At 43.1% G+C, this 72,089-nt stretch overlaps 2 protein-coding genes across 2 annotated transcripts in view; both read left to right on the top strand.

The window, feature by feature from the left end:
* Positions 1-12,936: 12,936 nt before the first annotated feature.
* chm (CHM Rab escort protein) lies at positions 12,937-62,506 on the top strand. The gene is made up of 16 exons (XM_034178227.1): positions 12,937-13,041; positions 13,229-13,295; positions 23,778-23,850; positions 23,923-24,047; positions 28,431-28,572; positions 29,811-29,924; positions 30,010-30,126; positions 30,286-30,397; positions 30,474-30,696; positions 31,080-31,157; positions 33,542-33,649; positions 33,750-33,813; positions 48,134-48,230; positions 61,600-61,698; positions 61,850-61,995; positions 62,063-62,506. Exons 1-16 carry the CDS (start codon positions 12,990-12,992, stop codon positions 62,504-62,506), a joined length of 2,061 nt encoding a protein of 686 aa, XP_034034118.1. The 5' UTR covers positions 12,937-12,989.
* A 7,713-nt stretch (positions 62,507-70,219) lies between these two features.
* Positions 70,220-72,089, top strand: part of LOC117516727 — a 71,584-nt gene continuing 69,714 nt past the window's right edge. The window contains exon 1 of the mRNA XM_034177557.1: positions 70,220-70,371. The gene's annotated coding sequence lies outside the window, so the exon portion shown is untranslated. The remainder of the gene's footprint in view (positions 70,372-72,089) is intronic.

Here is a 72,089-nt window from a genome sequence, read left to right as displayed (position 1 = left end):
TAAGATTAGGCTTAAAACTTTCCTTTTTGCTAAAGCTTATAGTTAGGGCTGGATCAGGTGACCCTGAACCATCCCTTAGTTATGCTGCTATAGACGTAGACTACTGGGGGGTTCCCATGATGCACTGTTTCTTTCTCTTTTTGCTCTGTATGCACCACTCTGCATTTAATCATTAGTGATCGATCTCTGCTCCCCTCCACAGCATGTCTTTTTCCTGGTTCTCTCCCTCAGCCCCAACCAGTCCCAGCAGAAGACTGCCCCTCCCTGAGCCTGGTTCTGCTGGAGGTTTCTTCCTGTTAAAAGGGAGTTTTTCCTTCCCACTGTAGCCAAGTGCTTGCTCACAGGGGGTCGTTTTGACCGTTGGGGTTTTACATAATTATTGTATGGCCTTGCCTTACAATATAAAGCGCCTTGGGGCAACTGTTTGTTGTGATTTGGCGCTATATAAAAAAAATTGATTGATTATGATGCTTTAAATCCTCGAGATAAAGTTGTTTGTCGTGATAGATGTGTAGCAGTTGGTTCAGTGGATCCGTATCTTATACCAGATAGTGAATTTAGTGTTGATGTAACGAACTGGCCAACAGTGTCACACTGCGATATTGTGAACTAGGAAGCTGCTGACCAAGTCAGCCTCGCCGGCCTCCTGCAGAGCATCACAGCGGAGCTCTGAAAGCGGAGGTCGGTCGGTCTTGAAGTCCTGAGCGATTTCTCTCAGCAGGCGCTGGAAGGGCAGCTTGTGGATCAGCAGCTCGGTGCTTGAGGACCACAATGCAAATAAGCATCCATATTGGAAGCGTTCTTGTGTTATCCTCGGCAGTATTTTTATGTATCTTATATAATTTTATTGCCAAATAAAATAAAATTCTGGGAGCAGTGGATTTCTGGTAGCGGCGGATCTCTCTCAGCGCCACGGTGCCATGAGGCTTCTTCACACCGACGTTGAAGCTTCTGCAAGTGTTCGCCAAATGCACATAGCGTATCACAGCGGCCACCGCAACGTAATCCAGAATGGCAGCGGGACACAAAATGACGTGACCGATACGTCACACGAAAACCTTCTATACTTCAGTGATAAAAACCACCGAAGAAGACGCAACACGACTTGGAAACCGGACTTCAACTTTCATTAACCAAGGGTTAGCTAAACTTTTCAGAAATAACAATGAGCAGAGCTAAAAAAGAAGACATAAAGCGTATCAGAGTTCCAAATTCGCCAAAACCTATGATTAATGAACACGACTACGCTGATGTGAACAACTTTGAGGAGCTGGACATCGACCCGGAATTCACTCCTCTCCCAGAGACACCGATTAACAGCCCAGCTCCCAAGAAGCCCTGCAGCGGTGAGCCAGAGCCGTCTCTGCGGTCCATCCTGAAAGCAGTAAATGACAGGGCAGAGGAAATGAAAATACTCATCCACCAAAACTCAGAGGACATTAAAGAGTTGAAGAAATCTATTGAGCATTTGCACACAGAGGTTGAGGATATAAAAGAAGAAAATAAAATGCTGAAAACAAAGTGTGAAAAGTTTGAAACTGAGATTGAAAATCTACAAGAGCATGTGGCAGATGCAGAGCGCTACAAGCGCAGGTGGTGTCTGCGTCTTTATGGATTACCTGAACATGACCAGGAAAATGTCAAAGAAAAGGTGACGAGCATCTGCCAGAAAGTGGCTCCTGCACTGGAATCGAAAGTCGCTGATGGTACTGACGTGGTCCATCGGCTGGGGAGACGTGATGGCAACAAGGCCAGGGGAATCATCATTCTTTTCACTTATCGCACGCTGAGAGATGAGATATGGAGAAGTGTGAGAAGAAGAAGATCTCACAAAGGATGACAAGGATGCCAGAGCTGCATTGTGGCCCATCATTGAAAAGGCTTGAAAAGATGGAAAAAAGGCATACTTCGTGGGACGCAATGGCTATGTAGATGGAAAAGAAGTTCGATGCACAGAAAAATCCACTAGCAATTTGAAGGTGTTTTATTTTCACTATATAATTTTTGTTCTCACTATGTGAAGTTGAATACATCCAGTTCATGAGGATGATAAGTGCTTTTTTTTTTATTACCAAGCTACTATATAATACTAGTAATATTAAAAAAAAAAAGACTACAGTTTTGGTTTTGACAGGACCAGTGTTAGGAGTCATACCATACCTAAGCTAAAGTTTACATTCAGGGATTTGCCACTTCTAATCTCCATTGAACTTCAGAACTTATTAATTTTTGTTTGTTCATTGTTTTATGTTTAAACTGAAAAGTTCAATTTCACTTTATCAGTCAATGCAAGGGGTCTACGTGATCTGACCAAACGAAAGTCTATTTTTTGTTTTGCAAAGGGAAAAAAAAAGCACAATTATTTTTCTTACAGGAAACACACTCGAAAGACGATGACGTTTCTTTTTGGACTCAACAAAATGACAAAAATTCAGTCATGGTTCATCTAGTTCAGCAGGCACAGCAATCCTTCTTAAAAACTTCTCAGGTCAAATTGTATTTAATAAGGCAGATGATCACGGTCATTGGTTAATTTTATTAGCAAATATTGACAACTTGAATTGATTCTTGTAAATGTGTACGGTTATAATAACACTAAGGACAATAAACGTTTATTAGTAGAACTAACTACACCTAGACGATCTCAAACTAGCATACTCTGTTGAGAATATAATAATAGGCGGTGACCTCAATTTGGTTAATGATGATTTCCTGGATAAATATCCCTCTAAATTCCTTTCAGATCATCCTAATGTGATATTTATTAACTTTTGTAATGATTTATATCACCGTTGTCTCGGCCTACGGGCCGAGCAGCAGTGCAGAGTACCCGACCTTCCTGGAGTCCCCGGGAGGGGTACTAGATTCTTGTAAATGTATAAATAAATAAATAGCACTCCGACTGGGGACTCCATTGTTCTCCTGGGGGATTTCAATGCCCACGTGGGCGGCGACAGTGAGACCTGGAGGGGGGTGATCGGGAAGCACAGCCTCCCCGATCTGAACCCGAGTGGTGTTCAGTTGTTGGACTTCTGTGCTAGTCACAGTTTGTCCATCACAAACACCATGTTCGAGCACAAGGGTGTCCATAAGTGCACGTGGCACCAGGACACCCTGAGCCGGAGGTCGATGATTGACTTTGTAGTCGTATCATCTGACCTTCGGCCACGTGTCTCGGACACTCGAGTGAAGAGAGGGGCAGAGCTGTCGACCGATCACCACCTGGTGGTGAGTTGGATCCGCTGGGAGGGGAGGAAGCCAGTCAGACCTGGCAGGCCCAAACGTATCGTGAGGGTCTGCTGGGAATGACTGGCGGAACCCTCTGTCAGCGAGGTCTTCAACTCCCACCTCCAGGAGAGCTTCTCCCAGGTCCGGGGGGAGGTTGGAGACATGGAGTCCGAGTGGACCATGTTCTCCACCTCCCTTGTCGATGCGGCCGCTCGTAGCTGTGGTCACAAGGTCTCTGGTGCCTGTCGCGGCGGCAATCCCCGAACCCAGTGGTGGACACCGGAAGTAAGGGATGCCATCAAGCTGAAGAAGGAGTCCTACTTTGTTGGTAGGTGGGACCCCAGAGGCAGCTGACAGGTACCGGCAGGCCAAGCGTGCCGCAGCCTGTGCGGTCGCAGAGGCAAAAACTCGGGTCTGGGAGGAGTTCAGGGAGGCCATGGAGGAGGACTATCGGTCGGCCTCGAAGAGATTCTGGCAAACTGTCCAACGCCTCAGGAGGCGGAAGCAGCTCTCCACCAGCACTGTTTACGGTGCAGGTGGGGAGCTGTTGACCCTGACTGGGGATGTTGTCGGGTGGTGGAAGGAATACTTCGAGGATCTCCTCAATCCCATCGTCACGTCTTCCAAAGAGGAAGCAGAGACTGGGGACTCAGAGGCGGACTCATCCATTACCCGGGCCAAAGCCGAGGTGGTTAGAAAGCTCCTCGGTGGCAAGGCTCCTGGGGTGGATGAAATCCGTCCTGAGTACCTTAAGTCTCTGGATGTTGTGGGACTGTCTTGGCTGACACGCCTCTGCAACATCGCATGGCGATTGGGGACAGTGCCTCTGGATTGGCAGACCGGGGTGGTGGTCCCTCTGTTTAAGAAGGGGGACCGGAGGGTGTGTTCCAACTATAGGGCGATCACACTCCTCAGCCTCCCCGGTAAGGGCTATTCGCCCAACCAGTCCACATGTGTTTTGTGGATCTGGAGAGGGCGTTCGACTGTGTCCCTCGGGGCACCCTGTGGGGAGTGCTCTGGGAGTATGGGGTCCGGGGTCCTTTGCTAAGGGCTATCCGGTCCCTGTACAACCGCAGCAGGAGCTTGGTTCGCATTGCCGGTAGTAAGTCAAACCTGTTTCCAGTGCACGTTAGCCTCTGCCAGGGCTGCCCTTTGTCACCGGTTCTGTTCATTATTTTTATGGACAGAATTTCTAGGCGCAGCCAGGGTGGAGAAGGGGTCTGGTTTGGGAACCACAGAATCTCGTCTCTGCTGTTTGCGGACAATGTGGTTCTGTTGGCTTCGTCAAATCAGGACCTTCAGTGTGCACTGGGGCAGTTTGCAGCCGAGTGTGAAGCGTCCGGGATGAAAATCAGCACCTCCAAATCCGAGGCCATGGTTCTCGACCGGAAAAAGGTGCTTTGCCCTCTTCAGGTCGGTGGAGTGTCCTTGCCTCAAGTGGAGGAGTTTAAGTATCTCGGAGTCTTGTTCATGAGTGAGGGATGGATGGAGCGTGAGATCGATAGACGGATCGGTGCAGCATCTGCAGTGATGCGGTCCCTGTATCGGTGAAGAGAGAGCTGAGTAGGGGGGCAAAGCTCTCGATTTACCGATCGATCTACGTTCCGATCCTCACCTATGGTCATGAGATTTGGCTCATGACCAAAAGAACGAGATCGCGAGTACAAGCAGCCGAGATGAGTTTCCTCTGCAGGGTGGCTGGGCGCTCCCTTAGAGATAGGGTGAGGAGCTCGGTCACTCGGGAGGAGCTCGAAGTCGAGCCACTGCTCCTCCATGTCGAAAGGAGTCACTTAAGGTGGCTCGGGCATCTTTTCCGGATGCCCCCTGGACGCCTCGCTGGAGAGGTGTTCCGGGCACATCCCATTGGGAGGAGGCCCCGGGGAAGACCCAGGACACGCTGGAGGGACTACATCTCTCGGCTGGTTTGGGAACACCTTGGGGTTCCCCTGGAGGAGCTGGGGGAGGTGTGTGTGGATCGGGAGGTCTGGGCGGCTTTGCTTGAGCTGCTGCCCCCGCGACCCGACTCCGGATAAAGCGGAAGAAAATGGATGAATGGATGGATGGATAATTTATATCTCACTGATGCCTGGACATACCTCAGTCCTGGAGTAACTCAATTTTCATGGTTTAGTTCTAGCTATAATTCAAAATCTAGAATCGACAATTGGTTAGTATCAAATAATTTAATATGCTATGATATAAGTTCAAGTATTTCTGCAGCTCCTTTAACTGATCATTGCACAATTTTCTTACAGATTGGCTCAAAAAACAGAAACCCTTCGAATAAATATTGGAAATTTAATTCAAGTCTGCTCAAAAATGAGGAATATTGTAAAATGATAATAGCACTTATAAATGACATTAAATGTAATGAAGAACTTGTAACGCCGATCTCGTGCAAAGTGGATACAAGGAGAGAAAAATTCATCTTATTTTTGTGGGTTGGAAAAAGTAGACAAGAGAAAAATAACCTGAAATCATTGTTAATTAGCAATAAAGAAATAACAGATGATATCTAATCGCCAATGAAATATGCAATTTTATAGTAGCCTTTATTGCTCAAAATTCTCAAAAACAGACTGTGAGCCTTTTCTAAAAGATATTGGTCAATATATTACAAAAATGTATGACATTTATAAAGTAACTTGTGATAACCCACTTTCAATAGATGAACTTGATGCCGTGATTGGCCGTTTGTCCCCAAACAAAGCTCCTGGATCAGACGGTCTTACAGGAAATTTCTATAAAGATTTTTGGATCAATATTAAGGAATTACTTTATAATGTATTTTTAGAAATATTTGATACCTGTTCACTCCCAATTACAATGAGACATGGTGTAATTATCTCTATTCCAAAACCAAACAAAGATCCTAGAATTATAGTCAGGGCTTTCAAATATAATTGCAGACACACAATCTGGTTTCTTGAAGGGTAGGTCTATATATAACAATATAAGACCGGTCATGGAATTAATTGAATACCGTGACTTACGTTGTGTGGGCCGCCCGAAGAGGAGGTACTGTTGGCTCACCACCAGAGGGCGCCCTGCCTGTCGTCGGGTTTCCTGCACCAGAGGGCGTAGTCGCCTCATAGGAGCCCCAGGAGCCTGGAGCTGACAGCTGTCAGAAATCAGCCATCATCATCATTCTCCATAAAAGCCTGGAAGAGACACCACTACTCTGCCGAGTTATCAGCTTACCACACAGGTAAACTTTCTCAGCCGTTTTGTGCCGTTCGCACAATTCTGATTTTTGCAGTCGTAACCTTTGTATATTGGCAGCTTGGAGCTGGGTTTGTGGAAGTTGGAGGGAGTTGGCGTTTCCACTCCTCACTTCACTTATCTTTAAGTATACTGTTGGTACTGCACGTTCTCAGTGTTCCTGTTTTCTGGGAGTGGTGGATTTTTTCCCTCAGGAAGGAACTGTGATTTTGCTGACTGTTGCTGGGTGTACACACACCCACCGTAACCTGTTTGTTTTTCCTGCCAGCAGTACCAGATCTGACAGCTGGGAGCAGTGGCCACCTGGGGACTCGGGATTTGGCGGCTCCGGTGTGTGCAGGTCTCCGTTGGCAGTGGCACCTTGTGGGTCCCGGCTCTTCTGTGGATAAGGCGTCTCCTATCCTTGGGCCTGCCCACACGTCACCTTCTTGTAGAACTTTTGATTGACAGACTAAAGCAGTATTTGACCTGTAGTGCACATTTTGCAATATTAAATTGTATTCATTGGCATCTCTATTGTCCGTTCATTTACGCCTCCTGTGTGGGTCCGTGTCTTACACTTTCCCAACAGGATAACTCGGCCACACGTCATGGATTCCGAGGGGCACATACCATCCGTTGAACAATCAATGGAGATCCAAGGTGACGTTTTCAGCAAAGATCTGGCACTCACGCTTCCCCCACACCGACCGTATGATTGTGCCATTTATTTGATTCCGTGCGCTGAGTATCCGTCCAGTAGACTGTACAACCTCTCATGCCCTGAGCGCGAATCAATGGAGACCTACATCCGGGACTCTTTAGCTGCCGGGTTAATCCGGAACTCTTCCTCCCCGTTAGGTGCGGGTTTCTTTTTTGTGGGCAAGAAGGACGGCGGACTCCGTCCATGCATTGATTACAGAGGGCTGAACGAGATTATGGTTCGCAATCGATACCCGTTGCCTCTGTTGGATTCAGTGTTCACGCCCCTGCATGGAGCCAAAATGTACACAAAACTGGATCTTAGAAATGCGTATCACCTGGTTTGGATCCGGAAGGGAGACGAATGGAAGACGGCATTTAACACCCCGTTAGGTCACTTTGAGTACCTGGTCTTGCCGTTCGGCCTCACTAAGACCTCCGCGACGTTCGAAGCTTTGGTAAACGACGTCTTGTGGGACTTCCTGTATCGGTTCGTCTTCGTATACCTGGACGATATCCTCATCTTCTCCCCGGATTCTGAGACCCATGTGAAGCATGTACGTCAGGTCCTGCAGCGGTTGTTGGAGAACCGGCTGTTTGTGAATGGCAAGAAGTGCGAGTTCCACCGTACTTCTTTGTCCTTCCTGGGGTTCATTATCTCCTCCAACTCCGTCGCACCCGATCCGGCCAAGGTTGCGGCGGTGAGAGATTGGCCCCAACCGGCAAGCCGTAGGAAGCTGCAACAGTTCCTCGGCTTCGCGAATTTCTATAGGAGGTTCATCAAGGGTTACAGTCAGGTGGTTGGTCCCCTGACCGCCCTGACCTCTCCAAAAGTCCCCTTCACCTGGTCGGATCGGTGCAAAGCCGCGTTTAGGGAGTTGAAACGCTGGTTCTCGACTGCGCCAGTTCTGGTGCAGCCCGATCCTAGCCGCCAGTTTGTTGTTGAAGTGGACGCCTCTGACTCAGGGATAGGAGCCGTGCTGTCCCAGAGCGGGGAGTCCGACAAGGTCCTCGACCCTTGTCTATTTTTCCCGCAGGTTAACCCCAGCAGAACGAAACTATGACGTCGGCAATCGGGAGCTCCTGCCGGTGAAAGAGGCCCTGGAGGAGTGGAGACACTTGTTGGAGGGAGCTGTGGTACCATTCACGGTTTTCACTGACCATCGGAACCTGGAATACATCCAGACCGCTAAGCGTCTGAACCCCAGGCAAGCCCGTTGGTCACTGTTCTTTGGTTGTTTTGACTTCCGGATTACATACCACCCCGGGACCAAAAACCAACGGTCTGACGCACTGTCCCAGGTGCACGAAGAGGAGGTCAAAACAGAGCTGTCGGATCCACCTGACACCATCATCCCGGAGTCCACTATCATCGCCACCTTCACGTGGGACGTGGAAGCCATCATCAGGGAGGCCCTGACGTGACACCCGGACCCCGGCGGAGGACCAAACAACAGACTGTACGTCCCACCAGAGGCAAGAGCTGCAGTCCTGGACTTCTGTCACGGTTCCAAGCTCTCCTGCCATCCAGGGGTGCGAAGGACCGTGGCAGTGGTCCGGCAGCATTTCTGGTGGGCGTCACTAGAAACCGATGTCCAGGAGTATGTCCGGGCCTGCACCATCTGCGCCAGGGGCAAGGCTGTTCACCAACAGGAAAAAGGACTCCTCCGGCCCTTGCCGGTGCCTCGACGCCCCTGGTCCCATATAGGCCTGGACGTCACGGGTCTCCCTGCGTCAGAGGTAAAGCGACCATCTTGACAACAGTGGACCGGTTCTCCAAGGCGGCCCACTTCGTGGCCCTCCCGAAGCTCCCAACGGCCCAGAAGACTGTAGACCTCCTGGTCCACCATGTCGTGCGTCTGCATGGTATCCCTACGAACGTCGCCTTAGACCGTGGTCCCCAGTTCTCCTCGCAAGTCTGGAGGAGTTTCTGTAGGGAACTGGGGGCCACCGTGAGCCTCTCGTCCGGGTACCACCCCCAGACTAATGGACAAGCAGAGCGGGCTAATCAAGATCTGGAGCAGGCCCGAAGATGTGTGACCTCCGCGCACACGACGGCCTGGAGTCAACATCTGGCCTGGATCGAGTACGCCCACAACAGCCAAATATCTTCGGCGACCGGCCTCTCCCCATTCGAGGTGTGTTTGGGGTACCAGCCCCCATTGTTTCCGGCTGTGGAGAGAGAGGTCGGGGTCCCCTCGGTCCAGGCCCACCTCAGAAGGTACGGTCGGGTGTGGCGCACAACCCGCTCTGCCCTTCTGAAAGCCCAGACGAGGGCGAAGAGCCATGTGGACCGCCGACGTACCCCGGCCCCCGCATACCAGCCTGGGCAGGAGGTTTGGCTTTCAACCAAGAACATTCCTCTGCATACGGACTCACAGAAACTAACGGGCAGGTACATCAGACCATACACCATCACCAAGGTCATCAGTCCAGCCGCAGTGAAGCTGAAACTCCCAGCTTCACTGTGGATACACCCTGTATTCCATGTGTCCAAGATTAAGCCATACCACACCTCAGACCTCTGCACCCCCGGACCAGCGCCGCCTCCTGCCCGCATCATCGACGGCGAGCCTGCGTGGACAATCCGCAGGCTCCTGGATGTTCGCCAGAGGGGTCGGGGTCTCAAATATCTGGTGGACTGGGAGGGTTACGGACCCGAAGAACGCTCCTGGGTGAAGAGGAGCTTCATCCTGGATCCGGCCCTCCTGGCAGAGTTCTACCAGGAGGCGCCCGTTGGGGGGGAGTCCTGTTGTGTGGGCCGCCCGAAGAGGAGGTACTGCTGGCTCACCACCAGAGGGCACCCTGCCTGTCATCGGGTTTCAGGCACCAGAGGGCGTAGTCGCCTCACAGGAGCCCCAGGAGCCCGGAGCTGACAGCTGTCAGAAATCAGCCATCATCATCATTCTCCATAAAAGCCTGGAAGAGACACCACTACTCTGCCGAGTTATCAGTTTACCACACAGGTAAACTTTCTCAGCCGTTTTGTGCCATTCTGATTTTTGCAGTCGTAACCTTTGTATACTGGCAGCTTGGAGCTGGGTTTGTGGAAGTTGGAGGGAGTTGGCGTTTCCACTCCTCACTCCACTTATCTTTAAGTATACTGTTGGTACTGCACGTTCTCAGTGTTCCTGTTTTCTGGGAGTGGTGGATTTTCCCTCAGGAAGGAACTGTGATTTTGCTGACTGTTGCTGGGTGTACACACACCCACCGTAACCTGTTTGTTTTTCCTGCCAGCAGTACCAGATCTGACAGCTGGGAGCAGTGGCCACCTGGGGACTCGGGATTTGGCGGCTCCGGTGTGTGCAGGTCTCCGTTGGCGGTGGAACCTTGTGGGTCCCGGCTCTTCTCTGGATAAGGCGTCTCCTATCCTCGGACCTGCCCACATGTCACCTTCTTGTAGAACTTTTGATTGTCAGACTAAACCAGTATTTGACCTGTAGTGCACATTTTGCACTATTAAATTGTATTCATTGGCATCTCTATTGTCCGTTCATTTACGCCCCCTGTGTGGGTCCGTGTCTTACACTTTCCCAACAACTTAATTCAGGATGGTTTTATTTTCTTTCTGGACTTTTTTAAAGCCTTTGATTCAGTAGAACACCCATTTATTCTTGCTGCACTTGAACTTTTGGTTTTGGTCCTAAATTTAAAAATCTAATTTGTGGTCTATATAAAAACATAAATAGCTGTGTTCTCCTCTCTAAGGGTTCCACTCCAAGTTTTAATGTAAATGTTGGTATTCCTCAGGGGTGCCCAATTTCGCCGTACTTATTCATCTTAGTCGCAGAATTGTTATCCATTCATATTAAAAATTGTAACAATATCCAAAGACTTAATATCCATGGAACAGAAATTGTAATAAGCCAACTAGCTGATGCTACAACCTTATTCTTAAAAGATGAAAAACAAATCCCAATTGCTATCCAGGAAATTGAAAAATTCTCCAAAGCTTCAGGTCTACATTTAAATCTTAAAAAATGTGAAATTTTGCCTCTTCACAATACTTCACTAAAAGAAATATGTAATATACCGATTAAGTCAGAGATCAAATACCTAGGTGTTCAACTTAGTAAAGACAAAAACATATGCCAAACAGTTAATATAGAACGCAAAATAAAAGAATGTAAAACACAACTGACCACATAGCTCCAAAGAGACTTATCGATTTTAGGTTGAATATATTTAACAGAAATGGAAAGCTTGTCTAGGTGCATTTATCCTCTTTATTCAAATTCCATTTCTTTTAATTTAACAAAATCAATAAATCAATTGAATTTCAATTTCATATGGCGAAACAAACCACACTATATGAAGAAAAATCATATGGTCAAAGATGCTGATGATTAAAAATTATAACTCCCTATGGTACTGTATCCCTAATTGAATTTTAAAAAAATTAGGGGGTCTAAACCTTCTGCTTGTTTGTAACTTTGACATTAATAAGCTTCCTATAACCTTGTCAGAGTTCCACAGACAAATTTTGCTCTACTGGAAAATGCTATATGTCCATAACTTTTCTTCACATCTGATAGTAATTTGGAATAACAGATACTGCATCGCAACAAATCCTTATTTTACAAAGACTGGTTTGAAAAAAAATATTTGGTCAATTTATCATCTCATGGATGATGAAGGAAACCTCTTAGATTATGAACAATTCTGCCTAAAATACAGCTTTAACCCATCTTTATTAGACTTCATGCGATTACGTAATGCCCTCACCAATGAATTCATTTTTATATGTAAAGGTTCTCTAGCCTCAAATCAAATCATACAAACACACCTGCCTTCTCCTATGATATGTGGTGTGTCAATTTTAGATGAAAAATGTAACAATCGTTTTATTTGAAAATATCTTAATAATGAATTATTCCATGGACTGCAATGTAGAAATGATATTCTATCAAAATTTGATAAAAAGACTATTTCCAAACTTAGAACGATGTATTTGTCCTTTCCTATAGCTCCAAAAATTAAAGAAACACACTTTGAAAAATATTTACCCATCTAAAGAATTACTAAGGTTACGTTTTAACATTCAAGAAAATAACTGTTAATTTTGCTTTACAAATGTTGAAACTACGGACCATTTGTTTTTCTACTGTGTTGTGGTGCAATCCTTTTGGACAGAATTACTTAATTGGGTCAAAACATTATTTCCATCAACAATTAATTTTATAAGAGATATTACTTTTGGTTTTCTGAGGAAGAATAAGAAAGAAGAACTCTGTATTAATGTCATTTTATGTCTTGCCAAATTTTGTATCCACAAAAGCAAATGTCAAAAATGTCCCACTACATTTTCCTACTTCAAGAATGACTTGGACCTCTACATGAAATCTTTGGAACATATGAAGCAACTGAAAGCCATGAAACTCTCTTACTTTTTTTTGCAGTTGTCGAGCAATGATCTTTGAACCAAAAACTTCATGACCTTATCTGTGAGCTATTTCTAAAATCTACAACTCTTGCCCGTGAACTTTGAACTTTCTCTAAAGACCATGAACTTTCAAAACTATGAACTTTTCCCTGTGTACTTGGAACTTTTTTCTAAAGACTATGAACTATCCCCCTTGCACTATTATTTGCTGAATTTACCGGAAAATTATTTGCACTTCTTGTTTCCTGTGATAATTACGTACCAAGTTGTGCCTTGTTTGTTTTATTGCATTTGGCACATTTTTCAATATATATATATATATATATATATATATATATATATATATATATATATATATATATATATATATATATATATATATATAAAATACCGTGATTCCGATGAGGATCCAGTTATATATACAGATCAGTGGGTGTGGCCATGTGTCATGTGACCTCCGTAATTCCGTGCTGTCATGGCCGCAGAAGAGCTGCCGTCTGATTTCGACGTCGTTGTTCTTGGCACAGGTGTGCGCGCGCGTGGACACAGACACACTCACACACATAGCCTGGTCGGTTCCGTGCTCTGTTGGGTCCGTTCCGGAGGTTTCCGGTCTGGTCCGCAGGTCCTCAGGTCCTCGCTGCTGTAGCCGCCTGCTAGCGGCCCGTTAGCCGGCAGCTGTTAGCAACCTTATTGATTATTGATTGTGTTCAGGCTTGGCTGAGTCGGTGGTGGCAGCAGCGTGCGCGCGCGTGGGACAGAGAGTTCTGCACGTGGACAGGTGAGTCCGGTTGAGTCACTGCAATCATTGTTATTATCGTCATCTCCTGAGTCACTGCAATTATTATCATAATATGCTGTTACTGGAATCATCATTATTATTGTAATCTACTGACTCACTACAGTCATTATTATCGTCATGTACTGAGTCACTATAATCATCGTTATTATCGTCATCTACTGAGTCACTACAATCATTATTATCGTCATCTACTGAGTCACTACAATCATTATTATCGTCATCTACTGAGTCACTACAGTCATAGTTATAGTAATCTGCTGAGTCACTGGAATCATTATTGTCATCTGCTGAGTCACTGGAATCATTATTGTCATCTGCTGAGTCACTGGAATCATTATTGTCATCTACTGAGTCACTGGAATCATTATCGTCATCTACTGACTTACTACAGTCGTCATCTACTGAGTCACTACAGTCATCGTTATAATCTGCTGAGTCACTGCAATCATCATTGTAATCTGAGTCACTACATACATCATTTTTTATCTACTGAGTCACTACAATCATTATCATAATAATCTGCTGAGTCACTGGAATCATCATTATCGTCATCTACTGAGTCACTATAATCATCGTTATTATTGTCGTCATCTCCTGAGTCACTGCAATCATTTTTATTATCGTCATCTGCTGAGTCACTGCAGTCATCTTTATCGTTATCTGCCGAGTCACTACAATCAATAATCTGCTAAGTCACTGTAGTCATCATCGTAATACCTGCTGAGTCACTGTTGTCGTCGTCATCATCATCATAACCTGCTGAGTCAGTTCAATCATCATTATTATTATTGTAAGCTACTGAGTCACTACAATCATAATAACCTGCTGAGTCACTGCAGTCGTCATCATCATCATAATAACCTACTGAGTCGCTATCATCATCATAATAACCTCCTGAGTTGCTGCAGTCGTCATCATCATAATAACCTGCTGAGTCGCTGCAGTCGTCGTCATCATAATAACCTGCTGAGTCGCTGTTGTCATCATTATTTTCGTCATCTGCTGAGTCACTACAATCTTAATAACCTGCTGAGTCACTGTAGTCATCATCATCATAATAATCTGTCACTGATCATAATAGTAATAATCTGCTGAGTCACTGTGCTCATCATCATAACACATGGGTTAATGTTCTCCATCACCACGACAGATTTCCGTCATTTGGAAAATTTATGATATTCTCACTGTCAAAGCAACATCCCATTCTGTGCTAATCAAAGCAGCAGCAATGTCAGCGTGGATGGCGCCGCACCGCGGAGGAAGGGACTGTGTGAATTTTCACTCCTCCCCACTCTGTTTCCTGCTTGCCATGAGCCACGGTCCTTCTCCTCCCTGTCTTCATGGGAACATTGGCAGACCTTCCCCAAGTAGAGCAGGGTGTGGCTTTACTTTGAACCTTGAATCAATGTAGCAATGCTTCGATCTGCTGCTTTGGTTCTTTGTTTTATTTTGCTTTATCGTTATCTAAAACCTTAAAGAGCATATGTCTGTGAGTAATACTTACCTTTTTTATGTTAAACAGACCTGTTATGGTTTTCTGAAACAGTTGATGTATTTTATAATTTAAAAACGGGACCGATGCTAACGCGTTAGCATGTCTATGGCGTTTTCAATGTTAAAGTTAGCATTAAGCTATTCACATCTCAGCACGTTTGTGTGTATTTGTTTTCTGTATAATGATTAAGCAGTGGTTATTTTGCTGGATATGGCAAACACGCATCCTAGTGCTATTTGACCAGATCTCCTCGCTGATTGGCTAGTTCATATGACATCATCGAAGAGTTTATTTCAAAGATAAAGATAAACTTTATATAAGCAATAATAATAATAATACTTGTAACAATACAAGACATAAGAAATGAGGTAGAAAAAGAATATGTGTGTGTGTGTATATATATATATATATATATATATATATATATATATATATATATATATATATATACACATGGCGGTGCAATTGGCAAAGTTGAACTGGGCGTACACAGCACCGGCAAAATGGCGGGTTGCGCTGTTTTGCCGGCCGTCTAAATTTATTCACGACGGACAGAATGGCCGCGGTCAGGTGGGAACTTAAAAACGATCAGAGTTTAAGATCTCCTTATTTCACATTCATGATAGTAGCTTGATATTGGTTATTTTCATTATTGAAAATTGGCATATTTTACCATTCACTATTTTCAGGGGTGGACTGATCGAAGGTTTTGCAGACATGTCACTGACAGAGAAAAAACAGGATAAACACACGTGCCGACGTGGACTTCTGTATTTCTGTTTACCATGACATTTTGAATGTTTTATCATGTTAGCTACACAAAATGAGGCCACTTAAGGCCAAATAAAAAACTAAGTTTATCATCCCCACCCGACACAGAAAATTACCAAGACTGCAAAAACTATTTCCACCATGCCCGAAATTATTTCCACCGTGTGGCGAAAGCGCCTGTGGAAATAATTTCGGGCACAGCTATGTCACGTTGTTGAGTTGCTTTTAGCGTCCGAGAATCCCTCCGCCAGCAAGTGATTTTCTGTTCTGATTGAAACTACTTTATGGCACCCAAAACGGCATTAAAAGATGAAAAATTAGCACCAACACTTAATGGCGAAGGCACCGCCATGTTGAAATAAACTCTGCGATGATGTCATTTTTACTAGCCAATTAGCGAGGAGATCCGGTCAAATAGTGCTAGGTGAGTGTTTGCTGTATCCTGCAAAATATCCACTTCGTAATAATTAATGGTTCAGCAATTGGTGTCATAAGAGTCAAATGAATTACAAATTGTAGTATTTTATTTATTTTTATTTATATATTATTAATAATAATAGCAACAACAGCAATAATAGTAATGATAACTAATAATGCTACAATACAGTTTTAGAGAAACAGACAAAAAGAACCTGATAAAACAAATCAGAAAAGATAAAACCAACTAACAATGAACATAAATATAGAAAGAAAGAAATGTTTCCTGTGAACACCGAGTGACTCTACTTCATCCCTGTTGTATTTAAGTTTAATGACAATTTGTTTCGGTCAAAACACATCTAAGTTGTGTTTTTACACAAGAAAAAATAAAATGCAGTAAACTGCACATTTGTGTCTTTTTTCATGAAAATAACATTAAAGATCACATATTACACTTTAGTCAGGCCTTTAAAATACTTTTGTGGACTCTTGCTGTAATATGTTGTCAGTGGTTGAGATAAAAATGCTCATAATTGGGTGAAACCTGATGGAAATCTCTTTGTGGTGTGTCCGTGATGTAGGTATGTGTAAAACAAAACACTACTCCAGGTATGTTTTTGACGAGATTATAACATCATAACTTTGTTACAAGCTCAAACGTTGATGTTACGTGACAAAGGCCTTTTAATAATAACTAGCTTCAAGAAATAATGGAAAAACTCACATGCAAGTAAAAAACAAACAACCAAAAAAATAATCGATTACTAAAATAATCGTTAGTTGCAGCCCCAGTTTGTTTTACGAGTGAGAGCATTTTACAGATTAAATGTGAATAAGCCAGTTTTGAGTTTCCCAGTACGCATGCATTTTCATAACTGGTGACAGTGTTACTTTGTGCACAGCAGAACAACGTTGTCAGTTGCTTTAGGCCCTGATTTTGTATTTTATTGACTGTACAGTCAGCGACACAGCACCCATTTGCTGCATTTACTGCATTAGAACCGATCAAAATACTACAGAAGACAAAGAATTTTTACTTGACAGTTTGAAGTGAGTTTTCTTTGTTTCAGAGGGCTTCATACCCATTAAAATACACTAGAATATACAAAATTTAACTTGCTCTTTTAAAAATGTTCTGGGGGGGGGGCACCCCAGATCCCCCAGAATCAAGGCTACACTCCACCCCCCACCACCCTTTTATGTACCTTTATGTTCAAGTTTTGCATTCTTTTTATGCTTTGTCTGTCTCTCTTTAGAAGCTATTTAGAATAGATTTGTATACTGTATAATGTGTTTATTGTATTTATTGAGGAAAAAAGAGTGTGTGCCCCCACTATGCCACATTTTAGGGAATTGCTGGCATTGATTTTTGCCAGGAAAAATTTCAGTCAGATGAAAATTTATTGCTTTAACCCATGTCATAATAATAATAATCTGCTGAGTCACTGCTCTCATCATCATCATCATCATAATAATAATCTGCTGAGTCACTGCTCTCATCATCATCATCATCATCATCATCATAATAATAATAATCTGCTGAGTCACTGCACTCATCTCATAATAATAGTAATCTGCTGAGTCACTGTTATCATCACATACTCCTGTTGCAGATGTCTAGATTTTATTAAGTTAACGCTTTGGCCTGTAGCCTTCGTCAGATCATTTTTCTTTTCTTTCAATAATGAAAAGAAAAGCCCAGGTGTTTTGAGGCCTATCCTTCATGAGTGGGTGAATCCCAGCCAATCACACCCAGTGTGATTAAAAACTACAAAAATATATTTACAATATAATACAATTTACATACACAATACAGTGTACAGAGTAATTTTACAGACATCTTAAATCAAAATAAATGTTTAGTCCGTGAGGGGAGACTCAAGTAAGACTTTTTCTGGTGTGCGTTTTTGCTTTTTCTTCGTTCACTGTTATCGTCATCATCATCATCATAATCTGCTGAGTCACTGCGCTCATAATAATAATAATCTGCTGAGTCACTGCGCTCATCATAATAATAATCTGCTGAGTCACTGCGCTCATCATAATAATAATCTGCTGAGTCACTGCGCTCATCATAATAATAATCTGCTGAGTCACTGCGATCATGATAATAATCTGATTCACTGCGATCATCATCATAATAATAATAATTGGAGTCACTGCGATCATCATAATAATGATAATCTGCTGAGACACTGCGATCATCATCTTCATAATAATCTGCTGAGACACTGCGCTCATCATCTACATAATAATAATCTGCTGAGTCACTGCGCTCATCATAATAATCTGCTGAATCACTGTGCTCATCAATTTAAATTTTTTTCAATTTATTTTCATTTATATAGATATATTAATCCCCAGAGCAAGAACACAGGCGACAGTGGTTAAAAAAAAAACTCCCTCTGATTATTTGAGGAAGAAACCTCAAGCAGGCCAGACTCAAAGAGGTGACCCTCTGCTTGGGCCATGCTACAGACACAATTGACAAAACAATTCCCAAAATTAATATACAGGAAATGTTGCCGGTGCACAGGACAGGAGGATCCCCATCACAAATACCACACCCATCTCTGGATGGAGCTGCACCTCAAACAGAGAGAAAAATTAGAGTTGGGCATCAGAAAGACAAGAAGTACAGTATAATTTGTCAGCATTAAACAACAAGAAAAACAGAAGAAATACTAAGGTGATCACTGGCCACTTGCCCTAAGCTTCACTAAAAGACCCAGAATTTAGATAAAGTTAAGGCTGCAGCATGCTCAGTGTACTAAAATGAATTTTAAAGGGTAAAAAGTATAGTAACATACTCACCATCAGTCTGAGAAAGACAGAAGTGCTATATCAACCGGTCCCCCATACAGCATATACCCCACCCCAAATCGACATCGAGGGTACCAGCCTGAATGCAGTAGAGCACTTCACGTATCTCGGTAGTGTTATCTCAAACAACGCATCTGTTGCCAAGGACCTAGACAGTCGCCTTGCCAAGGCCAGCAGTTCTTTTGGTCGACTCTCAAAGAGAGTCTGGCAGAATCATGCACTGCGCCTTTCCACAAAAGTGCAGGTCTACAGAGCCATTGTGGTCCCTACCCTCCTGTATGGAGCTGAAACCTGGGTTCTGTATCGCCAGCAGATCAGATTACTGGAACGCTTTCATCAGCGTTGTCTCCGAAACATCTTCGGGATCAAGTGGCAGGACTACGTCTCAAATGAGGACATCCTTACCAGAGCCAAATTGCCCAGCATGGAGTCTATTATACTCAAACAACAGCTTCATTGGGCAGGTCACGTAGCCAGGATGGATGATACACGCATGCCGAAATTAATTCTCTTTGGCGAGCTCAAGGAAGGGAGACGAAACCAAGGGGCCCCCAGAAAGCGCTATAAGGACCAGCTGAAGAAACAGCTCTCCCTTGCAGGCATTCAGCATCAGTCATGGCAGCATCTAGCTACAGATAGACTCAGCTGGCATTCCAGCATCAAATCCGCCAGCCTGAAGTTTGAGGCAGAAAGAAGTGAGGCCTCACTCCAGAAGTGTCAAAGACGGACAGAGCGGGCAGCAGCACAAGCCCAGCCTACTCAAGTGTTCATTTGCCCCAACAGGTCTTGTAACAGGTCTTGTGCATCCCGCATTGGACTTTTCAGCCACCAGAGGGCTTGTAAAAAAAAAAAAAAAAAAAAGGCCTTCCCACTATCCTCACAAGCGAGGAAACTGCCAACAACATACTGTACCAGTATGCTAGTCATACGAAAGGGAAAATAAGTGTGTCTTAAGTCTGGACTTGAAAGTCTCCACAGAATCTGACTGTTTTATTGATGCAGGGAGATCATTCCACAGAACAGGGGCATGATAAGAGAAAGCTCTATGACCCACAGACTTCTTATTCACGCTAGGGACACAAAATAGTCCTGCATCCTGAGAACACAGAGCCCGGGCCAGTACGTAGGGTTTAATTAGGTCAGCTAAGTAGGGAAGTGCCAGTTCTTGAACAGTTTTATAGGTTAGTACCAGATCCTTAAAATCTGATCTCACTGGGACAGGAAGCCAGTGAAGAGACGCCATAATGGGTGTAATGTGGTCAAACTTTCTGCTTCATGTCAAAAGTCTGGCAGCAGCATTTGAACCAGTTGGAGAGCCCTAATGCTGGACTGTGGTAAACCAGAAAATAGAACATTGCAGTAGCCCACTCTAGAAGAGATGAACACATGAATCAGGCTCTCAGCATCAGCCATAGACACGATGGGATGAATCTTCACTATATTTCGCAGGTGGAAGAAAGCAGTCCTCGTAATCTCTAATGTGGAGGTCAAAGTACAACGTAGGATGAAAAATTACCCTAAGGTTCCTCACTTTATCAGTGTGATGTATGACACACGAGCCTAAGCTAAGCGTTAACTGGTCAAATTGATGCCGATGTCTCACTGGACCAAGAACCATCATTTCAGTCTTATCAGAGTTTAAAAGTAGGAAATTATTGGACATCCAGCTTCTCACTGATGGAAGGCAATCTTCTAAGGATTTTATGTGGATGAGATTACCAGCAGTTATCGGCATGCATAACTCTGTCATCAGCATAACAGTGAAAGGTAACCCCAAAATGCCGCAATATGTGCCCAAGAGGTGCTATATAAAGGGAGAAAAGCAGGGGACCTAAGTCAGACCCCTGTGGAACCCCAAATTTCATGTCACTAAGGTTAGAGGTAGTGTTATTGTACAAAACACAGTGAGAACGACTGGTCAGGTATGACGTAAAGGGCACTGACTAGTAATTAGTACTAGTACTGACTAGTACCTGACTAGTAATCCCAAAATGATTTTCCATCCTATCGTGTTATTGTACAAAACACAGTGAGAACGACTGGTCAGGTATGACGTAAAGGGCACTGACTAGTAATTAGTACTAGTACTGACTAGTACCTGACTAGTAATCCCAAAATGATTTTCCATCCTATCAAGTAGAATATGATGATCCACAGTATCAAATACAGCACTGAGATCTAACAGCACCAGAACCGTAGTGGTGTCCAAATCCATTGCAAGCAGAAGATCATTCACCGCTTTATGAGAGCCGTCTCTGTGGAATGATATTTTCTAAAAGCAGACTGCAGTGGCTCAAAGAGATTATTCTCAGTAAGATAGTCCACGAGCTGCCTTGAAACCACTTTTTCCAGAATTTTAGAGCAAAATGATAGATCCCAATGCATCCACAATTTCCATAAATGATTTGCAGAGGGGATCAGAATGCTTATTTATATGAATGTTAAAGTCAACAATGATCAGAATGTTATCTGCACTAGTTGACAAGTTAGAGATGAACGCACCACATTCATCTAAGAATTCGGAATATGGGCCAGGAGGCCTGTATACAGTGACAAAATAATACGGCTGATTTTTATTCTTCTGACCTCGTCAGTACATAGCATTGTGGGCAAAGCGGAGAATCAGATGTTGAAACGAGTTATATTTATGACCCCCAACACCTAATAAATGAAACCTAGATTTATAAATAAGAGCAACATCCCTGCTTTGCATCATGAGGTACATGATGTGCCAGCGTCAGCAGGAGCAGCAACACAGAGTTAGCCAGAACAGCCAGAGTTTTATTAAAAAGAAGCCCTGAAAGTTCAGCTACAATTTGCCAGAAGGTATATCTGAGATGCAAGCCTACATTTGATGTTTTGGTGAAATAAAATCTTCCTTTATACCACTTCATCATGAAGCTGTATAACTGGAGATACAAAATGCAAAATATGCACTGTGCACAATTTCTCATATCACAGCCACAGAAGCCTGTAACTTCTTCTGGGTTGTCTGGGTGTCTTGGTGGTTTTCCTCACTCTTCTTCTTGCACCCTCCCTCAGTTATTGAGAACTGTCTCCTTGACACAGATTTGCTACAGAGTGTCATATTGTTTGTATTTCTTCATAACTGATGTAAATAAAGTTCAAGATATATTCAGTGATTTGGAAATGTTCATGTATCCATCCCCTGACTTGTCTGAAGAAAACTGGCAAAAGTGATTACCGTATTTTCCGGACTATAAGTCGCACCGGAGTATAAGTCGCACCAGCCACTTTATCCATTATAAAGAAAAATAAACCATAGATAAGTCGCACTGGAGTATAAGTCGCATGGACATACAAGTATGTTAACTTAACATGAAAGTTCAGATGATAATATTATGATATTATGATGATAATATCTGCACGTTGTTCGAGCACCCATGTGCGGACTCGTTCCTCTAGCTGTGGCCATCTAGCTTTTAGCCCGTGATTAGTTTTTTGTTTTTTCATGGTGGTCAGAGTAACCTCCGCTTTCCTCCAGTCCCTCACAAGTTTCTCACTCACTCCAAACTCTCTCTCTGCTGCTCGATTACCATTTTCGGATGCATATTTCACAAGTCGCAACTTGTAATCTGCAGAGTATGCTTTTCTTTTTGGTGGCATTTTTTTCTGGCCTTCTCCGTTGTCTTGTTAAGTTATCAGTAATGTCAAAATTTAAATTTTTCTATGGTAGTCAGAAGTCGCAGGAATAGTCACACAAGCCTTGAGTGCCCTCTCGTGAGCTGCATTTTACCTACGGATATGTTTGTATTTTGCGGACCACATTGCGAGCCGAACCATGCAGCGCCTACCTGCACAGCTCATGACCGACCTGTAGTGTCGAAGCCAGCTCCTTCCAAGTGCAGATGCTAATCCTCTGTCGTCGCTCACCCATTGCTCCCACGCAGCTCTCAGCATCAACTCTGCTCACACTGATATCCAAGGGTTGAAGCTGTTTTGTTAGCCCTCCCAGAATAAACACCGTGTTCGTCTGCTTCACACACTGTTTCACAATCATTGTCTGGGTGAAGTGAGGAATACGCATCCAATGTTCTGTTCTCTGATTGGTTATCGTGACCAGCGTAACCTATAGGACGGCTGCCATACTACAGTGCCCATGATGCATTGCATTTCCATTTCCGGTGGCCATTTTAAAACATAGAGCAACTCTGTCACGTAAAATTGTTTTATTACGGTAAATTAATTGAGAATCTACCGGTATATTTTTCATTTATAAGTCGCACTGAAGTATAGGTCGCACCCCCTGCCAAAACATGTAAAAAAGTGTGACTTATAGTCCGGAAAATACGGTATTTACAGGTATTATACCAAAGGGGCTGATTACTTATGCAACCCATCATCTTGGCTTTTATATTTTTCATTCATTTATATCAAGTTGTATAGATTTACTTTCAGTTTGAGTTTAAGGAAGATAATTTTAGAAAATTTTAAATTGAGAATCCTGATTTACTTTTTGTATTTGAAATGCCATAAATTAAAATGCGTGAAGTATCAAGGGGCCGAATACTTTTGCAAGCCACTGTAATCTGCTGAGCACTGCGCTCATCATCATAATAATCCATTGAGTCACTGCGATCATCATCATAATAATAATAATCTGCTGATCCACTGCGCTCATCATAATAATAATCTGCTGAGTCACTGCCATCATCATAATAATTGTGCTGAGTCACTGCCATCATCATTGTAATAATGGTATTCTGCTGAGTCACTGTGCTGATCATTGATCATCTGAGGACAAATTTCAGTTTGACACGAAATGCATTCAGAGTCTGAAATATTTTGACCTAAGAAGGTCCAGATTCTGCTGAACAGGTCCACAATCATCCTGAATGACTTGGAATGACCTCAGGGTTCAGTTTGAAGCATGTGGATTTTCTTGTAAAGAGTCTGAGAAGGAAGTGACTTATTAAACATTGTGCTTGTAGGAGGAGTTACTATGCGGCAAACTGGGCTAGCTTCAATTTCAGCGGGTTGCTTACCTGGATCCAGCAGCACCAGGTGAGTTTGGAACAGCTCCAAACATGCCGGACAGGACGACCCGGTCTGCTGATTGTCCCTGTGTGTCTGTAGGAGGCCTGTGAGGCAGACCTGGTCCAGGATTGGTCCAGCCTGTTGGAGGACGGCGAGGAGATCATCTCTCTGTCGAACTCCAGCTCTGCGTCCATCAGTAACGTTCAAGTCTTCTGCTACACCAGGTAGACCTCCAAGCCCGCTCTGCTGACCTTGGTGTCACTTTGGTTTCTTTATTTTCTGGGGAAACGTTTGATCTCAGGTGCAAAATGTGCAGCACAGTGGGTTCTGAGAACCAGCACTGGGAACACTGGTTCTCCGGGTGAGGGTTATTTTGTTAATTCTTTGCCTTTGCTGCGGAGGTTAAATTGTCACCGTGTCTGTTTGTTTACTGAACTGATTTTCCTCGTCACCTGGTGGAGCGGTTTGGAGCTGATTCAGTTGATACAGGAAATGGTATTTATTTTTGTTGGCTTAAAGGAAGTGAGGTGTGAAAATGTCATCGCCTTGCAGCAGTGCTTAATTTGTAAAGTGGGAGGTCCCGGAGCGCAGAGGATGGGTGGCTCCGGTGCAGAAAAAAAAAGAAGGGCGGGGGCTTGCGAGCAACGCTGTGCGCCACACCGAAAATAAACTGGGCATTAATAACACTAGTCACACCAAATCCGGATAGAGTACAAATTCCTGTGTACAATGGTCCCTTGTTTATCGCGGGAGTTACGTTCTCCGCGTTCACACCGGGTGCGACGCGAGCGACTACAGCCACAGGTTGCAATGTAATCCCTGACGCATTTTGGCGCCAAACCACGCAGCGTGACGCGAGTGAAGCGATTTTGAGCGTTTTGCGCGTTTGTAGCGCGATATTGCGTCACGTCGTGTTGCCCTCCTCCCCAAGTTGAAAAATCGGAACTTTTTCGTCTCTTCGCACCGCGATGACCAATCAGGGACTGAATATGTAGTGACGTGGAGATGTCTGGAGTTTGACTGAAGATGTGAATATGTCCTGTATCTGGTAGCAGCCTGTGAGCAGGACTTATGTCTCTTTTGTCCTTTATTTCATAATCATGACAGTTTTTGGAGCATGCAGCAGCCCCACAGCAGCGAGAGTGGAGTTTCTTTTTCTGTTTTTTTTTTTACGTGTGCGCGCGCGAGGGAATCATCCATGGAGATTATTTTACTTATTAACTATACAGATGTATAATAAAGCAAATGGTGACTGGTTTCTAAAGACAATTATGACAGTTTTTTTTGGGAAAGAGCGAGGAGCAGCCCCACAGCAATCCGCGGAGTTTCGTTTGTTCTTTTTTTTTTTTTTTACGTGTGCACACGAGCGAATCGTCTGTGTGGAGAATATTTTATTAACTACACAGATGTATAATAAAACAAATGGTGACTGGTTTCTAAACACAATTATGACAGAGTTTTTTTGGGAGAGGAGCGAGCTGCAGCAAGCAGCGGAGTTTCTTTTTTTTTTTTTTTTTTGTTTACATGTGCCCGCGTGAACGGGACAGTTGGTCCTCAAACTGGGTCCCGCAGAGGCGGAAGGACAGCTGAAAGCGGCCGTCATCCAGACGCAGCTCCTGCAGCAAATAATGATACTCTCTGTATTTGGAGCTTTTCACACCAACTTGCTCCGTGTGATCAAGGTCCGTCATGATGACTTGACGCCGAGCGGAATGGAAGCTCCTCCTATTTGATGACGCACCGGGGCGAATTTTCGCAGCGAAAGTCCACCCAAGCAGAGCGACACACTGGGCGAAGGAGGTGCATCCGTCGCCACGCTACCCCCCGCGAATTTGTAACGTCTGATCGCGCCCGGAGTGAACACGGCACGTATAGATGTTTTAAGGCTGTAAAACCCCTCACTACACACTTTCCTCAAACAGGCATTAACATTTTCTCACTTTTCTCTCTTGTGTAAACACTCTCTTTTTTCTTCTGTGCGAGAAGATTATAAACAGACACACGCAGAACACAATGCGCGGCTCTCCCTTCACTCACTGCCTCCGGGGGTACGAATGCGGGACCCGCAAAGAATCCAAGTCCTCTCTCGGTGGCCACGGAGCTCTGCGGCTATGGTCAACATCCGGATCAAAACAGCGAGCGTAGCCTCTGGACCTGTTGCCAGATTTGGCGCAATTCCGCACAGCAGACAGGAGGGCGGCGGTGTGATTGGCAGTGAGAGCAATTGCGGTGATTTTATATTTTGTTAGTCAAGAGAGGTGGCGGATCACGGATCCAGTATAAATAGCTGGCGGAGGTGTCTGTGTTTCAAGTTCTGGTACTGAAGTGTGTTTTTGTGGTTGGTCCTGTTTGTTCATGAATTTGTGCGATGATGTCCAGAACGTGTGAGCGGGCAGGTAAGGAGAGTCAGAAGTCAGATCAGATGTGTGCAGAGAAGTTCCCGATACAGCATGCAGTGTTCATGTTGCCTTCCCAGCCCCAGTGACCCGTTTTGAGGACCTCTGCCATAATAGAAGAAGAGTCATAATCCGGACATGGTCTTTAGCCAGTCAGGGCCGTGATTGGATGTTTGGTTTTAAATTGGAGAAACACAAAGTGTTCCATCGACTGAAGGCAGGAGGAGGACCCTGAGCCGGGGACACAGCATCCTGGCCCACAGACATGAGGACAACATCCAGTTCTTCTCCACAGACCCCTCCCTCCCTTATGATCGGGAGATCAAAAGTACCACTAACAACATGTTAACACAAACAGTAATCAATTAGCAAAAGCCAATTATGTCATTAATGAAAGTTAACAATTTAGTACAAGTCGTTACTTGGCAGGTAGTCGGTAAAACAAAAACATCAAAATCATTAAAAAAATGTTAGCAAGGATGAAGTCATATAGAAAACATCAAGAGTGGTTCTCACTGCATCTCACACACACACACACACACACACACACACACACACACACACACACACACACACACACACACACACACACACACACACACACACACACACACACACACACACACACACACACACACACACACACACACACACACAGAGAACACCTCCAAACTAACACATAACAGTGTCTCTCATTAGAATCAAATTTATTTTCAAGTAAATTCTCACATAGAAAGGTATTTGATGTGGTGTCATTGGTGCATAAACAGCAATAAAAAATAAAAGGAAAAATACTTCAGTAAGAAGTAAAGGAGTCAAATAGACAAACGGGCAAAGCTGAGTTTACTGTCAGATACAGTACTATACACAATTTCTCCAATCACAGCCACGGAAGCCTGTAACTTTTTCTGGGTTGTCTGGGTGTCTTGGTGGCTTTCCTCACTCTTCTCTTTCAGTTTTTGAGAACTGTCTACTCCACACAGATTTACCATAGAGTGTCATGCTGTTTGTATTTCTTCATAATTGATGGAAATAAAGTTCAAGACATATTCAGTGACTTGGTAATGTTCATGTATCCATCCCCTGACCTGTCTGAAGAAAACTGACAAACTCATTATTTTCAGGTATTGTACCAAAGGGACTGATTACTTATGCAACCCATAATCTTGGCTTTTATATTTTTAATTAATTTATATCAAAATGTAGAGATTTGTTTTCAGTTTGAGTTTAAGGAAGATAAGCTTAGAAAATTTTATATTGTGAAGCCTGATTTACTTTTTGTATTTGAAATGCCATAAACAAATGAAAATGTGTGAAATACCAAGGGGCTAAATACTTTTGCAAGCCACTGTAGATGTAGTGGAATGCGGCTGTGCAGACATGCAGATTGAATTGAATTGTTTCCAGCAGAATCTCTGTGTTTTCTCTTCTCTAGACCTCTGCTTGTTACATTTATCTACATAGTTTTGGATCCTGTCAAAACTGTCACACTTGGTAAAGCAGGTACAGCAAAGACTCCACTTTCTGAGACTCCTCAGGAAAAATAACATCAACCAGAGATGTCTGGTGTCTTTTTCGTGCTCTACCATGGAGAGCATCCTCATATACTGCCTCTGGACGTGATTTACCAGCTGCACTGCACAGGAAAGAGCTCCAGAGAAGATCACTGGGTGCCCTCTACCCACACTGGGGGACCTTCATGGCTCTGACTGTCTCAGGAGAGCCAACACCATCCTAAAGGACTCGTCCCAGCCTGGACACACTCTGTTTGACAGTACAGGACCATTAAAACAAGAACAAACAGAGTGAATAACAGTTTCTACCCTCTAACTGCTCTTAGAGCTTTGAATGCCACTGGAACCAAACAGCCAGGTCACATGACACACTGGGAATGAGAGAAATATTTGTTTATATGCAAAATCCACAGTTCTGTACATACTTTTCTCTTTTTTAATATATAGTCTCTTTTTTTTGCTACTACCTAGTTGTACTTTTTATTTTATTTTTATTTTTTGTGATTTGTGGTTTTGAATTTTTTTTTCTGTGTTGGACATTTCCATTCAGCTGTCGGCTAATTTCATTAGCACTTTTAGCTGTGATGAGTGATATTTGAATAAAAATGGGCATAATAAGTGTTTTAGTAAAAGCCCACTGTGGCAGCGAGCGGCCCATAAAAACCCAAATGGAATGACAGCTTGATTTTATTCTCAGTGAGGAAGACGAGGAGGATGAAGTCCAGACTCCAGCTGCTGCCAGCACCACAGAAGAAGCAGCAGATGATGATGGAAGCTTGAAGTCTGACCTTCCTGCCGATCCCTGTGAAGTGGAACAGAAGGACGCACGTGAAGGACAGGTGAGTGAGGACAACTGGAGGCTGAGACGTGACCTTCAACTTCAACTTTTTTCTTATATAGCGCCAAATCACAACAAACAGTTGCCCCAAGGCGCTCCATATTGTAAGGCAAGGCCATACAATAATTATGAAAAACCCCAACGGTCAAAACGACCCCCTATGAGCAAGCACTTGGCCACAGTGGGAAGGAAAAACTCCCTCTTAACAGGAAGAAACCTCTAGCAGAACCAGGCTCAGGGAGGGGCAGTCTTCTGCTGAGACTGGTTGGGGCTGAGGGAAAGAACCAGGAAAAAGACATGCCGTGAAGGGGGGCAGAGATCGATCACTGATTAAATGCAGAGTGATGCATACGGAGCAAAAACAGAAAGAAACAGTGCATCATGGGAACCCCCCCACAGTCTACGTCTAAAGCAGCATAACCAAGGGATGGTCCAGGGTCACCCGATCCAGCCCTAACTATAAGCCTTAGCGAAAAGGAAAGTTTTAAGCCTAATCTTAAAAGTAGAGAGGGTATCTGTCTCCCTGATCTGAATTGGGAGCTGGTTCCACAGGAGAGGAGCCTGAAAGCTGAAGGCTCTGCCTCCCATTCTACTCTTACAAACCCTAGGAACTACAAGTAAGCCCGCAATCTGAGAGCGAAGCGCTCTAATGGGGTAATATGGTACTACGAGGTCCCTAAGATAAGATGGGACCTGATTATTCAAAACCTTATAAGTAAGAAGAAGAATTTTAAATTCTATTCTAGAATTAACAGGAAGCCAATGAAGAGAGGCCAACACGGGTGAGATATGCTCTCTCCTGCTAGTCCCCGTCAGTACTCTAGCTGCAGCATTCTGAACCAACTGAAGGCTTTTTAGGGAACTTTTAGGACAACCTGATAATAATGAATTACAATAGTCCAGCCTAGAGGAAATAAATGCATGAATTAGTTTTTCAGCATCACTCTGAGACAAGACCTTTCTGATTTTAGAAATATTGCGTAAATGCAAAAAGGCAGTCCTACATATTTGTTTAATATGCGCTTTGAATGACATCCTGATCAAAAATGACTCCAAGATTTCTCACAGTATTACTAGAGATCAGGGAAATGCCATCCAGAGTAACGATCTGGTTAGACACCATGCTTCTAAGATTTGTGGGGCCAAGTACAATAACTTCAGTTTTATCTGAGTTTAAAAGCAGGAAATTAGAGGTCACCTTTCACCTTGTTTCCCAAAACTATCCTGTCAATCACACAGGGGGAGGGGTCATGCGTCTCTCCTGCCGAGAGCCAATCAGAGCCAACAAGGAAGATCAGCTATGCCAAGCTGGTGAAGGAAGGACGCCAGTTCAACATCGATCTGGTTTCAAAGGTAGCATCACAGCGTGGACTCACTCCTCCTCCTCCTCCTTCTTCTTCATGTTGAGCTATACTTTGCTGCGCTTGTTCTTTTTCAGCTGATATTTTCTCGTGGCTCATTGGTCAATCTGCTCATCAAATCAAATGTCAGTCGCTATGCAGAATTCAAGAACATAACCAGGATTCTCACCTATCACCGCGGAAACATTGAACAGGTATTTATTTATTTATTTATTTTAATTCCTCCAACATGTTGAGATCCACATGTGACGTCCGTCTGTCTTTACCTGTCTGTCTAACTGTCTCTCTCTGTCCGCCTGCACCTGTCCATCTATCTTTTCCTGTCTGATTGTCTCTGTCCGTCTGTTTTTTAGGTCCCGTGCAGTCGGGCTGATGTCTTTGCCAATCGTCAGCTGTCAGTCATAGAAAAGAGGAAACTGATGCGTTTCTTGTCATCCTGTGTGGAGGAGGGGCCTGAGCAGCAGGGTGGGCCGGCGTTCAAACTCTCAGCATAATTGCTGTCTGGCACAGCATTGTGGTTGACATGGTACTTTGTGTCTAGCTTTTAGTGGCCGGCCATATTTGGAGTTCCTTCGTGGGCAGGAGCTCAGTGAAAACCTGCAGCACTTCCTCCTTCACTCCATCGCCATGGTAACAGCAGACACGCCCACAGAAGTGGGCCTGGCCTCCACACGTCACTTCTTGCATTGTTTGGGCCACTATGGAAACACGCCATTCCTCTTTCCGGTCTATGGCCTTGGAGAAATCCCGCAGTGTTTCTGCCGGTAAAAAACGGGAAGATTTCTTCTGTCACGTTTTAAAAAAATTCTGGAGTCTGTGACATTTGGACAGCTGAATTGAGAAAACAAAATATTAGTAATCTGCAGCAATGAATCTGTGCTGAAACTGACCACACGTTTAGCGTCACAGCAGCAACCTGCTAACATGTCACCTAATCCAGTTTTACAGAATCCTCTTGGATCAGAGTCTGACAAAACCAATGACCGTCACTTGAACTAGTGGCTATTGTGGCTAACTAGTCCAGCCTCTGTATGTAGACGAGCTCATTTGTCTGTTACCGTGAGACTGTTTTAGTCGTTATGTTTTCATCTGTTATCAGGTCTGTTTCTTCTTCTTCTTCATGTGATTGCTGTGTTGTGTCTTTCAGGATGTGTGCTGTGTTTGGGGGGATCTACTGTCTGAGACACTCCATCCACTGTCTGCTCATCGACAAGAACACCAACAGGTATTGCAGCGTTCCTGCTTCGTGATCCTGGACAGCAGTAATGTGGTCTGAGTCAGAACTCTTCAGACCTCATCTTCAACCACTGGAAGACTTGGAACAGATTCTGTGTTAGGCCGATCTTTTCCCACTGAAGGTTCATCACCACCACCACCCTCCACATACAGACCCAGCAGATCCACAGCTACTCCCACTCAGTTTGGAATGGTTCTGACCCACCTGGCCCAGATGTGGTGGATCCTTCTTCACTGTTGTTGGAAGTAGTTCAGGTCCTGACTCTGCAGTCATGGGACCACAGACCAGACCACAGAACCAGAAATTAATAATTTATCCCAGAACATCTTCCTAGGAAGGTCATAAATCCTGACTGTCAGTTGTGACCTCAGAATGTCTCATCTCACGTCATGGATGATGATGTCCCTGCGTCCTCTTGAAGGAACATGGTAGCCCTCACGTGTTCTGACACAGTGCCGGCATACCGTCTACTGGATACTTGTCTGACACCACTCAGAGATCCTCTGGGGAAGTGGTGGTCTAGAAATCAGGGAACCAGATTGTGACCAGAAGTTCATAGCTCAGATCAGTTCCACATTCTGACAGGAAAATCCCTTAATCCAGGTCCTTAATCTGGTGTGTATTTTGCATGTTACAACCCTGAGTCTGTGAGTCCAGGTTTGGACACATGCCCCAGTGCCACATGTTGAGACATCCACCACACGAGGGAACTGATTTGGGTCCTGGATGGCACTCACCCAGGAAGACAACCAGTCTATCTGCCTGTCTCAAATATATCCATTTATCTGCTATACCCAGGTGAAAAGTGGGCGTGTCCTTGGTCATCTCCTGCTGCTGGGGTCCTGAACACTGGGCTACTTCATGCTGGATTATGTGCAGAGGAACATACCACATGGACTAAATGTTGCAAAAGACCCTAAAGACTTGAACCTTCATTCTCCTGCAGATATCGGCACCATTAATCACCTGTGACCTCTGACTTCATGAATCCAGGTGTCTCTAGATCTCACAGACCAAGGACCTGGAGACATGAATGTCACTGCTTAGATCGGTGAATGTCTTTCCAAATTCAACACTTTCACAGATACATTTCTGAAAGCCTGGATCTTAGGCTGGATCCAGGACCATCACAAACCCAGACACTCTGATTCCTCACTCAGCTTCTCAACCATTGCAATCAGAGAATCCATCGATTCAGCAAGAAGTACCATAACCCTGACATCTGTAGTCCTGAAATCCTTTGAAAGACTAGTATTGATGTCCCTGAAGGACATCACGGTCTCCCTGGTAGAGCCCTTATGGTTGACCCACTTAGTGAACAGACGTGGAGGATGTACTCAACTTGTTGCTGCACTTCACCCTAAAACACTTCGACCATCCAGGAATATACAGTAGCAGTCAATGTTTGGACTCACTTTGCCAGTACCAGTCAAAGGTTTGGACTCGCATTCACATTCAACTGAATGGGTCACCAGTTGTGTCCATGTCAGCAAGTCTTCCAGACAGAGTTCACAGAAATTCCCGAAAACCTTTGAGAGTCCGAACCAAACTGAGTGACCTCAGAAGAACTTTAAAGGTGTAAAAAAAAAAACTTCACCCTCTGTGGGTTTTTGTCTCTGTCTCCATTACTGGTTCTGTCTCGTGGTTTTTTTTTTTTTTTGGAGTTACCGGCCAACAGGCATCTGTCGTAGTTGTCGTCATAGTCATTGTCGTCCGTTTATTGCGACATCTCAAAAACTGTCTGATAACTTTTTCTAATTTGTCAAGAACATAATATGGGTTGTTGACATATTTCACATCAAAATTTATAGTCATAGATTTGTTGCCATTTTTATGCCAGAGCCAATTTGGGTATTTGTACCCAATGTTCTAAAACTGTCCAGTAACTTTTCTTTTCATTTAACAAAGGCACAATAATGGTCATTGACATTGTTCCCAAAAATTATTTGTGTAGATTTGTTAGTTTGGAAATGGTGGCCATTTTTAGGCTGAAAATGCCTAAAACATCTTAGGGCAGTTTCCTCAAACACCATCAAATTTTGCTTTCGTGTTGTCTTTTTTTTTTTTTTTTTTTTTTTCTGTGGCTTTGATCTGGATTTTACATCTGATCCTGAATTTATGAAATGTCTCGGGTTTCATAGGCCTGTTTTTGAGGCCAGTTTGCCTTGAGCTCTGATTGATCCGCTAACCCACAGGGCCCTTGGCGCTCTAGGTTTGGTAGCATACGCAACCTTCTGCACCCTGAAAGAAAATAAAAGATGATTGTGTTCAGGACAGTCAGGATCATTGGGCTCTTCTTAGTCTTTTGCTGTTGAGTAGGAATTTTAGCCATGTCAGTGGTGAGATCTCAGATCTGTCTTTGTTCTTTTCAGGTGCAAGGCAGTGATTGACAGCCGGGGACAGCGAATCAGTTGCAGTCATTTTGTACTGGAGGAAGGTTATGTCGGAGCAGAACAGAAACAAGGGGCCACGCCCACCAGGTCAGAGTCTGAGACCACAGCTGGATCTTTCCTCTGGCACCAGCCAGACACTGATCTTGACCTCCTGGACTTTAACTGCCTCTGTATGTCTGTGTGTCAGGTCTGTGTCCAGAGCGGTTTTAATAACTGATGGCTCCATCCTGCACAGCGAGTCAGACCAACAGGTAAAGAGTCCCTCTGATCTGAGCCCCGTGATGCTGTGACCCAAAAGTAGTTTGGCACATTTTTCTTGTGCTGCACGACACTCTGTAACCAGTCGTGTAATGAAGCCAATAGTGTTGGAGGTCTCGAGGTCTCAAACTTTTTTTTATCATTTAACCACATACAGCAACATATCCAGGTACAGGTGCTATCAAAATAAATATAAAAATAGTTAAGCTATCAAATTTACATACATTTACAATTCATGATGATTTATATGGGCAGCATGGCGGCTTAGTGGTTAGCACTCTCAGCGATAAGGTCATGGGATTGGGTCCCACCTGCGTCCTTTCTGTGTGGAGTTGGCCTGTTTGCTCCGTGTTTGTGTGGGTTCCCTCGGAGTGCTCTGGCTTCCTCCCACATCCAAAGACATGCAGGCTAGGTCGACTGGAAACTTTTTTAATTGTCCAGGTCTCCCTTGTAAAAGAGATCTCAATCTCAACGGGACTAACCTGGTTAAATTAAATTAATTAATTTAAAGCCTGATTTATGCTTCTGCAGCTCTGTAACTCCGTGTCATACAGTGACGTGTGTGACAGTTTTAAAGTTCTCCGTCTCTGGATTATGCTTTATTCTGGATTAATTTGACTCTCAACAACCTTTTCTGTCTGCAATCATCACCTCCAGGTCAAAGGTAAGATGTACAATGTCCTCTTTTACAGACTTTGTGTTGTAAATTTGTGGACTTTTCTAATCCATTTGTAATCAGTGTGTGCACGGTAAAACTATTATGAGAGAAAAGAGTGAAAGCAGAAAAGTGTCAAATTACAGTCTTTTACTGTGTTTGATTTAACAGGTGTGCGTCAGGCTGCAGATCCAAGTCTGAACACGGTGTGAAAAAAAAAAAAAAAGTCAGGCTTTTAATCACAGAAATGACTCTGGGCCCACTTTACCTGAGTCGGCGAGCGTCAGAGCTCTGAACTTTATTTTGTACCTCTGTTACTGTACACGTCCAGACTGTTCTGTCTGGTTACATGCGAGGGGTTTTTAATGGCAATGAAAAACTTGGCTTCCATCCCACACGGCTGACTTTATTTTCCCAAATGTTTCTTCTGTTTGGATCTGAAGGGAATCTGTACATCTTGAAGCCCTTGTTGTGTCTATTTGTGCCTCCAAATGCACAACAACCTGGCATTTTCAGCAAATAAATAAATAAAATAGCTGGATTTACACGCAGACACATTAACGCTATTTTGGACCCAAGATGGCAGCATGAGTCACGTGACCGTGTGTTTTTTTTTTTTTTTTTTAGCTCGTCATGTCGCTACTCTTTGAATAAAGGGACTCTATTTGAGGTCATTCATTGTTTACTTATTTGTCACACTGTTTACTTGCCAACAACCAAAATCAAAGCGCCCCATTGCCCCCTCACATAACTATACGCATACGATGGCCTGTACACGCGCAGTGCTTGAAAAGATAACATGCACGGATAGATGCGCTGTGCTAGATATAGAAGTATTAACTGTGTCGAAACAAGACAGTTTAGCCTTTCCCATTGGTTGAGAGCTGGTTACATGGCTGGTCTTAACCGACCAGCTCAAGGTTGGAAGATACCATGACACGGCTACAAGGTGTTTAAAGAAATTTATGTAAAATGTTAAACAGTATCACTGGAAGTTTCTAACCTTTCAACTAGTTTTACATTTATACTTGAAAGAAGTTTATGAATAGTGACAAATATTCTGTTGATTGGCGTAAAAAGATGTGCCTGTGAGGGAATTTATGCTAATATGACTTTTGCCATTTGCGCACTGCTGCAACTTCATGTGTGGAATGTTCCATAAGGAGATCGTCATAAACCATTACATCATATAAGGGTGTTTGTCATCAGCTTTGTTCAGCACTGTGCTTCAAAATCCAAATGTGTGTGGACTCCGGGATCTTCCCGTTTGGGTTTTTTGGATCATGAGTACGAGGAAAAGGAGAAGAAGCAGTACTGGGCAAGCTGCACGTTCTGCAAGGTGAACTCTCCGAAACTCAGCGAGTTCTGTGGAACAACGCCCAATTTCACAAGAAAGAAGTGCTGACAGTTGCCATCACGTCATACGCCACCGTGTGCAGTTTAAGACAGTCTGACAGCGAAGTACAAGTCCAGGAGAAGCACCAAACGTGGGGGGAAAGGACAGCGTCCGCTTCCAATTAGAAAAGGTCCTCAGAGAAGAAGAGCCTCATGATGTATAGAGGCTGTGACGTTCTGGAAGAACATTAGTGTGGGACAAACCAAGTGTCCTTCTTTGCGTCGATGTACAATGAGCATTTACTTTAACTTTTTGCTTTCTAGGTGACGTACTAAGGTTTTACCACTGACATATACGAGGTCTGTTAGAAAAGTATCCGACCTTTTTATTTTTTTTTTCAAAAACCATATGGATTTGAATCACGTGTGATTGCATCAGACAAGCTTGAACCTTCGTGCGCATGCCTGAGTTTTTTTCACGCCTGTCGGTTGCGTCATTCGCCTGTGAGCAGGCTTTGAGTGAGCAGTGGTCCACCCCTCTCATCTGATTTTTATTGCAAATAAAGTGTCTGAACGATTTGGAGCTTTGCTGCATCAAATTTTTCCAGAAACCGTGAGAGACCTCCGGGTGGACACCATGCAGAAAATTCAGATGGCTTTCAGGGACGATTTTATGGGGATTACAGATTAAGGAGTGCTTCAGCCAGTTTAAAGACTGCCCACAGCATCTGAGAGCGCGGCGCACTCCGAGCGCCGATCGACAGGCTGAAACAACCAGGTCATTTCCAACGTGAATGCTTTGTTGATCCGGGACGTCGTCTAACTTACACAGCAATGGCAGAACACATGGACATCAGTACTTTTTCAGCACATTCCACTGTTACAGGAGTTAAAAAATTATGGAATCATGAAAAACAAGAACGCTCCAACACATCACTAGTATTTTGTTGCACCACCTCTGGCTTTTATAACAGCTTGCAGTCTCTGAAGCATGGACTTAATGAGTGACAAACAGTACTCTTCATCAATCTGGCTCCAACTTTCTCTGATTGCTGTTGCCAGATCAGCTTTGCAGGTTGGAGCCTTGTCATGGACCATTTTCTTCAAGTTCTACCAAAGATTTTCAATTGGATTAAGATCCGGACTATTTGCAGGCCATAACATTGACCCTATGTGTCTTTTTGCAAGGTTTTCACAGTTTTTGCTCTATGGCAAGATGCATTATCATCTTGAAAGATGATTTCATCATACAAAAACATCCTTTCAATTGATGGGATAAGAAAAGTGTTCAAAATATCAACGTAAACTTGTGCATTTATTGATGATGTAATGGCAGCCATCTCCCCAGTGCCTTTACCTGATATGCAGCCCCATATCATCAATGACTGTGGAAATTTACATGTTCTCTTCAGGCAGTCATCTTTATAAATCTCATTGGAACGGCACCAAACAAAAGTTCCAGCATCATCACCTTGCCCAATGCAGATTCGAGATTCATCACTGAATATGACTTTCATCCAGTCATCAACAGTCCACGATTGCTTTTCCTTAGCCCATTGTAACCTTGTTTTTTTCTGTTTAGGTGTAAATGATGATGATGAAAAAAAAAAAAAAAGAGGTGGGCTTCATAGATAATTGGCAAAGCTTCTGGGGAAAACCTGGTCTTGTTAGGAGAGTCGGCATCCATCCCACTTTGGATGGAGCAGCTCTCATTTCTAGAAATCTGGCCAATTTTCTTAAATCCTCCAAACCGTGACTATCCAGGGTTGGGACCAGGAAGCAGGGTTGTAGTCTTACACACCTCTCTGCAGCTTCTCTCCCCCTGCCATCCCCTCATTACCCCATCCCCGTAGAGATGGTGCCTGCTCCCAGACCACCAATAACCAGCAAAAATCTATTTAAGCATAAAAATTCAAATAGAAAAAATAATATAGCACCTTCAACTGCACCACAGACTAAAACAGTTAAATGTGGTCTGTTAAACATTAGGTCTCTCTCTTCTAAGTCCCTGTTAGTAAATGATATAATAATTGATCAATCAATCAATTTTTTTATATAGCGCCAAATCACAACAAACAGTTGCCCCAAGGCGCTTTATATTGTAAGGCAAGGCCATACAATAATTATGTAAAACCCCAACGGTCAAAACGACCCCCTGTGAGCAAGCACTTGGCTACAGTGGGAAGGAAAAACTCCCTTTTAACAGGAAGAAACCTCCAGCAGAACCAGGCTCAGGGAGGGGCAGTCTTCTGCTGGGACTGGTTGGGGCTGAGGGAGAGAACCAGGAAAAAGACATGCTGTGGAGGGGAGCAGAGATCGATCACTAATGATTAAATGCAGAGTGGTGCATACAGAGCAAAAAGAGAAAAACAGTGCATCATGGGAACCCCCCAGCAGTCTACGTCTATAGCAGCATAACTAAGGGATGGTTCAGGGTCACCTGATCCAGCCCTAACTATAAGCTTTAGCAAAAAGAAAAGTTTTAAGCCTAATCTTAAAAGTAGAGAGGGTGTCTGTCAACATATTGATTTATTCTGCCTTACAGAAACCTGGTTACAGCAGGATGAATATGTTAGTTTAAATGAGTCAACACCCCCGAGTCACACTAACTGCCAGAATGCTCATAGCACAGGCCGAGGCGGAGGATTAGCAGCAATCTTCCATTCCAGCTTATTAATTAATCAAAAACCCAGACAGAGCTTTAATTCATTTGAAAGCTTGACTCTTAGTCTTGTTCATCCAAATTGGAAGTCCCAAAAAGCAGTTTTATTTGTTATTATCTATCATCCACCTGGTTGTTACTGTGAGTTTCTCTGTGAATTTTCAGACCTTTTGTCTGACTTAGTGCTTAGCTCAGATAAGATATAGTGGGCGATTTTAACATCCACACAGATGCTGAGAATGACAGCCTCAACACTGCATTTAATCTATTATTAGACTCAATTGGCTTTGCTCAAAATGTAAATGAGTCCACCCACCACTTTAATCATATCTTAGATCTTGTTCTGACTTATGGTATGGAAATTGAAGACTTAACAGTATTCCCTGAAAACTCCCTTCTGTCTGATCATTTCTTAACATTTACATTTAGTCTGATGGACTACCCAGCAGTGGGGAATAAGTTTCATTACACTAGAAGTCTTTCAGAAAGCGCTGTAACTAGGTTTAAGGATATGATTCCTTCTTTATGTTCTCTAATGCCATATACCAACACAGTGCAGAGTAGCTACCTAAACTCTGTAAGTGAGATAGAGTATCTCGTCAATAGTTTTACATCCTCATTGAAGACAACTTTGGATGCTGTAGACAGTGGACTCATCTCTGTGCTTGTTCTGTTAGACCTCAGTGCTGCTTTTGATACTGTTGACCATAAAAATTTTATTACAGAGATTAGAGCATGCCATAGGTATTAAAGGCACTGCGCTGCGGTGGTGTGAATCATATTTATCTAATAGAATACAATTTGTTCATGTAAATGGGGAATCTTCTTCACAGACTAAGGTTAATTATGGAGTTCCACAAGGTTCTGTGCTAGGACCAATTTTATTCACTTTATACATGTTTCCCTTAGGCAGTATTATTAGACGGCATTGCTTAAATTTTCATTGTTACGCAGATGATACCCAGCTTTATCTATCCATGAAGCCAGAGGACACACACCAATTAGCTAAACTGCAGGATTGTCTTACAGACATAAAGACATGGATGACCTCTAATTTCCTGCTTTTAAACTCAGATAAAACTGAAGTTATTGTACTTGGCCCTACAAATTTTAGAAACATGGTTGTCTAACCAGGTCCTTACTCTGGATGGCATTACCCTGACCTCCAGTAATACTGTGAGAAATCTTGGAGTCATTTTTGATCAGGATATGTCATTCAATGCGCATATTAAACAAATATGTAGGACTGCTTTTTTGCATTTGCGCAATATCTCTAAAATTAGAAAGGTCTTGTCTCAGAGTGATGCTGAAAAACTAATTCATGCATTTATTTCCTCTAGGCTGGACTATTGTAATTCATTATTATCAGGTTGTCCTAAAAGTTCCCTAAAGGAGAGAGCATATCTCACCCCTATTGGCGCCTCTTCATTGGCTTCCTGTTAATTCTAGAATAGAATTTAAAATTCTTCTTTTTACTTATAAGGTTTTGAATAATCAGGTCCCATCTTATCTTAGGGACCTCTTAGTACCATATCACCCCAATAGAGCGCTTTGCTCTCAGACTGCAGGCTTACTTGTAGTTCCTAGGGTTTGTAAGAGTAGAATGGGAGGCAGATCCTTCAGCTTTCAGGCTCCTCTACTGTGGAACCAGCTCCCAATTCAGATCAGGGAGACAGACACCCTCTCTACTTTTAAGATTAGGCTTAAAACTTTCCTTTTTGCTAAAGCTTATAGTTAGGGCTGGATCAGGTGACCCTGAGCCATCCCTTAGTTATGCTACTATAGACTTAGACTGCTGGGGGGTTCCCATGATGCACTGAGTGTTTCTTTCTCTTTTTGCTCTGTATGCACCACTCTGCATTTAATCATTAGTGATTGATCTCTGCTCCCCTCCACAGCATGTCTTTTTCCTGGTTCTCTCCCTCAGCCCCAACCAGTCCCAGCAGAAGACTGCCCCTCCCTGAGCCTGGTTCTGCTGGAGGTTTCTTCCTGTTAAAAGGGAGTTTTTCCTTCCCACTGTTGCCAAGTGCTTGCTCACAGGGGCTCATTTTGACCGTTGGGGTTTTTCCATAATTATTGTATGGCCTTGCCTTACAATATAAGGCACCTTGGGGCAACTGTTTGTTGTGATTTGGCGCTATATAAAATTGATTGACTGAATGATGGCTTTCGTTTAGCTTTTCTGTATGTAAATCCCATTTCCTTTAGGCGGTTATTTACAGTTCGGTCACAGACGTTGACTCCAGTTTCCTCCCATTCGTTCCTCATTTGTTTTGTTGTGCATTTTTGATTTTTGAGACATATTGCTTTAAGTTTTCTGTCTTGACGCTTTGATGTCTTCCTTGGTCTACCAGTATGTTTGTCTTTAACAACCTTCCCATGTTTGTATTTGGTCCAGAGTTTAGACACAACTGACTGTGAACAACCAACATCTTTTGCAACATTGCGTGATGATTTACCCTCTTTTAAGAGTTTGATAATCCTCTCCTTTGTTTCAATTTTCATCTCTCGTGTTGGAGCCATGATTCATGTCAGTCCACTTGGTGCAACAGCTCTCCAAGGTATGATCACTCCTTTTTAGATGCAGACTAATGAGCAGGTCTTATTTGATGCAGGTGTTAGTTTTGGGGATGAAAATTTACAGGGTGATTCCATAATTTATTCCTCAGAATTGAGTGAGTCCATTTTCTTCCCCTCTGCTTGGTCTAAAAAAGTAACAGTTACTGACTGCCACAATTTTTTTTTCCTGATTTCTTATAGTGTTTCTTAAAGCCAGAAAGTTGCCATTTGAAATGACTTTAGTTTTGTGTCATGTCTGTGATCTACTTTTTTTCTACAAAATTAAACGACTGAATGAACATCCTCCGAGGCCGGTGATTCCATAATTATTGCCAGGGGTTGTATATTATATAGCAGACGAACACACTGATATTTGACAAGTGAAATGAAGTTTATTGCATTTACAGAAAGTGTGCAATAATTATTTAAACAAAATTTGGCAGGTGCATAAATTTGGGCACCCTTGTCATTTTATTGATTTGAATACATTTAGCACTAATTATTGGAACACAAAAATTGGTTTAGTAAGCTCATTGACCCTTGACTTCCTTACGCAGGTGAATTCAATCACGAGAAAGGGTATTTAAGGTGGTCATTTGCAAACGTTTCCCGTCTTTGCATCTCTTCTAATGAGAGGCAACATGGGAGCCTCTAAACAACTCTCAAATGACCTGAAAACAAAGATTGTTCAACATCATGGTTTAGGGGAAGGATACAAAAAGCTATCTCAGAGATTTCAGCTGTCCGTTTCCACTGTGAGGAAATGGAAGACCACAGGCACAGTACTAGTTAAGGCCCGAAGTGGCAGGCCAAGGAAAATCTCAGCTAAGCTGAAGTGAAGGATGGTGAGAGCAGTCATACTCAACCCCACAGACGTGCTGCAAAGACCAACATGATCTTGCTGTAGATAGTGTCTCTGTGCATCATCAACTATATGAGGTCTGTCCAAAAAGTATCAGACCTTTTTATTTTTTTTCAAAAACCTTATGGATTTGAATCGTGTGCTTGCATGAGCCAACCTTGAACCTTCGTGTGCATGTGTGAGTTTTTTTCACGCCTGTCGGTTGCGTCATTCGCCTGTGAGCAGGCTATGAGTGAGCACTGGTCCTCCCCCCTCGTTGGACTTTCATTTCGAGGAAAATGTCTGAATGATTGGAGCAGCGCTGAATCAAATTTTTCCAGAAACTGTGAGAGACAGCCAGGTGGAAACCATTCGGAAGATTCAAACGGCTTTCGGTGGCTTTTCAGTCGGAGTGAGTATCTGAGGAATTGTGTAAGAGCTGGACATGTCACAACATGTCCTGTGAGACTTCCGCACGTCTTTCATTACAAATCTCCTGTAACAATGGAATGTGCCGAAAAAGTGCTGATGTCCTCCTCTTCTGCAATTCTCTGGTAGTCAGACGACGTCCCGGATCAACACAGCGTCACTTTGGAAATGATCTGGTCGTTTCAGCATGTCGTTGGCCGATCGGAGCACGGCGCACCCTCTGCCATTGTGCGCCGTCTTTAAACCGGTTGTAACGCTCCTTAATCTGTGTGATGCCCATAGGATCGTCACCGAAAGCCGCCTGAATCTTCCGAATGGTTTCCACCTGGCTGTCTCACAGTTTCTAGAAAAATTTGATGCAGCAAAGCTCCAAATCGTTCCACCTCGCAATGAAAATCCAACAAGAGGGGAGGACCAGTGCACACACAAAGCCTGCTCACAGGCAAATGATGCAACCGACGGGCGTGAAAAAAAATCCCGCATGCGCATGAAGGTTCAAGGTTGGCTCATGCAAGCACACTTGATTCAAATCCATATGGTTTTGAAAAAATAAAAAGGTCTGATACTTTTTGGACAGACCTCGTACAGCGCGCTTTGAACAAAGAGATGCTGTAATGCAGAGGAAGCTTTTTCTGCTTACACGCCACAAACACTGTCGCTTGAGGTATGCTAAAGCACATTTGGACAAGCCAGCTTCATTTTGGAATAAGGTGCTGTGGATTGATGAAACTAAAATTGAGTCATTTGGACATAACAAGGGGCGGTATGCATGGCTGAAAAAGACCACAGCATTCAAAGAAAAACACTTGCTACCTACAGTAAAATTTGGAGGTGGTTCCATCATGCTGTGGGGCTGTGTGGCCAGTGCAGGTACTGGGAATCTTGTTGAAGTTGAGGGTCACATGGATTCCAGTCAATATCTGCAGGTTCTTGCGAACAATGTTCATGAATCACTGACGAAGTTGCACCGGTGCTGGATCTATCACCAAGACAGCGACCCTAAACACTGCTCAAAATCTACTAAGGCATTCATGCAGAGGGACAAGTACAACGTTCTGGAATGGCCATCTCAGTCCCCAGACCTGAATATTATTGAAAATCTGTGGTGTGATTTTAAATGGCTGTCCATGCTTGGAAACCAACAAACCTGAGATCAAGGATGCTTATTCGCCGTCTTTGGACAGTTTTCCGCCTTTTTGTAAATTCTTGCCATCTGAAAGAAATGGTGGAACATTATTTTTTATTTCTTCAAATCGACGAACTAATATTTTGCCGTAAAAATGCCCATATTCCTTTGAAATTGATCATAAAGTGGTTTACTGGAGAAGGAGGCTGCCAACAGCTCGGCGCGCATTCTCATTGGTTGAAAAATGACGACTCTCCACGCAGAATTGCTTTTCGCAGTACGCTCTTGTGACGGTAATAAATGCGCAACAGTGTCTCCATGTTCCAGACAATTTCCTGCCTGCTTCCCGCTCCAAATCTCAGCATCGTTCAACAAATTTTCTACCTTGTGAGTTTCTCATCATTTATTTTCAAATATTACACAAGATAAATACAGGTATGGCAGTAATTTAACACTGATATCATTTAAACAAGTAAATTCTGTGATTTTTGGTATTGTATTAGTCCATGATCCAGTCATGAATTTTGACCTAATCAGTACCACTTAAGGGGAAAAAACCGACACTTAGAATCCAGCCTCAGTGTATCATGGCCAACACAAAAATGTATGATAGCCATCCCAGGGTGGTAGCTGTAGCCAGGTAGGGGTCAGTGAAGAATTACACAGAGGTCAAATTTTAAAAATACTCCCCCCCCCCCCCAAACGTCTGACATTTGGGGTAACTTTTGCTGTCTTGAATATTATAGTTGAATCACATTGCTGTCTTTTTTTCTCTCTCCTAAGCATCCATGTGAGATGTTTTGTAAAGAAGAATGGTCCAAAATACCTTCAACCAGAATCCACACTCTCATTGCGCCTGTTCGTCAGGCCTTAGCCCATGGGGCCCAGCTGGGCTCAGCCTGAAAGAACAATGTGGGCCCGCCCTCCTGTGGGTTCACCACCTGCAGTGGGGGCCATGGGTGTCGGGTGCAGAGAGGACTGGTTGGCAGTTGAGGGCGGGTGGCCCAGCGGCCTGGTCCGCACTCACAGCCTCTGGCTGTTGGGACGTGGAACATCACCACGCTGGAGGGGAAGGAGCCTGAGCTTGTGCGGGAGGTTGAGAGGTACCGACTAGAGATAGTCAGGCTCACCTCCACGCACAGCTCGGGCTCTGGTACCCAACTTCTGGAGAGGGGCTGGGTGCTCCACTTCTCTGGCTTTGCCCGTGAGGAGAGGCGGTGAGCTGGGGTAGCATTGCTCATTGCTCCCCAGCTCAGTCGCCATGTGTTGGAGTTCACCCCGGTGTACGAGAGGGTCGTGTTCCTACACCTTCGGGCTGGGGACAGGTCTCTCACTGTTGTCTCGGCCTACAGGCCGAGCGGCAGTGCAGAGTACCTGACCTTCTTGGAGTCCCTGGGAGGGGTACTAGATAGTGCTCCGACTGGGGACTCCATTGTTCTTCTGGGGGGCTTCAGCGCCCATGTGGGTGGTGATAATGAGACCTGGAGGGGGGTGATCTGGAAGCACGGCCTCCCCGATCTGAACCCGAGTGGTGTTCAGTTGTTGGACTTCTGTGCTAGCCACAGTTTGTCCATCACGAACACCATGTTCGAGCACAAGGGTGTCCATAAGTGCACGTGGCACCAGGACACCCTGAGCCGGAGGTCGATGATCGACTTTGTGGTCATATCATCTGACCTTCGGCCACGTGTCTCGGACACTCGAAGGCAGGGGCTGAGCTGTCGACCGATCACCACCTGGTGGTGAGTTGGATCCGCTGGGAGGGGAAGAAGCCGTTAGACCTGGCAGGCCCAACGTATCATGAGGGGTCTGCTGGGAACAACTGCGAAACCCTCTGTCGGTGAGATCTTCAACTCCCACCTCCGGAGAGCTTCTCCCAGGTCCCGGGGGAGGTTGGAGACATGGAGTCCAAGTGGACCGTGTTCTCCACCTCCATTGTTGATGCGGCCGCTTGTAGCTGTGGTTGCAAGGTCTCTGGTGCCTGTCCACGGCGGCAGTCCCCGAACCCAGTGGTGGATGCCGGAAGTAAGAGATGCCATCAAGCTGAAGAAGGAGTCTACTTGTCTTTGTTGGCAAGTGGGACCCCAGAGGCAGTTGACAGGTACCGGCAGGCCAAGCGTGCTGTAGCCTGTGCGGTCGCAGAGGCAAAAACTCGGGTCTGGGAGGAGTTCGGGGAGGCCATGGAGGAGGACTATCGGTCTGGCAAACCGTCCAACGCCTCCGGAGGCGGAAGCAGCTCTCCACCAACACTGTCTACAGTGTGGGTGGGAGCTCTTGACCCAGACTGGGGATATTGTTGGGCGGTGGAAGGAATACTTCGAGGATCTCCTCAATCCCATCGTCACGTCTTCCGAAGAGGAAGCAGAGACTGGGGACTTTAGAAGTAAACTCATCCATCATCCAAGCCGAAGTCACTGAGGTGGTCAGAAAGCTCCTTGGTGGCAAGGTTCCTGGGGTGGATGAAATCTGTCCTGAGTACCTTAAGTCTCTGGATGTTGTGGGACTATCTTGGTTGACACACCTCTGCAACATCGCGTGGCGGTCGGGGGCAGTGCCTCTGGATTGGCAGACCAGGGTGGTGGTCCCTCTGTTTAAGAGGGATCACACTCCTCAGCCTCCCCGGTAAGGTCTATTCCAGAGTACTGGAGAGGAGAATTCGACCGATAGTCGAACCTCGGATTCAGAAGGAGCAGTGTGGTTTTCATCCTGGTCGTGGCACACCTGACAAGCTCTACACCCTCCATCGGGTGCTCGAGGGTTTGTGGGAGTTCGCCCAACCAGTGCTGCTCCAGAGAAAGCATTTGACCCTGTCCCTTGAGGCCCCTTGTGGGGGGTGCTCCAGGAGTACGGATCCGGGTCCTTTGCTAAGGGCTATCCGGTCCCTGTACGACCACAGCAGGAGCTTGGTTCACATTGCCGGTAGTAAACCAAACCTGTTTCCAGCGCACGTCGACCTCTGCCAGGGCTGCCCTTTGTCACCAGTTCTGTTCATTACCTTTATGAACAGAATTTCTAGGCACAGCCAGGGTGTAGAGGGGGTTCCGGTTTGGGAACTATAGAATCTCATCTCTGCTGTTTGTGGACGATGTGGTTCTGTTGGCTTCATCAAATCAGGACCTTCAGCGTGCACTGGGGCAGTGTGCAGCCGAGTGTGAAGCGTCCGGGATGAAAATCGGCACCTCCAAATCCGAGGCCATGGTTCTCGACTGGAAAAAGGTGCCTTGCACACTTCAGGTCGGTGGGGTGTCTTTGACTCAAGTGGAGGAGTTTAAGTATCTCGGGGTCTTGTTCACGAGTGAGGGACGGATGGAGCGTGAGATTGACAGACGGATTGGTGCAGCGTCTGCAGTGACACGGTCACTGTATTGGACCGTCGTGGTGAAGAGAGAGCTGAGCAGGGGGGCAAAGCTCTCGATTTAATGATTATCTATGTTCCGACCTCACCTATGGTCATGAGATTTGGCTCATGGCAGAAAGAACAAGATCACGAGTACAAGCGGCCGAGATGAGTTTCCTCCGCAGGGTGGCTGGGTGCTCCCTTAGAGATAGGGTGAGGAGCTCGGTCACTCAGGAGGAGCTCGGAATTGAGCCGCTGCTCCTCCACGTCAAAAGGAGCCAGCTGAGGTGGCTCGGGCATCTTTTCCAGATGCCCCCTGGACTCCTCACTGGAGAGGTGTTCCAGGCACGTCCCATCGGGAGGAGGCCCCGGGGAAGACCCAGGACACGCTGGAGGGACTACGTCTCTCAGCTGGCTTGGGAACGCCTCGGGGTTCCCCCGGAGGAGCTGGGGAAGTGTGTGTAGATCGGGAGGTCTGGGCGGCTTTGCTTGAGCTGCTGCCCCCGCGACCCGACCCCAGATGAAGCGGAAGAAAATGGATGGATTTCTGATCCAAACAACCAATGATTTATAAAGGAAAATCATGGAAATCATCAGGGGGCCCAAACTTTTACATACAACTGTATGTGTAAAGCATGCTTATATGATATTTAACACATAATTTAACTTCTGCCAGTCAAACAGTGAATAAGCTGCTCTGTGGTGTTCATATGTATTTAAGTCTGATTGTGATGAAGTCGGTGCATCATCAGCCACCAACCTCACCGCACGTCACTGCAAATATGTGACGTGGGCGCCGATGCAGTGTGTGTCATGACGTGGGTGCCATTGTGGCGTGTGTTGTGATGTGGGGACCAAATTAACCCCTCCCTCTCCTCATCAAGAGTCAGATGAGTAGAGGGAGTGGTCCCGTCATCTGCTCTCCTTGCATGCAAGAACGAATTACAGTGTCTCGTCTTGTCACTTTCTGTATTCAGATGTTCGGGTTGTCCTGTTTCAACAGGTTTAACTCTGACACGTGAGCAGTGACTGGCGTATGGCATGATGTGGGTGCCATTGTGGTGTGTGTTGTGATGTGGGGACCAACACGGTGTGTGGTTGCAGACGCGTCGTGTGTTGTGACATGGGTGACGACACGTCATGTGTTGTGACGTGGGCGCTGACGCGTCATGGGCGCCGACGTGTGTCATGGTACTTGAGAAATGCATTTCCACAAGTACTGCAGATTGATATTAGAATATATTTTAATTTGTTTGGGACGGCACAGTGGATAAGTGGGTAGCACTGTTGTGGTCAGTTAATGAATCCTTTTCCTGCTGAATGTCATTATTTTTACTCATGTCTTTGAGCTGTTCTTATTGTTTTTCAGATTTCCATGGTAACTGTTCCTCCGGAAGCTTTGGGGCATCCGGCAGTGAGAATGGTGGAACTCTGTCCTTCCACGATGACCTGCATACCTGGAACATGTGAGACAACAAGACAAATCCGTCCTCTGCTGCTTTTAGTCCTTCCTGAGGATTTAAGTTGTTTACAGTTAGAACCACAAATCAGAAAAAGAGAAAATACAAAAAAGAGATAACAAACAGTCGTTTTCATTTCATTGCAGACATATGAACCCACAGTATTTCTTTTTTTTTCTGCTCAGCTTAATATCAGTTGTTAATGTTTGTCTGTTCCTGCATTTGAAGTCGGCCTGAAATGATTAGTCGAGTAACTTGAATCATTTATTTGCAAAACATGTTCGAGGCAAATTCTGTGCCTCGAAACTTTGTTTAGGGCTCCTTCACACAAAGTGTGACGTTTGGACAAGGTGCACACTTAGTGCGCATGATGCAGGAATCATGTGCAAACCGTGTAATGTCGTCCCTGTCACCAACGCCTCGTACGCCTGTTGCTACAACTATTTGGGCACACAAGTGCCTGAAAGACAGTGTGCGCTGTGCGAACCCATCGCACCCTCACGCGGCAGGTGTCGGCCAAATTCCAGGTGACACACACGAACATCTAAGAGTGCTCGCATGGCACTTAGAAAATGTGAGGCCAGTCACACTCTTGGCATGACAGCAGACCGCAGACGATCGCTGTCATACTCGCAGTGAAATTTGTCTCAGTTCCCCATGAGTGTGACTTTACAAACACACACTGACACGTGGGTGTGTGCTCTCCACTCACGGGAGGCGTGGCTCCTGACAGAAGCAGCTATGGTGATCTGTCATTGTGGACATTCCAGCTGAACTGCTTCTCATTCATGTCATTTCATGATTGTATGTCAGTGACCATGGGTGATCACCAGAGGAACAGGTGGATCATATTTGTATTGCTCGCTTGATAATGTGGTGTTTTTATATGGTGTGTGATTTAATGTGTTTTTGTAATACTTCCATGTCCTTCCTGATATGAGGCAGATTCCTGCAGCTTTCCCGCAGCAGTGTCCCCAGAAAAACAAACAAAAGAAGACTAGAGCATGCATAAGCTGTGTAAGTGCTAATCAAATTAGCACAATAGCTACAGCTTTCCAAAGCGACACACAGTGAAAGAAAGCCTTTTAGGAGAAAAATGGTCCATGCTGATCATCTGAGATAGCTTGCTGCGCATTTAAAGTGAAGCAGTGTGTTTGTCTCCTGCCTGCTCTCTGCTGTACGTGGGAGTGGCTATTCATGCGGCGGCCGGCTGCTGCCTCTCTCTGCCCAGTGTGAGCGGCTCAGCACTGCCCTCACAGCTCCACCCCCTGGAACATTTATTTCTATATTTATTTATTTATTTATGTTCATTATTAGTGGGTTTTACCTTTTCTGTTGTGTTTTGTTTTATCAGGTTCTTTTTGTCTGTTTCTCTAAAAAGTGTATTGTAGCAATATTATTATTACTTTTGTTGTTGTTGTTGCTTATTATTTCAACCCCTGGCAAAAATTATGGAATCATCGACCTCGGAGGATATTCAGTCAGTTGTTTAATTTTGTAGAAAAAAAGCAGATCACAGACATGACACAAAAATAAGAAATCAAGAAAAAAAAATTGTGGCAGTCAGTAACGATTACTTTTTTAGACCAAGCAGAGGGAAAAAAATATGGAATCACTCAATTCTGAGGAATAAATTATGGAATCACCCTGTAAATTTTCATCCCCAAAACAAGACCTGCATCAAATCAGATCTGCTCGTTAGTCTGCATCTAAAAAGGAGTGACCACACCTTGGGGAGCTGTTGCACCAAGTGGACTGACATGAATCATGGTTCCAACACGAGAGATGTCAATTGAAACAAAGGAGAGGATTATCAAACTCTTAAAAGAGGGGTAAATCATCACGCAATGTTGCAAAAGATGTAGGTTGTTCACAGTCAGCTGTGTCTAAACTCTGGACCAAATACAAACAACATGGGAAGGTTGTTAAAGGCAAACATACTGGTAGACCAAGGAAGACATCAAAGCGTCAAGACAGAAAACTTAAAGCAATATGTCTCAAAAATCGAAAATGCACAACAAAACAAATGAGGAACGAATGGGAGGAAACTGGAGTCAACGTCTGTGACCGAACTGTAAGAAACAGCCTAAAGGAAATGGGATTTACATACAGAAAAGCTAAACAAAATCAATCAATCAATCAATTTTTTTTTATATAGCGCCAAATCACAACAAACAGTTGCCCCAAGGCGCTTTATATTGTAAGGCAAGGCCATACAATAATTATGTAAAACCCCAACGGTCAAAACGACCCCCTATGAGCAAGCACTTGGCTACAGTGGGAAGGAAAAACTCCCTTTTAACAGGAAGAAACCTCCAGCCGAACCAGGCTCAGGGAGGGGCAGTCTTCTGCTGGGACTGGTTGGGGCTGAGGGAGAGAACCAGGAAAAAGACATGCTGTGGAGGGGAGCAGAGATCGATCACTAATGATTAAATGCAGAGTGGTGCATACAGAGCAAAAAGAGAAAGAAACAGTGCATCATGGGAACCCCCCAGCAGTCTACGTCTATAGCAGCATAACTAAGGGATGGTTCAGGGTCACCTGATCCAGCCCTAACTATAAGCTTTAGCAAAAAGGAAAGTTTTAAGCCTAATCTTAAAAGTAGAGAGGGTGTCTGTCTCCCTGATCTGAATTGGGAGCTGGTTCCACAGGAGAGGAGCCTGAAAGCTGAAGGCTCTGCCTCCCATTCTACTCTTACAAACCCTAGGAACTACAAGTAAGCCTGCAGTCTGAGAGCGAAGCGCTCTATTGGGGTGATATGGTACTACGAGGTCCCTAAGATAAGATGGGACCTGATTATTCAAAACCTTATAAGTAAGAAGAAGAATTTTAAATTCTATTCTAGAATTAACAGGAAGCCAATGAAGAGAGGCCAATATGGGTGAGATATGCTCTCTCCTTCTAGTCCCTGTCAGTACTCTAGCTGCAGCATTTTGAATTAACTGAAGGCTTTTTAGGGAACTTTTAGGACAACCTGATAATAATGAATTACAATAGTCCAGCCTAGAGGAAATAAATGCATGAATTAGTTTTTCAGCATCACTCTGAGACAAGACCTTTCTGATTTTAGAGATATTGCGTAAATGCAAAAAAGCAGTCCTACATATTTGTTTAATATGCGCTTTGAATGACATATCCTGATCAAAAATGACTCCAAGATTTCTCACAGTATTACTAGAGGTCAGGGTAATGCCATCCAGAGTAAGGATCTGGTTAGACACCATGTTTCTAAGATTTGTGGGGCCAAGTACAATAACTTCAGTTTTATCTGAGTTTAAAAGCAGGAAATTAGAGGTCATCCATGTCTTTATGTCTGTAAGACAATCCTGCAGTTTAGCTAATTGATGTGTGTCCTCTGGCTTCATGGATAGATAAAGCTGGGTATCATCTGCGTAACAATGAAAATTTAAGCAATACCGTCTAATAATACTGCCTAAGGGAAGCATATATAAAGTGAATAAAATTGGTCCTAGCACAGAACCTTGTGGAACTCCATAATTAACTTTAGTCTGTGAAGAAGATTCCCCATTTACATGAACAAATTGTAATCTATTAGACAAATATGATTCAAACCACCGCAGCGCAGTGCCTTTAATACCTATGGCATGCTCTAATCTCTGTAATAAAATTTTATGGTCAACAGTATCAAAAGCAGCACTGAGGTCTAACAGAACAAGCACAGAGATGAGTCCACTGTCCGAGGCCATAAGAAGATCATTTGTAACCTTCACTAATGCTGTTTCTGTACTATGATGAATTCTAAAACCTGACTGAAACTCTTCAAATAGACCATTCCTCTGCAGATGATCAGTTAGCTGTTTTACAACTACCCTTTCAAGAATTTTTGAGAGAAAAGGAAGGTGGAGATTGGCCTATAATTAGCTAAGATAGCTGGGTCAAGTGATGGCTTTTTAAGTAATGGTTTAATTACTGCCACCTTAAAAGCCTGTGGTACATAGCCAACTAACAAAGATAGATTGATCATATTTAAGATCGAAGCATTAAATAATGGTAGGGCTTCCTTGAGCAGCCTGGTAGGAATGGGGTCTAATAAACATGTTGATGGTTTGGATGAAGTAACTAATGAAAATAACTCAGACAGAACAATCGGAGAGAAAGAGTCTAACCAAATACCGGCATCACTGAAAGCAGCCAAAGATAACGATACGTCTTTGGGATGGTTATGAGTAATTTTTTCTCTAATAGTTAAAATTTGTTAGCAAAGAAAGTCATGAAGTCATTACTAGTTAAAGTTAATGGAATACTCAGCTCAATAGAGCTCTGACTCTTGTCAGCCTGGCTACAGTGCTGAAAAGAAACCTGGGGTTCTTATTTTCTTCAATTAGTGATGAGTAGAAAGATGTCCTAGCTTTACGGAGGGCTTTTTTTTATAGAGCAACAGACTCTTTTTCCAGGCTAAGTGAAGATCTTCTAAATTAGTGAGACGCCATTTCCTCTCCAACTTCCTCTAAACAAAAGCCATCATTAACACCTAAACAGAAAAAACAAGGTTACAATGGGCTAAGGAAAAGCAATCGTGGACTGTGGATGACTGGATGAAAGTCATATTCAGTGATGAATCTCGAATCTGCATTGGGCAAGGTGATGATGCTGGAACTTTTGTTTGGTGCCGTTCCAATGAGATTCATAAAGATGACTGCCTGAAGAGAACATGTAAATTTCCACAGTCATTGATGATATGGGGCTGCATGTCAGGTAAAGGCACTGAGGAGATGGCTGTCATTACATCATCAATAAATGCACAAGTTTACGCTGATATTTTGGACACTTTCCTTATCCCATCAATTGAAAGGATGTTTGGGGATGATGAAATCATTTTTCAAGATGATAATGCATCTTGCCATAGAGCAGAAACTGTGAAAACATTCCTTGCAAAAAGACACATAGGGTCAATGTCATGGCCTGCAAATAGTCTGGATCTTAATCCAATTGAAAATCTTTGGTGGAAGTTGAAGAAAATGGTCCATGACAAGGCTCCAACCTGCAAAGCTGATCTGGCAACAGCAATCAGAGAAAGTTGGAGCCAGATTGATGAAGGGTACTGTTTGTCACTCATTAAGTCCATGCCTCAGAGACTGCAAGCTGTTATAAAAGCCAGAGGTGGTGCAACAAAATACTAGTGATGTGTTGGAGCGTTCTTTTGTTTTTCATGATTCCAGAATTTTTTTCCTCAGAATTGAGTGATTCCATAATTTTTTTTCCCTCTGCTTGGTCTAAAAAAGTAACAGTTACTGACTGCCACAATTTTTTTTTCCTGATTTCTTATAGTGTTTCTTAAAGCCAGAAAGTTGCCATTTGAAATGACTTTAATTTTGTTATGTCTGTGATCTGCTTTTTTCCTACAAAATTAAACAACTGAATGAACATCCTCCGAGGCCGGTGATTCCGTAATTTTTGGCAGGGCTTGTATTAATATATAAATAAAATGAAAATCAGCACCTCCAAATCCGAGGCCATGGTTCTCGACTGGAAAAAGGTGCTTTGCCCTCTTTAGGTCGGTGGATGTCCTTGCCTCAAGTGGAGGAGTTTAAGTTTCTCGGGGTCTTGCTCACGAGTGAGGGACGGCTGGAGCGTGAGATCGATAGACGGATCGGTGCATCATCTGCAGTGATGCAGTTGCTATATTGGACCGTCGTGGTGAAGAGAGAGCTGAGTAGGGGGTCAAAGCTCTTGATTTACCGATTGATCTACATTCCGATCCTCACCTATGGTCATGAGATTTAGCTCATGACTGAAAGAATGAGATCGCGAGTAGAAGCGGCCAAGAGGAGTTTCCTCCGCATGGTGGCTGGGCGCTCCCTTAGAGATAGGGGGAGGAGCTCAGTCACTCCGGAGGAGCTCGGAGTCGAGCCGCTGCTCCTCCATGTTGAAAGGAGTCAGTTGAGGTGGCTTGGGCATCTTTTCCGGATGCCCCCTGGACACCTCGCTGGAGAGGTATTCCGGGCACGTCCCTTTGGGAGGAGGCCCGGGGAAGACCCAGGACACGCTGGAGGGACTACATCTCTCGGCTGGCTTGGGAACGCCTTGGGGTTCCTCCGGAGGAGCTGGTAGAGGTGTGTGTGGATCGTGAGGTCTGGGCAGCTTTCCTTGAGCTGCTGCCCCCGCCGCCCGACTCCGGATAAAATGGATGAAGAAAATGGATGGATGGATATAAATAAAAACTGTTTAGGGTTAGGTTTAAGTCTGGGCTAAATTTCTTTTTCAAAGTGGTTCTACTGATGATGGTGATGTTGATGGTGGTGATGATGATGATCATGGTGGTGATGATGATGATCATGGTGGTGATGATAATGTTGATGGCGATGGTTCTACTTATGATGGTGATGATAATGTTGGCGATGGTGGTGATCATGATGATGGCAGTGATAATGTTGATGGTGATGAGGATAATGTTGATTCTGATGACGATGATAATGTTGATGGCGATGGTGGTGATGATAATGTTGATGGCGATGGTAGTGATCATGATGATGGCGGCGATGGTGATAATGTTCATGGTGATTATGGTGATGAGGATAATGTTGTGGGTGACGAGGATAAATGTGGTGATGATAATGTTGATGATGATGGTGTTGATAGTTGTGATATTGATGGTGGTGGTGATTATATTGATGGAGATGTTGATGGTAATGTTGATGCTGACGATGATAATGGTGGTGACGATAGTGTTGATGGTGATTATGATGATGGTAATGATGGTGATAACGTTGATGGCAATGATGGTTGTGATAATGTTGATGGTGGTGATGATGATGTTGATGGTAATGATGCGCTGATAATGTTGATAATGACTGATGATGGTGATGATAATGTTGATGGTGACTATGATGATGGTGATGATAATGTTGATGGTGGTAGTGATTAGGGCTGCTCGATTATGGAAAAAAAATCAGTATCACGATTATTTAGATAAATACTGAAATCACGATTATTCAAACGATTATTTTTTTTAGTTACACAATGCATTTATTCAGCATTTCTCTCTCTAAAACAAAAACTGTTATAGACAATGTGCGCAAAACCTCCAAATTGAAAATGTACTGTACCTTACCTGTATAAAACATAAAATGAATAAAATAAATATTAAAAATATCATTATAATTATTTTTTTGTTTTCCTCTCCCTTCCCTGTTGTCACTGACCAGTTGGTCAGTGTCTTTGGGCATCTCCCTGACTTGTGCTACTAGGACATAGTGCAGCTGCATTGTTTTTGTTTCAATTTATGTTCACTTGTAATTAAAATAGCTAAATAAATCAATAAATGGTTCTTTAGGAACCTTTCATCTGTAAATTAAAACCACCTGTTTATTTCAGATTAGATCATTTCTTGTTTAACTTAAAGAACCTCTGACATTTATTTTTAGACAAAATAACATGGAAATTTGTACTTTTTTTTAAGTCTGGTAGATTATTTATATCTCATTTCAACCAGAAAAACAGACACTGTACATAAATACAAATATTATAAATGCAACAGGAAATAATTTAACAATGACTGCAGTGTGATTGTAAAGTAGGATTTCTGTGACATAAACCTCATGAATCATGATGAATTTTTTTAATGGTCATTTCAACTTTTAATTTCACCAAAATATGTAACTGCCTGTGCAAATGTCTTTGGACTTTGATTCGTGGACATTTTTAATTATCCGTTCATTTATTGTTAAAATATAAAATGAAACAGCTTTTTAAAAAATAATAAAATAGTTGCTATTGAAAGAGCCTTTTATTTAGAAGCAGGTGATGTTCTGCTGGATTCTTGGGACCAGATGAAGGTCTCTTCTGCAGCTTTGAAATCTGGTGGTGTTGCAGAAGAGCAAAGATGTTTTCTTTCGACTGGACTTCGTGGTGTTCAGCTCATCAATGGAAGTTTGGTTGTCTGCGCGGCAAATGTTCCTGATTGGGACAAATACAAATATTTCTTTAAATATAAAGAAACACTAAACAGTTTATATATATACAAAAGGAAAAAAAAAAAAACGGGGAAAAACGATGGAAAAAACACCTGAAAAAATAAGTTATTTAAGTTATTGTGGTGTCTGAAAAAAGCTGTAGCTTTATTTGGTAAAAATAAAGACTGAACCATTTAGAAATTAAAGCGTTCACTCAGATCAGCTGTGCTAAAAGGCTAAGCTAATTTTAGCCGATCATTAAACGTCACGTTTTATTTTTACATTATTCTCACCTCGATAAAGCTGCAGAACTAAATTCCGTTGGGCATACTGGGACTTCGCATATATCCAAAAAGTGGGAGATTTCGGACTGAGTGGTTTTGCTTCATCACCCCGGCTGCCTGCCTCGGTCTGCCCAGGAATGATGCCTGAAGGCCGGTTTCTCCGTGCGGTTCGATCGATATCCCACCAAGTCGTCAGTCCTCCCTCGGTCGGCGTCATTCTGAAAAGTAGCTGAAAAAAGCTTCTCCCAGCAGGGTGATGGGAGAATCGTTCTGCTGCTGTTTTTTAAAGCTTTTTTGTGGTTCAGGCGACGCAAATTCAAGAAGGCTATCGCTGAACTTTTTTCAGGTTGTGGAAATGGCCAGAGTGTGACGTAGCAATCTCCACCCCCTTGCCGCTTCCGAAGCGACGCGTCTGACGTCATGCGTCTTGGGACACGTTGACTGATTGGCCTGATGAAAGGCCCTTAGATCATTTCACTCGATTATGAGTTTGGAGATCGTTTGATACAAATATCGATATCGCGATCGAAATTCGGTTAATTGCACAGCCCGAGTGGTGATGATTATGTTGATAGTGGTGGTGGTGATGATGATAATATTGATGGTGGTGTTGATGGTGGTGGTGATGATAATAATGGTGATGATGATGATGATAATGGTGGTGGTGATGATGATGATGATGTTGGTGGTGGTGGTGATGATGATGATAATGGTGGTGATGATGATGATAATGTTGTTGGTGGTGTTAATGGTGGTGGTGATGATGATAATGTTGATGGTGGTGATGATGATAATTGTCCAGTGATGATGATAATGTTGATGGTGGTGATGATGATAATTGTCCAGGTCTCCCTTGCAAAAGAGGTCTTGCTCTCAGTGGGACTAACCTGGTTTAATAAAGGTGAAATTAAAATTTTGGCGTCTCCGTCTAAGCACTCCCCCCTCCCCCTGTCAAAATGCATAGAACAACACTGCCATCTACTGGATGGGAAGTGTGAATTGTGACTTGCATATTTGTGAACCTCTGAGCAGTGTTTTGCTCAGAATGTCAAAATGTTGCATGGGAGAACAAAACGATGAATGCGTGTGATCGCTGATCCACAACTGCTGAATCCTACTTCACAAACAGAAATTTTTTTTTTTTACAAAATTATATATTTACAAATACAAATTTATTTGTAAAAAACAGCACACAAGTTACAAATAGGAAATTTGTGTTTGTGGATTTGTAGCTCAGCCTCTGTTCAATTTACAGGTGTTAATGAGACAAATTTAACTCTGTAGTTTTGATTGTGAGTAACTGTGAGGAGCCGCGTCAGTAACTCACAGTCATCCTGGTACAAAAGGGATCATAGCATTTGTTTTGTAAGAGTTCTTATTTTTACAGAAGAACTTGTTGATGGTGACCACAGATTGTTTGACCCTCAGTATCTGTGCCAGCACTGATCCTGGCTCACAACAACAGGACTTCTGCCAACTCCTGGTCTAAATAGTTTGTTAGCATCACTCCACATTTGCGGGTGTCTGTGGTTTCATGTGCCGCCCACTGAGCAGGGCTGCATCTCCCCTCCCCTTAAAGTTTAAAGTACAGCCTCAGTGTGTGTGTGTGTGTGTGGGCCTCACCAGGTACTCAGTGGCCTTTAATAACATCTGCTTTCTACCTGAGCTGCAATACGACATGTCTTATACTTGAAAATGGCAGAAACACTGCTCTGAGGTGCTTTTTGGCCCCTCTTTGAACTAGATTTTCCATATGAAAGGGACAGAACACCAGTTCAATCTTCTGAGGTTTTCATTACTGGAATATGAAGATTCCAGGTTTCTTTTCAGCACTGTAGCCAGGCTGACAGAGTCAGAGCTCTATTGAGCCGAGTATTCCTTTAACTTTAACTAGTAATGACTTTCTTTACTAATAAAATTTTAACTATTAGAGAAAAAATGACTCATAACCATCCCAAAGACATATCGTTCGTTATCTTTGGCTGCTTTCAGTGATGCCGGTATTTGGTTAGACTCTTTCTCTCCAATTGTTCTGTCTGAGTTATTTTCATTAGGTACTTCATCCAAACCATCAACATGTCTGTTAGACCCCATTCCTACCAGGCTGCTCAAGGAAGCCCTACCATTAATTAATGCTTCGATCTTAAATATGATCAATCTGTCTTTGTTAGTTGGCTATGTACCACAGGCTTTTAAGGTGGCAGTAATTAACCATTACTTAAAAAGCCATCACTTGACCCAGCTATCTTAGCTAATTATAGGCCAATCTCCAACCTTCCTTTTCTCTCAAAAATTCTTGAAAGGGTAGTTGTAAAACAGCTAACTGATCATCTGCAGAGGAATGGTCTATTTGAAGAGTTTCAGTCAGGTTTTAGAATTCATCATAGTACAGAAACAGCATTAGTGAAGGTTACAAATGATCTTCTTATGGCCTCAGACAGTGGACTCATCTCTGTGCTTGTCCTGTTAGACCTCAGTGCTGCTTTTGATACTGTTGACCATAAAATTTTATTAAAGAGATTAGAGCATGCCATAGGTATTAAAGGCACTGCGCTGCGGTGGTTTGAATCATGTTTATCTAATAGATTACAGTTTGTTCATGTAAATGGGGAATCTTCTTCACAGACTAAGGTTAATTATGGAGTTCCACAAGGTTCTGTGCTAGGACCGATTTTATTCACTTTATACATGCTTCCCTTAGGCAGTATTATTAGACGGTATTGCTTAAATTTTCATTGTTACGCAGATGATACCCAGCTTTATCTATCCATGAAGCCAGAGGACACACACAAATTAGTTAAACTGCAGGAATGTCTTACAGACATAAAGACATGGATGACCTCTAATTTCCTGCTTTTAAATTCAGATAAAACTGAAGTTATTGTACTTGGCCCCACAAATCTTAGAAACATGGTGTCTAACCAGATCCTTACTCTGGATGGCATTAACTTGTCCTCCAGTAATACTGTGAGAAATCTTGGAGTCATTTTTGATCAGGATATGTCCTTCAATGCGTATAATAAGCAAATATGTAGGACTGCTTTTTGCATTTGCGCAATATCTCTAAAATTAGAAAGGTCTTGTCTCAGAGTGATGCTGAAAAGCTAATTCATACATTTATTTCTTCTAGGCTGGACTATTGTAATTCATTATTATCAGGTTGTCCTAAAAGTTCCCTGAAAAGCCTTCAGTTAATTCAAAATACTGCAGCTAGAGTAGTGACGGGGACTAGAAGGAGAGAGCATATCTCACCCATATTGGCTTCTCTTCATTGGCTCCCTGTTAATTCCAGAATAGAATTTAAAATTCTTCTTCTTACTTATAAGGTTTTGAATAATCAGGTCCCATCTTATCTTAGGGACCTCATAGTACCATATCACCCCAATACAGTGCTTCGCTCTCAGACTGCAGGCTTACTTGTAGTTCCTAGGGTTTGTAAGAGTAGAATGGGAGGCAGAGCCTTCAGCTTTCAATCAATTCAATTCAATCAAATTTTTTTTTTTATATAGCGCCAAATCACAACAAACAGTTGCCCCAAGGCGCTTTATATTGTAAGGCAAGGCCATACAATAATTATGTAAAACCCCAACGGTCAAAACGACCCCCTGTGAGCAAGCACAGGGGGTCCTCTCCTCTGGAACCTGTTCCCAATTCGGATCATGGAGACAGACACCCTCTCTACTTTTAAGATTAAGCTTAAAACTTTCCTTTTTGAAAAGGCTTATAGTTAGGGCTGGATCAGGTGACCCTGAACCATCCCTTAGTTATGCTGCTATAGACTTAGACTGCTGGGGGGTTCCCATGATGCACTGAGTGTTTCTTTCTCTTTTTGCTCTGTATGCACCACTCTGCATTTAATCATTAGTGATTGATCTCTGCTCCCCTCCACAGCATGTCTTTTTCCTGATTCTCTCCCCTCAGCCCCAAGCAGTCCCAGTAGAAGACTGCCCCTGCCTGAGCCTGGTTCTGCTGGAGGTTTCTTCCTGTTAAAAGGGAGTTTTCCTTCCCACTGTCGCCAAGTGCTTGCTCATAGGGGGTCATTTGACCATTGGGGTTTTTCTGTAATTATTGTATGGCTTTTGCCTTACAGTATAAAGCGCCTTGGGGCAACTGTTTGTTGTGATTTGGTGCTATATAAATAAAATTGATTTGATTTGATATGAAGATTCACTATAAAATTTCAGTGGTGCCGTTTATTACACATGGTGGAAATTCCAGACTTGCCCCTTATTAAAGTCGGTCCTGCAGACACACTAAATGGTTGAGTTCTTCAACAGTGGTTCTAAAATGTCAGTAAGGACCCAGACTCAATGGTCAAATACTATGAACTGTGATTTATTGATGGGTGAAATAAAATTTTTTTCAAGAAGTCAACCCTCCATAAAATCTTCCACACGCAGGCGAGGACTAAAAACAGGACTGTTTGGGAACCAGCAGAGAAAAATTAGGCGTTCCTTTGAATTTCACACCCCTCGCTGTTATATTTCCAGAGTTGTGGCCCTGTGAAGTGCTGACCTGAATGAAGGCCATCAGACGTCGGCCTGAACCCGCCCCCTCGTGACGGGGTGGAAAAGCAAAACACACACACACACACACACACACACACACTACAGAGTTGATGTTATGCAGGCAGTCTCACCTCATAGAATAGAATATGTGTGTGCTTCTTTGTGTGTGAGTTTTTTTTTGTTTGTTTGTGCGTGTGCGTGCGTGCTTCTGTGTGTGTTTTTTTGTCTGCACGTGTGTTTGTGTACGTGCGTGCTTCTGTGTGTGTGTGTGTGTGTTTGTCTGCACGTGTGTGTTTGTGTGTCTGCGCATGTTTTCTGCATGCGTGCGTGCTTCTGTGTGTTTTTTGTCTGCATGTGTGTTTTCTGTGTGAGTTTGTGCGTCTGCGTGCGGGTGTATGTTTGTGTGTTTGTGCATCTGAGTGCGTGTATGTGCTTCTGTGTGTGTGTTTTCTGTGTATGTGTGTCTTTGCATGCGTGTGTGTATGCTTCTGTGTGTGTGTGTTTTCTGTGTGTGAGTTTGTGTGTGTGTGTGCATGCATGTGTGTGTGAGAAAGTTTGTGTGTCTGTGTGCATGCATGTGTGTGTGAGAAAGTTTGTGTGTCTGTGTGAGTTTGTGTGTCTGCGTGCGTGTGTGTTTGTTTTATTTGTTTTTCTTTTTGTCTCTCTTCAGATTTGGTCCACCTCACCTGTCAGTCAGTTGACTCCGCCTACCACGATTTGTCACCTGTGGTTACCAGGATGTTCCACACACCTGAGTCCAGTCATAAAGGTTGATCTGTTTACTTCACTCTTATTTTTGTCATCTTCCTCACTTTTCCTGCTCACGTCTCTTCTTAAATGGTAACCATAGCAACAGATGTTGTTGACCTTGTCTGTGCTGTGATTGGTCATCAGGATGTCATGTGTCACTGATTCTGCAGGAAATCGTCCGTCTGTCCTCTGGTGTCTGTACTTCAATATGGCTGATGGTGCTGCAGTGCAGGTCGAAGGTTACAACCTCCCATCCAACGTACACGTGTGCGCCGGTCCAGATGTCACTCTGGGACACGAAGGCGCCGTCACACAGGTGAGGTTGAAAGACCCGCCCACATTTCTGTGAGGTCACAGGAATTTGAACATTTTTACATCTGCAGGCCAAGTCGATTTTCCAGAGGATTCTTCCCAACGAGGAGTTCTGTCCTCTGGCTCCCAACCCCGAAGACATAATCTACGATGGAGACAGTAGCTCCACCCCCCCGGGAAATGAAGACCAGCAAGAAGAGGAGTGGGGCGGAGTCAGCCAGGTTGAAGAGGAGGAGCGGGGCGGGGTCAGCCAAGAAGAAGAGGAGTGGGGCGGGGTCAGCCAAGAAGAAGAGGAGTGGGGCGGGGTCAGACAAGAAGAGGAGGAGCGGGGCGGGGTCAGACAAGAAGAAGAGGAGGAGCGGGGCGGGGTCAGACAAGAAGAAGAGGAGGAGCGGGGCGGGGTCAGACAAGAAGAAGAGGAGGAGCGGGGCGGGGTCAGACAAGAAGAGGAGGAGGAGGAGCGGGGCGGGGTCAGACAAGAAGAGGAGGAGGAGCGGGGCGGGGTCAAGGAGTAACCACTGATCTGTATATATTACTGGATCTCTCATTGGTCCACACACTCCGTACAATCCACTGAAGCAAACTGGTGGCCATCTTAGTACTCCCAACTTATGCAGACCGCACATAAACTACTTATTAGAATGTCACCAATTTCAAGTAAAAACTGACCTGATTCTCTCATTTACTTATTTTTGTTCTTTGGATAATGTAAGATTGTTCCCTCCTAATCTATGCCTGTCATGAGTAGCTATTTTGATTTATTTTCTTTTATTACTTTAACACTTTATTCTAATTTACTCATATCCCACTGAGACAAATCCTCTATTCTAAAAATAATTATCATTTATGTTTTGTGGAATCATCAGCAAGCTTATATATATATATATATATATATATATATATATATATATATATATATATATATATATATATATATAAAATCTGCTAACCGCTAATTATTAAAGATAATGTTTTCATTATTGGATTAGCTTTTTAGATAACGTTGAAAACCATCAGCGCACCAAATATCTTCCAATAAATTATAGTCCGATAATTTTTAGACCGCCAACATATTTTTGCAGGCAGAGTGAATAAAGCTTAACAGTTACAAACATTTATGAAGTCCAGTGTTGCCACAGTTACTTTGAAAAAGTAATCCAATTACTGATTACTCCTTGAAAAAGTAACTTAGTTACTTTACTGATTACTCAATTGGAAAAGTAACTAAGTTAGATTACTAGTTACTTTTTTTAGTTACTTTCCCCAGCTGCCGACAACAACCCTCTGCCATCTCAACATGACAATATTTGTTTTGCCAAAACTCACTTTATAGTCACCCTTTCTTGACTTCAGTGAAAATAAATACTTGTTTTATAAAAAGTAAAATAAAGACCTCTTTCTTGACCTCATATTTAACTGTTGACAGCACTGTAACAGTAAAACTTGCAATTTCTAACCTACATTGTTTATAAATGTAACAAATTCTAACATTTTTCTAACATTTAAATTTTCTCTAAACATTTTACTTGTCGAAATTATTATTTGAAGTAGTATTAGTAGTTGTAGTAAAAAAATGGTTTCAAAACTGGACCTTTAATCTAGGGGTGTTGGGGGGGCACATCCCTGCCCCACGCCTCCATTCCATCTGGATTCGCCCCTGCTTTGGCGTTTGAGCACAAAGAATGGATAACATTTATTTATGCAGGAAACATGACCAGATTTACAGGTAAGAAAGTTTTATTGCGTTTTCACATCATGTGATCCTCAGAAAGAGAGTTTAGGTGCATTTGAGTGGAAAATAATGTTAGTTGTTGACGCGTCGCGGAGGATCAGCTGTTTTTAGCAGCAGATACGGAGCGGCTCGGAGGAAAAAAAAAGCATAAAAATGTCTTTGTAAAGCTCAGTGCAGGTGTGGTGTTGTCACCGCGGTTTAAGAGGTAAGGACGAGTCGTAGCTGCTGCAAAAACCACGAATGAAAAGCTTGCAGCCTGCTTAAAGTGGGCAGTTCAGTCAAACCCCGACCTCCTGCCCACGGACCAAGTTTAATGCTGCTATCGACCCACAATGCAAAAATAATAACACACAGTGACTTGGAGAAGTAACTTTAATCTGATTACTGATTTGGAAAGATTAACGCGTTAGATTACTCGTTACAAAAAAAGTGGTCAGATTACGGCAGATTAGATTAGCATCACTGATGAAGTCTGATACCAAAGATTTGAGTACCTACCTGTTAAATGTTTTGTAGTAAACGTACAGTTATCCTCTGCAATCATAGGAGAACTGGTCACAGAAAAGGAAGAAAGCAAAAGGAGGAAAAAAAAAAGCTTTACTAATACGCTGGCAATATCACCCAAGTCATCCAGAGGCATACAGTTTTAACTTATGGTTAAACTTTTAACCAAACTAATTTCGGACATGTTATTTAAATTAACATCACGTCGGAAGTTTTATAAAGAAAATATCAGCTATAGGTTTTAGTTTTAAAGTAATGCACTGATTTTGAAGGTTTTAGTGTGGACATGCTGTTTCCACAATGCATTATGGGTAAAAGTTCACAACAGAAGAAATGCATTTGAGACGCTCTGATCAGGCTCCACAGAGACAACAGCATTAAACTCTTTGTATATTGTGCCTAAAACTCGTGTGAATATATTCTCTGGGTTTATAGATGTTGTTATGTTTGGTTTATGTAAAAATGCCAGAAGAACCTCAGGTTGTTGCTCCATTATTTTCAATTGGAATCACTGTGAGTTGCAATCGCTTCCTGTTTGCTCTTTAACATCCTGATTATTGTCCTTTACAACACTGTCTGTCCTCTTTGTTCGAGTAATGAAAAAAAATTATATATATATATATATATATATATATATATATACTCAACAAAAATATAAACGTAACACTTTTGGTTTTGCTCCCATTTTGTATGAGATGAACTCAAAGATCTAAAACTTTTTCCACATACACAATATCACCATTTCCCTCAAATATTGTTCACAAACCAGTCTAAATCTGTGATAGTGAGCACTTCTCCTTTGCTGAGATAATCCATCCCACCTCACAGGTGTGCCATATCAAGATGCTGATTAGACACCATGATTAGTGCACAGGTGTGCCTTAGACTGCCCACAATAAAAGGCCACTCTGAAAGGTGCAGTTTTGTTTTATTGGTGGGGGGATACCAGTCAGTATCTGGTGTGACCACCATTTGCCTCATGCAGTGCAACACATCTCCTTCGCATCATCTGTGAAGAGAACACCTCTCCAACGTGCCAAACGCCTGAGAATGTGAGCATTTGCCCACTCAAATCGTTTACGACGACGAACTGGAGTCAGGTCGAGACCCCGATGAGGACGACGAGCATGCAGATGAGCTTCCCTGAGACGGTTTCTGACAGTTTGTGCAGAAATTCTTTGGTTATGCAAACCGATTGTTTCAGCAGCTGTCCGAGTGGCTGGTCTCAGACGATCTTGGAGGTGAACATGCTGGATGTGGAGGTCCTGGGCTGGTGTGGTTACACGTGGTCTGCGGTTGTGAGGCTGGTTGGATGTACTTCCAAATTCTCTGAAACACCTTTGGAGACGGCTTATGGTAGAGAAATGAACATTCAATACACGAGCAACAGCTCTGGTTGACATTCCTGCTGTCAGCATGCCAATTGCACGCTCCCTCAAATCTTGCGACATCTGTGGCATTGTGCTGTGTGATCAAACTGCACCTTTCAGAGTGGCCTTTTATTGTGGGCAGTCTAAGGCACATCTCTGCACTAATCATGGTGTCTAATCAGCATCTTGGTATGGCACACCTGTGAGGTGGGATGGATTATCTCAGCAAAGGAGAAGAGCTCACTATCACAGATTTAGACTGGTTTGTGAACAATATTTTAGGGAAATGATGATATTGTGTATGTGGAAAAAGTTTTAGATCTTTGAGTTCATCTCATACAAAATGGAAGCAAAACCAAAAGTGTTGCGTTTATATTTTTGTTGTGTGTGTGTATATATATATATATATATATATATATATGTATATATATATATGTATGTCTGAAATTCAATTTGCGTTTATTAAATTCCATGCATCTTAAAAGTAGCAGACACGGATTATTTATTTTGACTATTTTTCTCAAGTTTTCAGGGTCTCTACTGCCATCTCCTGGCCAGTAGTGTTCATAGCAGTATTCGCCCTAAGTTTTGAGATATCCCATAATCCTTTGCTCGCCAGAGAGTTGCTGCAACGGAAGAAAAGCATAAAAATGTACATTTTGGTTGTATAATATTAATTTAGAATTGTCGTGTTTTGTCTCTCTGCTGTTTAAACCGCAGCAACTCTCTGGCGCGCAAAGGATTATGGGTTAGGGTCTGAGTGTCTGGGTGCCAGTAGATGGCAATGTATTTATTTTGACCCCGGTTATATCAGACAATTGTTTAATCACAACTTGATTTTTGGCTTTTGCAAATGACTTTTTTTTAACATATGAATAAAATGGCATATTTTACAAAAGCACATTTATATGTAAACACCAACACACACATTGTGTTGGTTTTTACAAGGAATGAATGAGTCAACCAATCAGTGTTAGCAGAGGCTCATTTACCAATAATCCCTTTTACATCTGTGTGTTTGTTACAAAACTTCAGAATTAGTGCATTAATTAAAATTAAAAGATAAGTGTTATATTTTAACTTTGTACAAATGACAGAATCGACATTAATGGAGTTATTCTATCCAGAATAATTTGATTTATAAATAAACACCATAAGTAAAAACTGCTTTATTTTCCAGGACCTCTGCCTCACGTGACACTGCTATATGCTGTTAAGGAATAATGACTTTTTTGTGTAGAGTTGAGTTTATCTTTTCTCAACTGCTTCACTGCTCCCAAATATGTAGTAAACAGGAGCTTCCAGCAGGGGGTAGGGTGCACAAAGACACAAGTGCTGACTCATTGTTTGGGTCTGTGGTCACCTTTGATGCTACCAGAAGTGATTGTGGCGTTAAAACTCAATCAGCTTGTTAGTAGTTGAGAGTGTACCAGAGACAATACTGAAAGTTATCACTGAGCTGTAGCTTCCGATAATTTTTTGGGGTGGTTTATTGGTTTAGCTTCATAAAAGATAACTTTTCAGTTAGTTGATTAGCGGTTATCAAAGTTAACTTTTGGTTAGCTGTGCCCACCACTGTATATATGTATGTACAGTGGGGAAAATAAGTATTTGACCCCCTGTCAGTTTTTGCAGGTTTTCCCACCTACAAAGAATGGAGAGGTCTGTAATTTTTATCGTCGGTACACTTGAACTGTGAGAGACAGAATCTAAAAAAAAAAAAAAAAAAAAATCCAGAAAATCACATTACACTTTACACATTACACAATCACATTACACTTTACACTGTTACTGCACCTTACTTTTACCTTACTGTTAACTATTAATACTTGAATCTTGCTATTTGTACATTATTTTAATTTTTTATTTTTTTTTAATGCCTATTTTGACTATTATAGACACCCGGTGAGAGCAGCAAAGAGAATTTCATTGTACAGCGAAATACGTTTCTTACTGTACATATGACAATAAACCTTTTGAACTTTAAATAATTAATTTGCATTTTATTGCATAAAATAAGTATTTGAACCCATACCAACCAGCAAGAATTCTGTCTCTCACAGACCTGTTAATTTTTCTTTAAGAAGCCCTCTTATTCTGCACCCTTTACCTGTATTAATTGCACCTGTTTGAACTTGTTACCTGTATAAAAGACACCTGTTCACACACTAAATCAATCACACTCTAACCTGTCCACCATAGCCAAGACCAAAGAGCTGTCTAAGGACACCAGGGACAAAACTGTAGACCTGCACAAGGCTGGGATGGACTACAGGACAACAGGCAAGCAGCTTGGGAGAAGACAACTGTTATGATTATTTATTAGAAAGTGGAAGAAACAAAATGACTGTCAATCTCCCTCGGATTCCATGCAAGATCTCACTTTGTGGGGTAAGGATGATTCTGAGAAAGCTCAGAACTACACAGGAAGACCTGGTCAATGACCTGAAGAGAGCTGGGACCACAGTCACAAAGATTACATTAGGAACACAAGATGCTGTCATGGTTTAAAATCTTGCAGGGCAGCAAGGTCCCCCTGCTCAATCCAGCACATGTCCAGGCCCGTTTGAAGTTCACCAGTGACCACCTGGATGATCCAGAGGAGGCATGGGAGAAGGCTATGTGGTCAGATGAGACCAAAATACAGCTTTCTGGAATCAACTCCACTTACCATGTTTAGAGGATGAGAACAACCCCAAGAAAACCATCCCAACCGTGAAGCATGGGGGTGGAAACATCATACTCTGGGGTGCTCTTCTGCAAAGGGGACAGGACGACTGCACCATATTGAAGGGAGGATGGATGGGTCATGTATTGCAAGATTTTGGCAAACAACCTCCTCCTCTCAGTAAGAGCATTGAAGATGGGTCATGGCTGGGTCTTCCAGCATGACAATGACCCCAAACACACAGCCAGGGCAACTAAGGAGGGGCTCCGTAAGAAGCATTTCAAGGTCCTGGAGTGGCCTGGCCAGTCTCCAGACTTGAACTCAATAGAAAATCTTTGGAGGGAGCTGAAACTCCAAACCTGACAGATCTAGAGAAGATCTGTATGGAGGAGTGGACCAAAATTCCTGTTGCAGTGGAAACTTGGTCAAGAACTCCAGGAAACATCTGACCTCTGTAATGGCAGACAAAAGTTTCTGTACCAATTGTTAAGCTCTGTTTTTCTAGGGGGTCATATACTTATTTTATGCAATAAAATGCAAATTAATTATTTAAAAATCATACAATGTGTTTTTCTGGATTTTTTTTAGATTGTCTCACAGTTGAAGTGAAGTGTACCTATGATAAAAATTACAGACCTCTCCATTCTTTGTAGGTGGGAAAACCTGCAAAACTGACAGGGGTTCAAATACTTATTTTCCCCACTGTGTGTCTGTGTGTGTCTGTGTGTGTGTATATGCCGCTGTGTGTCTGTGTGTGTGTGTATATGCCGCTGTGTGTCTGTGTGTGTGTGTATATGCCGCTGTGTGTCTGTGTGTGTATATGCCGCTGTGTGTCTGTGTGTGTATATGCCGCTGTGTGTCTGTGTGTGTATATGCCGCTGTGTGTCTGTGTGTGTATATGCCGCTGTGTGTCTGTGTGTGTGTGTGTGTGTGCCGCTGTGTGTCTGTGTGTGTGTGTGTGTGTGCCGCTGTGTGTCTGTGTGTGTGTGTGCCGCTGTGTTTCTGTGTGTGTGTGTATATGCCGCTGTGTTTCTGTGTGTGTGTGTGTGTGTGTATATGCCGCTGTGTTTCTGTGTGTGTGTGTGTGTATATATGCCGCTGTGTTTCTGTGTGTGTGTGTGTGTGTATATATGCCGCTGTGTTTCTGTGTGTGTGTGTGTGTGTATATATGCCGCTGTGTTTCTGTGTGTGTGTGTGTGTGTATATATGCCGCTGTGTTTCTGTGTGTGTGTGTGTGTGTATATATGCCGCTGTGTTTCTGTGTGTGTGTGTGTGTGTATATATGCCGCTGTGTTTCTGTGTGTGTGTGTGTGTATATGCCGCTGTGTTTCTGTGTGTGTGTGTGTGTGTGTATATGCCGCTGTGTTTCTGTGTGTGTGTGTGTGTGTGTATATGCCGCTGTGTTTCTGTGTGTGTGTGTGTGTGTGTGTATATGCCGCTGTGTTTCTGTGTGTGTGTGTGTGTGTGTGTATATGCCGCTGTGTTTCTGTGTGTGTGTGTGTGTGTGTGTATATGCCGCTGTGTTTCTGTGTGTGTGTGTATATGCCGCTGTGTTTCTGTGTGTGTGTGTATATGCCGCTGTGTTTCTGTGTGTGTGTGTGTATATGCCGCTGTGTTTCTGTGTGTGTGTGTGTATATGCCGCTGTGTTTCTGTGTGTGTGTGTGTATATGCCGCTGTGTTTCTGTGTGTGTGTGTGTATATGCCGCTGTGTTTCTGTGTGTGTGTGTGTATATGCCGCTGTGTTTCTGTGTGTGTGTGTGTATATGCCGCTGTGCTTCTGTGTGTGTGTGTGTGTATATGCCGCTGTGTTTCTGTGTGTGTGTGTGTGTGTATGTAACTGTGTGCAGTTGTGAGTGTGGTTAGTGTGTGTGTGTGTGTGTATATGCCGCTGTGTTTCTGTGTGTGTGTGTGTGTGTATGTAACTGTGTGCAGTTGTGAGTGTGGTTAGTGTGTGTCGTGTGTGTGTGCGTCACATTTCCTTTTTGTTCTTTTTCAGTTGGGCTTTCATTCTCAGATGTTTGTTCCTCGTTCATTTTTTCACTGTTTTCTTGGATTATTATTGTTGTTTTAAGTTTTTTCCGCGGCTGTGATCAGGTCACCATCAGGTTTGTGCTGAGATTATTTTAACAGGAAAATAATGAAAAATAGATGTTTTCTCATTCTTCACTCTTAAAATTACTTTTTTCTGATAAGTCATTATAAATCAGTTTGGTAATTGATTATTTGATTGCTGTTTAATGAAGCTCATGAAACATTAAATCTCTGATCGACACATTTTGTTCAGATGAACAAATTGAAATATAACATTCAAATTTTCAAATGAACACAAAATGAACAGGCACATTTTGCTCAATGTGCACCAACAGTCAAATGATTCTATTTCTGCAAGGTCGTCCATAAATAAAATACATAAAATACATGTGTAAATCAAAACGTGTCTGTAAATAAAACTTATCTGTAAATAAAATATAACCATAAAATACATATATAAACGAAAAAAAAACTTCTGTAAATAAAATACATCTGTCAATAAAGCATCTGTGAATAAAACATTTCTGTAAATAACATACTCGTACGTCCATAAAATACATTTGTAAATAAAACACCTGTAAATAAAAAAATGTCCATAAAATACATCTCTGAATCAAAAATGTGTAAATAAATATGTCCATAAAACATCTGCAAATACAACACATCCATAAAATATATCTGTAAATATAATACGTCCATAGAATACACCTGTAAATAAAATATGTCCATAAAATTCATTTGTAAATAAAATGTCTGTAAAATATGTCTGTGTAAAATATGTGCGTAAAATATGTTTGTAAATAAAATGTTTGTAAATACAATACGTCCATAAAATAAATCTGCAAATAAAAAGTCTGTAAATAAGATGCATCTGTAAATAAATATATCTATAAACAAACAAAAAATCCATAAAATACATCTGTAAATAATGTATGTAAATAAAATGTCATAAAATACAATTGGAAATAAATGTCTGTATAAACAATACATCCATAAAATACATCTGTAAATAACATGTATGTAAATAAAATGTCATAAAATACAATTGGAAATAAATGTCTGTCTAAACAATACATCTGGAAATACAAATTTCAGTAAATAAATTATGTCTGTATATCTTCTTTGTGTTTCGGCTGTTACCGTTAGGGGGCGCCACAGCAGATCAATGGTTTCCATCTCACCCTGTCCTCTGTATCTTCCTCTGTCACACCAACCACCTGCATGTCCTCCCTCAGCACATCCATAAACCTCTTTGGCCTCCCTCTTTTCCTCCTGCCTGGTGGCTCCATCCTCAGCATCCTTCTCCCTATATACCCTGGGTCCCTCCTCTGCACGTCCAAACCACCTCAATCTCGCCTCTCTGACTTTATCTCCAAACCGTCCCACCTGAGCTGTCCCTCTGATAGGTTCATTCCTAATCTTGTCTATTCTTGTCACTCCCAAAGAGAATCTCAACATCTTCAGCTCTGCCACCTCCAGCTTTGCCTCCTGTCTTTTTGTTAGTGCCACCGTCTCTAAACCATACAACATAGCTGGTCTCACTACTGTCTTTTAAACTTTCCCCTTCACTCTTGCTGATATTCTTCGGTCACAAATCACTCCTGCCACCTTTCTCCACCCACTCCACCCTGCCTGCACTCTCTTCTTCACCTCTCTACCACACTCTCCATTACTTTGAACAGTTGACCCCAAATATTTAAACTCATCTACTTTCACCACTTCTACTCCTCGTACCTGCACTATTCCACTGGGCTCCCTCCCATTCACACACATGTACTCAGTCTTGCTTCTA

The sequence above is a fragment of the Thalassophryne amazonica genome, chromosome 9, assembly GCF_902500255.1.
Source record: "Thalassophryne amazonica chromosome 9, fThaAma1.1, whole genome shotgun sequence".
In the NCBI taxonomy this organism is placed as follows: Eukaryota; Metazoa; Chordata; class Actinopteri; order Batrachoidiformes; family Batrachoididae; genus Thalassophryne; species Thalassophryne amazonica.
The sequence above is the reverse complement of the archived record's forward strand: the minus strand, read 5'-3'. Positions and strand labels throughout refer to the sequence as shown.

Bases quoted from the DNA above. Each gene is read 5' to 3' on its own strand.
- chm (XM_034178227.1), top strand. From the start codon at position 12,990: ATGGCCGCAGAAGAGCTGCCGTCTGATTTCGACGTCGTTGTTCTTGGC. The intron at 30,127-30,285 runs GTATTTATTTAT...TCTGTTTTTTAG, and splicing joins ACCGCGGAAACATTGAACAG to GTCCCGTGCAGTCGGGCTGA. The intron at 33,814-48,133 runs GTAAAGAGTCCC...ATTGTTTTTCAG, and splicing joins ACAGCGAGTCAGACCAACAG to ATTTCCATGGTAACTGTTCC.